Genomic DNA, 72,089 nt, shown 5'->3' with positions numbered 1-72,089 from the left:
CCCCACTCCTCCCCATCCCCACTCCTCGCCATCCCCACTCCTCCCCATCCCCACTCGTCGCCATCCCCACTCCTCCCCATCCCCATTCCTCGCCATCCCCACTCCTCGCCATCCCCACTCCTCCCAATCCGTACTCCTTGCCATCCCCACTCCTCCCCATCCCCACTCCTCACCATCCCCACTCCTCCCCACCCCCACTCCTCCCCATCCCCACTCCTCCCCATCCCCACTCCTCGCCATCCGCATTCCTCACCATCCCACTCCTCGCCATCCCCACTCCTCACCATCCTCACTCCTCGCCATCCCCACTCCTCCCCATCCCCACTCCTCCCCATCCGCACTCCTCCCCATCCCCACTCCTCCCCATCCCCACTCCTCCCCATCCGCACTCCTCACCATCCTCACTCCTCGCCATCCCCACTCTTCGCCATCCCCACTACTCCCCAGCCCCACTCCTCCCCATCCCCACTCTCCCCATCCCCACTCTTCGCCATCCCCACTCCTCCCCATCCCCATTCCTCGCCATCCCCACTACTCCCCAGCCCCACTCCTCCCCATCCCCACTCTCCCCATCCCCACTCTTCGCCATCCCCACTCCTCACCATCCCCACGCCTCGCCATCCCCACTCCTTCCCATCCCCACCCCTCCCCAACCCCACTCGTCCCCATCCCCACTCCTCGCCATCCCCACTCCTCCCCATCCACACTCCTCGCTATCACCACTCCTCCCCATTCCCACTCCTCGCCATCCCCACTCGTCGCCATCCCCACTCCTCCCCATCCCCATTCCTCGCCATCCCCACTCCTCGTCATCCCCACTCCTCCCAATCCGCACTCCTCGCCATCCCCACTCCTCGCCATCCCCACTCCTCACCATCCCCACTCCTCCCCACCCCCACTCCTCCCCATCCCCTCTCCTCCCCATCCCCACTCCTCGCCATCCGCATTCCTCACCATCCCACGCCTCGCCATCCACACTCCTCGCCATCCCCACTCCTCCCCATCCCCATTCCTCGCCTTCCCCGCTCCTCGCCATCCCCACTCCTCCCAATCCGCACTCCTCGCCATCCCCACTCCTCCCCATCCCCACTCCTCACCATCCCCACTCCTCCCCACCCCCACTCCTCCCCATCCCCACTCCTCCCCACCCCCACTCCTCCCCATCTCCACTCCTCCCCATCCACACTCCTCGCCATCCGCATTCCTCACCATCCCACTCCTCGCCATCCCGACTCCTCACCATCTCCACTCCTCCCCATCCCCACTCCTCGCCATCCCCACTCCTCCCCATCCCCATTCCTCACCATCCCCACTCCTCGCCATCCCCACTCCTCCCCATCCCCACTCCTCGCCATCCGCACTCCTCACCATCTCCACTCCTCCCCATCCCCACTCCTCGCCATCCCCACTCCTCACCATCCCCACTACTCCCAAGCCCCACTCCTCCCCATCCCCACTCCTCCCCATCCCCACTCGTCCGCATCCCCACTCCTCCACATCACCACGCCTCCCCATCCCCACTCTTCCCATCCCCACTCTTCACCATCCCCACTACTCCCCATCCCCACTCCTCGCTATCCCCACTCCTCCCCATCCCCACTCCTCACCATCCCCACGCCTCGCCATCCCCACTCCTCCCCATCCCCAATCCTTGCCATCCCCACTTCTCCTCAACCCCCACTCCTCACCATCCCCACTCCTCCCCATCCCCACTCCTCCCCATCCGCACTCCTCACCATCCTCACTCCTCGCCATCCCTACTCCTCCCAATCCCCACTCCTCCCCATCCCCACTCCTCCCCATCCCCACTCCTCAGCATCCCCACTCCTCACCATCCCCACTCCTCGGTATCCCCACTCCTCACCATCCCCACTCCTCCCCATCCCCACTCCTCGCTATCCCCACTCGTCACCATCCCCACTCCTCCCCATCCCCACTCCTCCACATCCCCACTCCTCCCCATCCCCACTCCTCCCATCCCCACTCTTCACCATCCCCACTCCTCCCCATCCCCACTCCTCGCTATCCCCACTCCTCATCATCCCCACTCCTCCCCATCCCCACTCCTCCCCATCCCCACTCCTCCCCATCCCCACTCCTCGCTATCCCCACTCCTCACCATCCCCACTTCTCACCATTCCCACTCCTCCCCATCCCCACTCCTCGCCATCCCCACTCCTCGCCATCCCCACTCCTCCCCATCCCTACTCCACCACATCCCCACTCCTCACCATCCCCACTCCTCCCCATCTGCACTCATCATCATCCTCACTCCTCGCCATCCCTACTCCTCGCCATCCCTACTCCTCCCCAGCCCCACTCCTCCCCATCCCCACTCCTCCCCATCCCCACTCGTCCGCATCCCCACTCCTCCACATCCCCACTCCTCCCCATCCCCACAACTCCCATCCCCACTCATCATCATCCTCACTCCTCGCCATCCCTACTCCTCGCCATCCCTACTCCTCCCCAGCCCCACTCCTCCCCATCCCCACTCCTCCCCATCCCCACTCTTCGCCATCCCCACTCCTCCCCATCCCCACTCCTCGCTATCCCCACTACTCCATATCCCCACTCCTCCCCTTCCCCACTCCTCCCATCCCCACTCTTCGCCATCCCCACTCCTCCCCATCCCCACTCCTCGCTATCCCCACTCCTCACCATCCCCACGCCTCGCCATCCCCACTCCTCCCCATCCCCACTCCTCCCCATCCCCACTCGTCCCCATCCCCACTCCTGGCCATCCCCACTCCTCCCCATCCCCACTCCTCCCCATCCCCACTCCTCCCCATCCGCACTCCTCACCATCCTCACTCCTCGCCATCCCCACTCATCGCCAACCCCACTACTCCCCAGCCCCACTCCTCCCCATCCCCACTCTCCCCATCCCCACTCCTCCCCATCCGCACTCCTCCCCATCCCCACTCCTCGCTATCCCCACTCCTCACCATCCCCACGCCTCCCCATCCCCACTCCTCCCCATTCGCACTCCTCACCATCCTCACTCCTACCCATCCCCATTCCTCGCCATCCCCACTACTCCCCAGCCCCACTCCTCCCCATACCCACTCTCCCCATCCCCACACTTCGCCATCCCCAATCCTCACCATCCCCACGCCTCGCCATCCCCACTCCTCCCCATCCCCACTCCTCCCAATCCCCACTCGTCCCCATCCCCACTCCTCGCCATCCCCACTCCTCCCCATCCCCACTCCTCGCTATCCCCACTCCTCCCCATTCCCACTCCTCGTCTTCCCCACTCGTCGCAATCCCCACTCCTCCCCATCCCCATTCCTCGCCATCCCCACTCCTCGCCATCCTCACTCCTCCCAATCCGCACTCCTCGCCATCCACACTCCTCCCCATCCCCACTCCTCCCCACCCCCACTCCTCCCCATCCCCTCTCCTCCCCATCCCCACTCCTCGCCATCCGCATTCCTCACCATCCCACTCCTCGCCATCCCCACTCCTCGCCATCCCCACTCCTCGCCATCCCCACTCCTCCCCATCCCCACTCCTCGCCATCCCCACTCCTCCCCATCCCCACTCCTCGCCATCCCCACTCCTCCCCATCCCCACTTCTCGCCATCCCCACTCCTCGCCTTCCCCACTCCTCCCCATCCCCACTCGTCCGCATCCCCACTCCTCCACATCCCCACTCCTCCCCATCCCCACTCCTCGCCATCCCAACTCCTCGCCATCCCCACTCCTCCCCATCCCCACTCCTCCCCATCCCCACTCATCCCCATCCCCACTCCTCCCCATCCCCACTCCTCCCCATCCCCACTCCTCCACATCACCACTCCTCCCCATCCCCACTCTTCACCATCCCCACTCCTCCCCATCCCCACTCCTCGCTATCCCCACTCCTCACCATCCCCACGCCTCGCCATCCCCACTCCTCCCCATCCCCACTCCTCGCCATCCCCACTCCTCCCCGTCCCCACTCCTCGCCATCCCTACTCCTCCCCATCCGCTCTCCTCACCATCCCCACTCCTCGCCATCCCCACTCCTCCCCATCCCCATGCCTTGCCATCCCCACTCCTCCCCATCCCCACTCCTCGACATCCCCACTCCTCCCCATCGCCATTCCTCGCTATCCCCACTCCTCCCGAGCCCCACTCCTCCCCATCCCCACTCCTCCCCATCCCCACTCCTCCCCATCCCCATTCCTTCCCATCCCCACTCCACCCCATCCCCACTCCTCACCATCCCCATTCCTCCCCATCCCCACTCCTCCCCATCCCCACTCCTCACCATCCCCACTCCTCCCCAAACCCCACTCCTCCCCATCCCCACTCCTCCCCATCCCCACTCCTCACCATCCTCACTCCTCCCCATCCCCATTCCTCCGCATCCCCACTCCTCCCCATCACCACTCCTCGCTATCCCCACTCCTCACCATCCCCACGCCTCGCCATCCCCACTCCTCCCCATCCCCACTCGTCCCCATCCCCACTCCTCGCCATCCCCACTCCTCCCCATCCCCACTCCTCGCCATCCCTACTCCTCCCCATCCCCACTCCTCACCATCCCCACTCCTCGCCATCCCCACTCCTCGCCATCCCCACTCCTCGCTATCCCCACTCCTCACCATCCCCACTCCTCCCCATCCGCATTCCTCGCCATCCCCACTCCTCCCCATCCCCACTCCTCGCCATCCCCACTCCTCCCCAACCCCACTCCTCGCCATCCCCACTCCTCCCCATCCCCACTCCTCGCCATCCCCACTCCTCGCCATCCCCACTCCTCGCTATCCCCACTCCTCCCCATCCCCATGCCTCGCCACCCCCACTCCTCCCCATCCCCACTCCTCCCCATCCCCACTCCTCGCCATCCCAACTCCTCCCCATCCCCACTCCTCGCCATCCCCACTCCTCCCCATCCCCATGCCTCGCCATCCCCACTCCTCCCCATCCCCATGCCTCGCCATCCCCACTCCTCCCCATCCCCACTCCTCCCCATCCCCACTCCTCCCCATCCCCACTCCTCCCCATCCCCATGCCTCGCCATCACCACTCCTCCCCAACCCCACTCCTCGCCATCCCCACTCCTCGCCATCCCCACTCCTCCCCATCCCCACTCCTCGCTATCCCCACTCCTCCCCATCCCCATGCCTCGCCATCCCCACTCCTCCCCATCCCCACTCTTCCCCATCCCCACTCCTCGCCATCCCCACTCCTCCCCATCCCCACTCCTCGCTATCCCCACTCCTCCCCATCCCCATGCCTCGCCATCCCCACTCCTCCCCAACCCCACTCCTGCCCATCCCGACTCCTCGCCTTCAACACTCCTCCGCAACGCCACTCCTCCCCATCCCCACTCCTCGCCATCCCCACTCCTCCCCATTCCCACTCCTTCCCATCCCCACTCCTCCCCATCCTCACTCCTCGCCATCCCCACTCCCCCCCATTCCCACTCCTCCCCATCCCCACTCCTCGCCATCCCCACTCCTCGCCATCCCCACTCTTCCCCATCCCCACTCCTCGCCATCCCCACTCCTTGCCATCCCCACTCCTCCCCATCCGCACTCCTCACCATCCTCACTTCTCGCCATCCCCACTCCTCGCCATCCCCAGTCTTCGCCATCCCCACTCCTCCCCATCCCCACCCCTCGCTATCCCCACTCCTCCCCATCCCCACGCCTCGCCATCCCCACTCCTCCCCATCCCCACTCCTCGCCATCCCCACTCCTCCCTATCCCCACTCCTCCCCATCCCCACTCCTCGCCATCCCCACTCCTCCCTATCCCCATTCCTCCCCATCCCCACTCCACGCCATCCCCACTCCTCGCCATCCCCACTCCTCCCTATCCCCATTCCTCCCCATCCCCACACCTCTCCATCCCCACTCCTCGCCATCCCGACTACTCCCCAACCCCACTCCTCCCCATCCCCACTCCTCCCCATCCCCACTCCTCCCCCTCCCCACTCCGATACAGCAGTGGGTATTGTGAGAAAGGGAAGAGTGTAAAAGCCAGAATTTTGATGTTGAGAAGAATCTCAATGATAACTATTTTGTTTTTAGGTATTTGCATTGCTCTTTATTTGAATGCCACTTTCCAGTTCTCCTCTTCACTGATAAACAAGAGCCTGTATATATTTCCAACATAAATCAGAGCAAGTACCTAGTTGCTGCAGCTTGCTTCATGCTTATCCCAGCCAATAGGCAAATACTTCTTCACTGAATGCCCCTTGGCCATCAACCCAATCAATGTTTTATCCACACAGGTCGACATCAACAAGTCACTAGCCTCACCGCATAATCACATCTCCTTTCAATGCATCTCATTGATCACTTCAATCTTTCAACACTTTCCATTGGTGCTCAGCAGTATTCCTCTGTTAGATCACTTTCACACAGGGCCCATTCATGCATCTCAATCTTATGTCTCTTAGCACTCACTCATTTTCCTGCTTGGTTGGAGGCTACCAACCTCTGTCTACTTCACATTTCTTTCTCAGTGCGCACTTGCTGACTTGACCATTGACCTATGGGCTGTCAGCCTCTGAGTGGCTCGTATCACAAATGGTCTTTAGTTCTGAGTTCCAGGCGGCCAGGTTGTATGGCCTGCACTGCTTAAAACACAGGGAAGACGCTTGCAGCTTGTGATGATGGGGAGTACCATTTGTCTAAAGAATTGCTCACATCAGGGATGAGAATGTTGTTCTGCAGAACCATATTACATTGATGTAAGACCGTCAGCATATGCCAGCAGCTCACACAGCAAACACACTGTGTTTGTCAAAGGTGGAAGTCAAAGGTTAGCAGTCCCTCGGGATGTGAAAGGATTCTATAGTCAGTAAGTGGGATACAGTCCCAGTCTATTAAGTGACTCATCTGAGTCTAGTCCAGTGGACTGGCCACAATCATTCAAGAACTTGGTCCAATTAGAGTTTAGGGATCTATGCCATTGCAGTCCAGTGATTGAACCACAGTCAGTCCTGTGGCAAACAAATTTAATCTGGCAAATAAAGCTGGTCAGTTTTGAGAAGCTAGTCCGGGGCTGTACTGCCAAGTTGGTCCTGGAAGTTTGGAATGATCTAGGGGTTTACTGGTGGCAGGGTTTACTATCAATGCTATCTTGAGGAAAGTGAGCAACTGGGGTGGACTTCATTGTACTGATCACTGAGGGAATGGTAACAGTAATAGGGACAATTAGTAATTATAAGGTGGGACCTAGTACTGTGTAAGAGGCTAATGGAAGCTCCAGAAGTGGGTTAGGGAGCTTCAAACAGATCATGGTAGCACTGGCTACAAACACCTCTGAAACACGTAGACATGGCATGTGAGATGGATAGTTTACTGTGCAAATTTGTACAAATTGGTTGGCACGACAGGATGCACAGAGTATGTTACATTTTTTTAGAGGCAGGGCATAGAGTAATCCTTTTGAAATTGGAGGCTCTCCTAGGGGTGATTGCAGTAATCATGCTTTCACTGATTGACTGATATCACCCACTCTGACTTCAATTTGAACTTCATCAGCAAGTCAGCCACTGACCAAGAACACGCATTAAAAATTATACCTCAATCAATCATAACCATTAGATGATGCCCACTATTGGCTCTACGTCATGTCAGCTCTGCAACAGTAATGAGAAAAAAACACTTAAAAGTGACAGTCGAGTGTTCCATTTCAGCTTCCACAACAAGCCCTGGAAAACAACACTTAACAGCAGCATGACGGCAGAATATGACGTTTCATAATATGTTCCAGGAGTTCCTTCAAAACATTGAGATATTTTACTAACATTTCCCACAGATTATCTGCTGAGATATCTCACATGGAGAGACCACGGTGTCAAGAGAAGTCTCTGTGGCTTTGGTGTAACTATGAGGAAAATGTAGAACAAAACAGCAATGACTATTTCAACAGTATGTTCAAAAGAGCACTTCACCCTCAGTGGCTGCCACACACCTCCAAGGGGCAAAGCAGCAGATGAAGCTCACCGAGAAGATGAAGGAGAATGTTGAGACCCTTCATCTACAGGCTTCTCTGTCAATTTTAGCAATTCTCTGAAATATAATGTAGGCACCAGTCAGGATGTCCCAGCCCATGATCACTGAACTGTCCCATTAACTGCAACATCACTTGTGCTCAGAAAGACTAAGTGGAAGTCCCACCCTGGTGGCTGTCAAGGTCACGGCTGCCCTTAAACTTTAAGCTGTGGCTCATTTCCATGAACAATTGGGGAGGGTGTGTGGTATCTCCCATTCTTCAACATAGAAACACACTTCCGTGATGTAACTAATGCCATTTTCCCCAGAGCACAGGTCTCCATATACTTCCTCCATGACAAGGAGAGTCAAAACGCTTGGCCAGTGGTATCCTCCATCATCTCTGCCAGGGAGATATTCACTGTGCCACATTGCTTTGAGAACAGCCTATCACCAATCTGCAGAGTTCATCAATAGAAAAAGTGTGCACTTCATCAAAGTTCAAATTACAGGTGACCATTGATTCCAAATTCTGGAAGTCAGTGCCAGATATCCCGGAATCGGCAATGACTCTGACTTACTGGAGAACTCTTCAGCTCCTGTCTCCTTCAAAGATCCTTGGGCCAAACAGGAATGGCCGCTGGGAGACAACATGGCTCCTAACACCTTTATGAAGCACTCAGACTGCCATAGAATAAAGATAGGACACTGTTCACACGTTCACCTGACCAGAGGCTTCCTTAAGATGATGATTCAATGTCTGGATACTCCAGCAGAGCCTTGCACTACTGCCCGCTTTATTGCATTATTGTGACAACCAAGAGGGATATCCTAGATATGGACAAAATGGAAAATGGCCATCTTATGAACAGAACATTTACCAGGCATGATGTCCATCAGACCATGACAGAGCAATGTATCATCGAGCTGAGAGGCTAGAGGTAACCAAACTGAAACCAGCTTCTCGGATGAATAAGCTGCCTTTGTTTCATTGCTTAATACTCTGTTTGTTAAATGGCAAGCACACGTTCTTTCCTGTTTACTGTAAAGAACATATGGCCCTTCATATTTTTTGCAGCCCTTGATCTTTTGTGTTGCTAAACAAACATTTTGTTTTCCATTTGATCATACGCGTGGTATCTTTGGGTGATCCCACTTCAAGTCCAACTGCCTGTTGAGATATATGGAATCATCACTGATCTAATACTCTCACTCTCAAGGGAGGTGTAAGTGTGGAATGATGTGTGCAGGCCAAGTCTTATCACAGGTCTTAGCACATTCCTGTTCAGCCTCATTGTTGTCGGTTTTAAAGTGCAACACCTCAGCTGCAGTCTTCAAGGAATCCATGATGTCGGAATTGAAAATAGCCCATATGTTCTGAAACAGCCTCAGTTTCAGCAAAAGAATAACATTGAAACGGCGTAGTCTGCAAGTCCTAATGCTTAAAAAAAGTATGTTTTAAAAGTTAACAGAAGAAAAATGTAACTTCCTCCTGCTCAAGCCTTCACAAACCGGAGGCCCAAGGAAAAATTGAACCCAAATTGCTTTTGATGCAAAGCTCACCAAATGCCGTGGCCCACATCCTCTTCACCTTGTTCTTACCAAACTCTCTGCTCCTTTCTTCTTTCTTCTCCACGCAAATGTATTTATTTCCTGTTCCGGCTACGGGTGAGAAACCGAGTTGCTGAAGTGATGGGGCTGTTATTATCCCCAGCCTGGATTTTGCAAAACCAATAACAACCAACGCTGAGACACAATGGTTGACACTGAGAACTGCAACTGCATCACAATTTGCAGTGATCCCATTTGCTGTATAAACCAGAAGTTGAGGGGCTCCTTCATAGATTCCAGAGCAGCACAGACTGCTTGGCTGATTATCCAAGCATTATGTTCATTTTTACCAATTTTCCTTTGAGGAGATTTGATACGAGTAAACTGCTATCTGCTATTCCTCCTCAGGAAGTTGTGACAAATAGAAAGACACTGGCTACATTATTTTTAACATAGTGGAAGCTGCCCTTGCCTCTTACCAGCATTGCTTCCTTCATAGCTTTTGCTCACATTGGCACTCCAGTATCATATCGGACTGTGGAAGCCATTTCAAGTCACAGGGAGATGTACAATTATTTAGGACTGAGTCAGGTGTGGGAGGATCCACTTGGTGCCTGGTACAGGGGTTAGCCATATTGCAATTGAAGCAGGGAACCATTAGGAGCTTGATACAAGGTAATCACTTTGTGGTAAGTACGAGGAACCTCTATGTGATTGATGCACAGAAGCTGGGTCAGGTAGGAAACACATTAAATTGAATCTCATGACATTAAATGAGATTGCAGGCCCATTAACTACTGAAGTAAGTTAAAGTTAAACCGGCAGTGTTAAACAAGGACTTTCTGTACTATTTATCCCTAAGTTCTGTTTCCTCTCTGAATTCCAGTCTGCATTGACATATTCCCCACTGTTTGGTCCCTTGATCCAACCAACAATTATATTCCAATGCATTTCAGAGATTAGTTGTTGAGGCAGCAACTAGTGGAAATAAATGGCAAGAAAATATTGCTGAATCAAATTGTCCCAGTACTTTTCACAGATTATGTTCTTAAAGAGAGTTCCAAACATTGGGAGTCTGATCTGAAGCTGATTACTCGAACATGACATATTAGTGGGATATGCAAATAATTTCCATTGAAAGCAAAGCACTTTCCAACGCACTTTTTGTAAGTTGTGAAAGTATCATATCTTTGTCATTATGCTAACACATACCTTATTGTGGTGATGAGAATGTACAGACATATGCCTGAACACCGCTGCCTGGAGTGGTTATGTGGTTAGGCATTGGCTTCACACCTCTCAGTTTTCAAGTTTGAGCCCAAATCATGGCTAACACTCTCACTCCTATCCTCATTATGCAATGAATTTTTTTCACTTCTCTATGAATGAGCTTAGGTGCTCAAATTCTCCAAGGCTGATGTGAACAATTAGTTCATCTGTTTCGAAAATCACTTGTTAACCACTGTCTCCCATCCAAATGGTGGAGAGAAGGCATCTAGGAGTGTAACGGCATAAGAAATGGGAACAGGAGAAGTCTATTTGGCTTCTCAAACCTACTGTACCAGTCAGAAATGTCATAACCTCAACACCATTTTCCTGGCCACTAGCCTCAACTCCATTTTCCTGGTCACTAGCATTGACTCACTTGTACATCCAAAACCTTTCCAATTCATCCTTCAATGCATTCAAGGTTTCAACCTCCACTGCTCTCTCAGGTAGAGAATTCCATAGGTAATTGACTGTTAATTAGCATTTGCAGTCAAATTCTGCCCCCAAAGGTTTTGCATAATTGGAAACCGAAAGAACTGAGGATGCGGGAAATCAGAAACAAAAACAGAAGTTATTGGAAAAACCTCATTAGGTCTGGCAGCAGCTGGGGAGAAAAAGCACAGTTAGCATTTCAGATCCAGTGAGCCTTCTTCAAAATTGGGTTGTATGTAAGTGGTGCTACAATCAGGCAAAGGGGGAGAGAATGAGCCCATACTTTTCTTTCTCCTCATTTGATCAGAACAGGTTTTCTTGTTAAAAAAAAATATAGAGTCATAGAGATGTACCGCATAAAAACAGACCCTTTGATCCAACCCGTCCATGCCGACCAGATATCCGAACCCAATCTTGTTCCACCTGCCAGCACCTGGACCATATCCCTCCAAACCCTTTCTATTCATATACCCATCCAAATGCCTCTTAAATGTTGCAATTGTACCAGCCTCCACCACATCCTCTGGCAGCTCATTCCATACATGTACCACTCTCTGCATGAAAATGTTGCCGCTTAGGTCTCTTTTATATCTTTTCCCTCTCACCCTAAACCTATGCCCTCTAGTTCTGGACTCCCCCACCCCAGGGAAAAGACTTTACCTATTTAAGCTATGCATGCCCCTCATAATTTTGTAAACCTCTAAAGGTCACCCCTCAGCCACCAACGCTCCAGGGAAAACAGCCCCAGTCTGTTCAGCCTCTCCCTATTGCTCAAATCCTCCAACCCTGGCAACATCCTTGTAAATCTTTTCTGAACCCTTTCAAGTTTCACAACATCTTTCCGATAGGAAGGAGACCAGAATTGCAGGCAATATTCCAAAAGTGGCCTAACCAATGTCCTGTACAGCCATAACATGACCTCCCAACTCCTGTACTCAATACTCTGACCAATAAAGGAAAGCATACCAAACGCCTTCTTCACTATCCTATCTACCCGCGACTCCACTTTCAAGGAGCTATGAACCTACACTCCAAGGTCTCTTTGTTCAGCAGCACTCCCGAGGACCTTACCATTAAGTGTATAAGTCCTGCTAAGATTTGCTTTCCCAAAAATTCAGCACCTCACATTTATCTGAATTAAACTCCATCTGCCACTTCTCAGCCCATTGGCCCATCTGGTCCAGATCCTGTTGTAATCTGAGGTAACCCTCTTCGCTGTCCACTACACCTCCAATTTTGGTGTCATCTGCAAACGTGCTAACTGTACCTCTTATGCTCGCATCCAAATCATTTATGTAAACGACAAAAAGTAGAGGACCCAGCACCGATCCTTGTGGCACTCCACCGGTCACAGGCCTTCAGTCTGAAAAACAACCCTCCACCACCACCCTCTGTCTTCTACTTTTGAGCCAGTTCTGTATCCAAATGGCTCATTCTCCCTGTATTCCATGAGATCTAACCTTGCTAATCAGTCTCCCATGGGGAACCTTGTCGAACGCCTTACTGAAGTCCATATAGATAACATCCACTGCTCTGCCCTCATCAATTTTCTTTGTTATTTCTTCAAAAAACTCAATCAAGTTTGTGAGACATGATTTCCCACGCACAAAGCCATGTTGACTATCCCGAATCAGTCCTTGCCTTTCTAAATACATGTACATCCTGTCCCTCAGGATTCCCTCCAACAACTTGCCCACCACTGAGGTCAGGCTCACCGGTCTATAGTTCCCTGGCTTGTCTTTACTGCCCTTCTTCAACAGTGGCACCACATTTGCCAGCCTTCAGTCTTCCGGCACCTCACCTGTGACTATCGATGATACAAATATCTCAGCAAGAGGCCCAGCAATCACTTCTCTAGCTTCCCATAGAGTTCTCGGGTACACCTGATCAGGTCCTGGAGATGTATGCACTTTTACCCATTTCAAGACATCCAGCAATTCCTCCTCTGTAATCTGGACATTTTGCAAGAAGTCACCATCTATTTCCCTACAGTCTTTATCTTCCATATCCTATTCCACAGTAAATACTGATGCAAAATATTCATTTAGTATCTCCCCCATTTTCCGTGGCTCCATTCAAAGGCCGCCTTCCTGATCTTTCAGGGGCCCTATTCTCTCCCTAGTTACCCTTTTGTCCTTAATATATTTGTAAAAACCCTTTGGATTCTCCTTAATTCTATTTGCCAAAGTTTTCTCATGTCCCCGTTTTGCCCTCCTGATTTCCCTCTTAAATATACTCCTACTTCCTTTATACTCTTCTAAGGATTCACTTGATCTGCCCTGTCTATACCGGGCATATGCTTCCTTCTTTTTCTTAACCAAACTCTCAATTTCTTTAGTCATCCAGCATTCCCTATACCTACCAGCCTTCCCTTTCATCCTGACAGGAGTATATTGTCTCTGGATTCTTGTTATCTCATTTCTGAAGGCTTCCCATTTTCCAGCCGTCCCTTTACCTGCGAATATCTGCCTCCAATCAGCTTTCAAAAGTTCTTGCCTAATACCTTCAAAATTGGCCTTTCTCCAATTTAGAACTTCAACTTTTAGATCTGGTCTATCCTTTTCCATCATTATTTTAAAACGAGTAGAATTATGGTCACTGGCCCCAAAGTGCTCCCCCACTGACACCTCAGTCACCTGTCCTGCCTTATTTCCCAAGAGTAGGTCAAGTTTTGCAACTTCTCTAGTAAGTACATCCACATACTGAATCAGAAAATTATCTTGTACACACTTATGCTAGATTATGTTTAAAGAATATGCAAAATTAAAAGAGTTGGCACAACAGGTGCTTTCAGACATTGGCCAGCACACTGCAGGGTGCTGAAAAAGTTTTTGTTTCTTTCGTATCAATGACTGGCCTGACAGAACAACACCAAAAGAGCAGACAATAAACAGGTTAGAGGACCTAGTCCTTCAAAACTCAACTTCAAAAGTTGAGTTTATTGTTTTGTTGAATAAAGACAATTGCATTTTAGTGTAAAGATAGCTACTAAGCATATGAGCAAAGAGATTTCATTATGTTCATTAGTGATTTTTGAAATTGTGAAACCAGATCCTGTTGAATTGGAGCCTGGTTCTAGCCGGCTCTAGATAAGATGTTCTCTCTTACAGTCCTCTGTTATGTTCAAGCCTGTTGCTGCGCTACTGTAAATGTCACATGACCATAGTTTCCTTGCATTATGTTCTATTATTTTCTTTGCAATCACAACTGCTGATGGTTAGCAAGGCACAGGTGGATGTACTTGATTTTAGACTTCGAAGAAAAGCCTCCTGTCCTGATTTTCCACGAGGGGATGGAGATTGACAGTGGGGAATGCTCCTGACTCCACAGACCCATCTTCATTAAGAAGGCTCCAGCCTGCCATATTTTCAATTCAGGAAGGCATTTGCATTTGGCACCTCTGGCAGGCCAAAGGCAAGGACAGTAGGTCAGAAGCTGTGCATTGTTAATTAAACGTCAACCCAGTTGTAGTAATCAATGTAAATCCGTTCCTCCTTCTCCCCTCCATCCACCCTCCCACACCCTGTCACATATCCCATACTATAAGGCAGGGCAAGATAATATAACAGAGGTTAGGATAAACTAAGTTTATAAATAGTAACTGTCTGTCAATGTCATCAGTGACTTCATCTGGCCAGAAAATATAAATAAATACCAATGCTAGTATTTTATTAATTGGAGAACATTAAATTGAATTTAGCAAACAAACATAGAAAGAAAATTAAGTAATGCAATCGTAGAAAGTTAGTACAATTCAATGTGGGACAGTATCGGACGGATACACTGACTTATGAAATTGTTACAACAGAGAAACAAAACAAAATTCTGTGGAACAATAAGCAGAAACCATTCAATTACCTCACGTGGGTTTTTTTTTAATCTTGACTTTGTATCCTGCACCTTGTGGTCAATTTTGTGGTCTTCTGCACAGCATGATCGATGCAAGCAGCGCAGAGACCTAAGTAAACTTTAATGTTATTGTATTTATTCCTCCAAAGTGCTGAGTTTGCATAGAATACAAAAACTTTGAAAAGCTGTAATCAATACCAACAAATACATTTTAAATTTGAGGTATTTATGACCATGGCAATGGAGTGTATTCAGTTTAGGGAAAAGAACATATTAACTCTAATTATTAAAATTCTTTTAATCATTTATTGCTACAAAATTAAAATTTGTGGAATAAGGAAAACATGGTGAAAATATCTTTCATTAAACAATGCACATTTGCAGATCAGGGTGCTTCCTGAATGACTTCTTTGTCCTTATTCTTTACTCGCACAAGTTAAATCCTTTCATCTTTTCACATTTCAATTAAATATTCCAGGAAATGATGTTCAACATCTATGATTTCATGTTCACTTTCTTCATTAGTAACCTGCTCATTTCAATCTTGCTTATCGATTTATCTAAAAACACAATTTTACTTAACAGGTTGCCTCCTAATATTGCAACGGATGTTATCATGGAATTACACTTTCAACTGGCTTACTTCTCAGGTATTTCAAGACCCATTTGGTTATTTTAGGGGAAAAATAAACTCATAGAGTCATCGAGCCATCGAAATATACAGCAGGGAAACAGACCCTTCAGTCATAGAGTCATAGAGTCAGAGTGATGTACAGCACGGAAACAGACCCTTCGGCCCAACTTGTCCATGCCGACCAGATATCCCAACCCAATCTAGTCCCAAGTTAAAAATCACACAACACCAGGTTATAGTCCAACAGGTTTAATTGGAAGCACACTAGTTTTCGGAGCGACGCTCCTTCATCAGGTGATAGTCACTTGTGTGATCTTTAACTTTGGACACCCCAGTCCAACACCGGCATCTCCAAATCAATCTAGTCCCACCTGCCAGCACCCGGCCCATATCCCTCCCAACCCTTCCTATTCATATGCCCATATCCTAAACTAACCTAGTCCCATTTTTCAGCACTTGGACCAAATCCCACTAAACTTTTCTATTCATATACCCATCCAGATGCCTTTTAAATGTTGTAATTGTACCAGCCTCCACCACTTCCTCTGGCAGCTCATTCCATACACGCACCACCCTCTGTGTGAAAAAGTTGCCCCTTAGGTTCCTTTTAAACATTTACCCGCTCATCCTAAACCTATGCCCTTCAATTCTGGACTCCCCCACCCCAGGGAAAGGACCTTGTCTGTTTACCCTATCCATGCCTTTCATGATTTTATAAACTGCTATAAGGTCATCCCTCAGCCTCTGAGTAATGAAAATAAGGCTTAAACGTTGTGGAATTAGCCTGTAATTCGAACAGTTCTTGAGGTCGACACACTCCATTCACACAGAACCTAGACTGACAATCCAACACTTCATTGAGGAAGTGCTATATTCACAAGTGACTTTTAAAGCCATGACCGCCTTGGCCGTTCATATGGAAAAGAAGGATCTGCTGATGCTATATAAACAGCTAAAAGTTAACCCAGTGTCCTGGTCAACGTTGCCCCTTCAACCACAACTGAAAACGATCAGATTATTAACCTCAATGCTTTGTTGAATGTTGCTGTCCAGCTAATAATAGCCACGTCTGTTGAGCACTCCACACCCCAAAGGATTTATCAGGCATAAAGCACCTTGGGATTTTCTGAAGTGTGAGTGACAGAGCAACATAAATTTCAGATCTTTTTTATTCTTATCTAATACCCCTTCAAAATAACCTCTGGCTATTTCCTTCGATGTAAATCGTTCCAAATGAATGAATTGGGAAGAATCATTACCCACTTTGCTGTTTTCCATCCTCCTGTTTAATGAGGGTGAGCACGTGCAAAGGGATCCTCTGCCAGAAGTGTACAGGTTTTGCTGTTGATTTGTTGCCATAGTGTTGCTACTTTGGGCTCAATGTTCCAGTTCAAATCCTGCCTTGACCTAACACAGCTCAACATATTTTCAGGACCAATGACACATACAGCTTCCTTGCCGATTGAGTTCCATTGGCTACTGCTGTGATCAGAGAAGTGTTTGGTGGTGCCTCGAGTTTTAGCAAGTTTCTGAAGTCTGCCAGGAGTGCTATAGCAGATGCTGAAGAATTTCATACTGATCTCCACAAACTGCCTGCTTCAAGATCGAGGTACACAAGTTGGCATTGCTCTTGAATACACGTCTCAGAGAATGAAGTGTTGGAAGAGGAAAGAGGCAGAAGAGAGCAGGAACTCACAATAGGAGGGTATATCTATCCAGAGTGCTCTCCAGCCTGAATCTCCATAACTCACAACATGTTGGACATCTGACTTCAATCAGGATACTATTATTGAAATCTGCTACCCCATGCAGACTCAGAGCAGTGTGGGCACTTAGTGCCAGATGTCATTAAGGTATAAATAGCCATTAACTTTCATGCATTGGGTTCCTTCCAGGCTGGAGCAGGGAATATTAACATCTCCCAGTTTGCCTTTTAATATTGCACAAGGAGATGCAACACAAAATCTGAATGAACAGACAATTGCCATGTTGAAATTAAAATTCTCCTGTTTAGACCAGTCAGGAGAAGCCCTGCAATGTGCTGGGTGTGTATCCAGGTTCAATGATGAACTGCAGCACGTTGCACAACCTCACCAGCAGCATAGTAAGTTGAGGCACAGGGGAAAGGGGAGGAGGTGGGGCCGTGGGGGGCAGGGGGGGTAGTGGTATGAAGGAGGAGAGGAGACACCAACACCCAGCTCTTTTCTGAATGTACTGTCCATGATTCAATTGTCTAACCAGGATTGTAGGCAAGGCTTTAAGTTAATTAATGAGTGGAGGATTCAAATGAAGGCAATTTTTCAAAACTAAAAAGAAATTAGAGATCAGGAGTACAGCGTCACAAAAAGGTGAAAAAATAAGCAAAGGGTGACAGGAAGGGACTTGATAGCTATTATAGAGATTTAATGCAATGTCCAAATGTTTTTTTTTAAGAGTGCAAGATTTGTTTCTGTAAACAACTCCTTTAATATCTTTGAGCAGCTCTCACAACCATGCTAAAGGATTGGATTAATACACAGTCTGGTTGGGATCTTTAAGGTTGTAGCTAAAAGGGAACATTGTTACAAATTAATCTCAAGACCAAAAAACAAGCACTCAATATCGTAATTCCACTTGTCACACTTTCGATCTCAAACTGGACGTATTTCACATCCAGTGCCTAATAGTCTTATTTTATTGCTACAAAAGTTGGATGCTTATCAGAAGCTTGCATCTAGTACAGCAGTTATGTCACAATTGCTGTTAGGTTCTCTTGGGAATTAATCATATCAGTGCAAACATCAGGAAAATCAGAATCAACAATCTTAACAGAAAATGTTCCTTAGCAACAACTCTGTTGCATTTGTATGTTTGATAGTAATGGCTATGACCATCTTTGCAACCCCAAATCTCTGGGGCTGTAGGAAATAGGGCTCACAAAATTGGCAAAAGCATGAACATCAATCTAAATGCTTTGGAGCATCAACCTCTCTCATATTTGGACCACAGATTTTATTTATGCTGATTAAGGAGGTAGGAAGTGATAAGTGTGGTCGTGTCTGTAAGACTGATGTCTGTTTGTGGGTTCCCAAGGAAGTGGGTGCAGTTGTTTGCTATACTTTGTACTAACTTGGAACTGCGGCTGTCAAAATTCTTGATGGAGTTAACACAGTGAATATATATTACTTCTAGCATGTGTGATTCTGGTTATTTTATCAGAAATACTAAATGTTATGCCTCTGAAATGCATTAAAGGAGTTCTAAAGCTGGGATTGGTTCTGCATATTTTCTGCATCCGTCAATGGTCTAGAATTGCTGGCCCTCCACTGACAGGTCAATGGAATCCAATATCAGAGTGGCCACTGTTATAGCTCTCTCCAATCTGATCATGAGTGTTAGTATTGAGCTGATAATGCTGGGGCTGTGAAATATCTCTGTTTTTCACTCCATATGAGGAGCAAACTTGGCAACAGTATCTGTCAAACCTTAAATTATCTCAACTAGACCAACGTATGAGGCACAGAGTAGAGGCTGTGTACATCATGCCAAAGTGCATGGCATTTTACTGGAACTGTACACAGTTGAAAAGTGTGGCACTGGAAAAGCACAGCAGGTCAGGCAGCATCTGAAGAGCAGGACAGTCGAATCCTGATGAAGGTTTATACTCGAAACGTCAACTCTCCTGGTCTTTGGATGCTGCCTGATCTGCTATGCTTTTTCAGTGCCACACTTTTCGACTCTGATCTTCAGCATCTATAGTCCTCACTTACTCTCAGTCTCTGTAACTGCACACAGCTGAGGAGCAGACAATTTCTTCATGATGATCTAGATCAGAGTGGTGCTGGAAAAATGCAGCAGGTCAGGCAGCATCCAAGGAGCAGGAAAATCCATGTTTCAGGCAAAAGCCCTTCATCAGGAAAAGCCCTTCTATTGCTGATGAAGGGCTTTTGCCCGAAACGTCGATTTTCCTGCTCCTCGGATGCTGCCTGACCTGCTGTGCTTTTCCAGCACCACTCGAATCTAGACTCTGGTTTCCAGCATCTGCTGTCCTTTTTTTTACCTAAGTTCTTCATGATAGATAGTACATTGAGAACAGAAGAACTAATGAGAAACAAGAATTTATATATGAGTGACAGAGTTCAAACTTTGAAAATCTGAAAACAAGGTCCTGTATAGACATCTTTCCCAATACCAATGACTGTCACCTGACTGGATATCATGAAGCTCTTTGAAATGTTTAAGTACCAACTATTCTTTCTATTGTTAAACAAAATTGAATTTTTTCGTGTGGTGAATAAGGGAGGGTGCTGTGCTCAAAGGCAGGAAATTGGCTCATTGCCAGCGAGCCCCTCTTCCTGAGTTTTAATCAGTGGTGGTTTAGCATCATCTTCCCCTTTCAGGACCAGGACTAGGAGCAGCTCCCAAATCTGTCTCAGCTGGAATTGGAATTGAGCTCAACATTTTGTATCATCCAGCCAACTGAGCATCCCAAGGGAACATCTATGGATATTATTTTCTGGATATGCAGATGCCCTTCTATATTAGAAACTGTTAATAAAAGTGAAATGTGTGCAATTGATGATGTCCTTTTGACATGTTCATGGTATTGGTTAGGAGTTAGGAAACATCCTAGGGACACTGATTATCACATATACTTAATGTGAAATGATAATGACTAGTGGTATCCTCCATCCTGGGGTGTCAACTGTTTACTATATTTCTAAATGACTGACATTAATCAACAGAGCATCACACATTACCATCACATCTGATATCCCAAAGCACTTTTTTTTCTAAACAAACTAATGGAAATCTGATGATCCTTTTCAACTGCGGCAGTTAATGTAAATTTAAGAATTAAGATTCATAGGTTTTATTAGATAAGAATGTTAAGAGATATGAAACCAAGCATGGTAGACAGAATTAAGATAACATCAACCAAGACTTATCTAAATGCTGAAACAAGATTAAGGGCTCACACTTGCTATTAATAAAATACACCCGAAGAATTTCCTGAAAGAGGGTGGAATCTCATCAGTCTTGGAACAATGTGGGTCTTGGTGAGAAAGTTGGGAAGAATGGGCGAGATGCCCAGTGAGGACTTGTTAGTGTCAAGATCAAAAGGTCATATTTTTTAACCAAGTGTTGGACAATGGGACATTATCCTTGCTTGCAAACAGTGAGAGGCCAATTTGCAATGTCCACCCTAAGGTGCACTGCCACACGGCCAAGGGGATCACTCACACTGATCAGCAAGCTGACCTTGTTTCTAGCATTGACTTCCTGTTTTGGAAGTTGCTGCCACACCATCTGATTCAAAAGGAAAAAGAATTAGAGCGATTGCAGCCTATTTGTATATATTATCACTCATTATCAGACTGATGACTATCTAATCTCACCTCACTAATATGCAGTTTTTCCATTCTCCCGGCTGCTGGATAAAAGTTGGATGCTGGGAATTCCCCAACATGAAAGTCAGAGCAGTTACCTAGCGACTCCACTTGCACTTCTGCATTTCCAACTTGGACATTTAGCACTAAAATCTCAGGGCATTCTCTGTGGGCAGCAGCTGCATGCACCCCACATGCACAGACATTGGCACTGACACATCTTCATGGGACATATCTGATCCATTTCAAGTCTACCTGAATGCTCCAGCAAGGATACGCTATGTGCAGCACCAGGCACCTAGATCAGGGACCAGGATGCATCTCAGGGCTGCTCGCTCACTAACTTAGCACTCACTCACCTACCTCAACGCTTACAGCACCTGCCTTGCATTAACTTACCCTTTTGTGCTTTGCATCCTTCAACTAGAGCTTAGACGCTGACAGTTCTTCTGTTTCATTTTGCTATTTACTGCAGACACAAAGCCAGACAGCTTGTCATGGCTGTTTCGTGAATCTCATGTCTGTTGTGTTTCTGTTCGCTGAGCTGGGAATTTGTGTTGCAGACATTTCGTCCCCTGTCTAGGTGACATCCTCAGTGCTTGGGAGTCTCCTGTGAAGCGCCTCTATGATGTTTCCTCCGGCATTTATCGTGATTTGTATCTGTCGCTTCAGGTTGTCAGTTCCAGCTGTCCGCTGCAGTGGCCGGTATATTGGGTCCAGGTCGATGTGCTTATTGATTGAATCTGTGGATGAGTGCCATGCCTCTAAGAATTCCCTGGCTGTTCTCTGTTTGGCTTATCCTATAATAGTAGTGTTGTCCCAGTCGAACTCATGTTGCTTGTCATTTGAGTGTGTGGCTACTAAGGATAGCTGGTCATTTCGTTTCGTGGCTAGTTGGTGTTCGTGGATGCGGATCGTTAGCTGTCTTCCTGTTTGTCCTATATAGTGTTTTGTGCAGTCCTTGCATGGGATTTTGTACACTACATTGGTTTTGCTCATGCTGGGTATTGGGTCCTTCGTCCTGGTGAGTTGTTGTCTGAGAGTGGCTGTTGGTTTGTGTGCTGTTATGAGTCCTAGTGGTCGCAGTAGTCTGGCTGTCAGTTCAGAAATGTTTTTGATGTATGGTAGTGTGGCTAGTCCTTTGGGTTGTGGCATGTCCTCATTCAGTTGTCTTTCCCTTAGGCATCTGTTAATGAAATTGCGGGGGTATCCGTTTTTGGCGAATACATTGTAGAGATGTTCTTCTTCCTCTTTTTGCAGTTCTGGTGTACTGCAGTTTGTTGTGGCCCTTTTGAACAGTATCTTGATGCAACTTCTTTTGTGTGTGTTGGGGTGGTTGCTTTCGTAGCTTAGGACTTGGTCTGTGTGTGTGGCTTTCCTGTATACCCTTGTAGTGAATTCTCCATTCGGTGTTCTCTGTACCATCACGTCTAGGAATGGGAGTTGGTTGTCCTTTTCTTCCTCTCTCGTGAATCGGATTCCTGTGAGTGTGGCGTTGATGATCCGGTGTGTGTTCTCTATTTCCGTGTTTTTAATGATTACAAAGGTGTCATCCACATAGCTGACCCAGAGTTTGGGTTGAATTTGTGGTAAGGCTGTTTGTTCTAACCTTTGTATTACCACTTCTGCTATGAGTCCAGAGATGGGTGAGCCCATGGGTGTGCGGTTGATTTGTTCATATATTTCGTTGTTGAATGTGAAGTGTGTTGTGAGGCACAGGTCCAGTAGTTTGAGTGTGCAGTCTTTGTTGATAGGTTCCCTGTCTTGTTGTCTGTTCTATATGTCCAGCAGTTGGCTATTGTTTCTCTGGCTAGGGTTTTTTCGATAGAGGTGAACAGTGCCATTACATAGACAGGGGGCGAAACGTCTGCAACACAAATTCCCAGCTCGGCGAACAGAACCACAACAACGAGCACCTGAGCTACAAATCTTCTCCCAAACTTTGAATCTCATGTCTGCAGCATATGCCAGTCACATAAACAGCAAACTCACTACATGTGCATCAACCATAAGGCCATATCTCAAAGCCTAGTCTTCAGTCAAGTCAAGGGAGACAGCCTTTAGTTATGTGGTCTTTGGCACTGTAAGTCAAGGACAGCCTCCAATATCAATCCAAGTGCTTGGACACAGTCAGACAGGTGAGGTGGTCATGGCCAGGGACACCTACAGTTCTGAGACAGGACCACGATCAACCTGTTGGCAAGGTTATATCTCACGGAATACAGGGAGAATGAGCCATTTGGATACAGAACTGGCTCTAAGGTAGAAGACAGAGGGTGGTGTTGGAGGGTTTTTTTCAGACTGGAGGCCTGTAACCAGTGGGGTGCCACAAGGATCGGTGCTGGGTGCTCTACTTTTTTCCATTTACATAAATGATTTGGATGTGAGCATAGGAGGTACAGTTAGTACGTTTGCAGATGACACCAAAATTGGAGGTGTACTAGACAGCAAAGAGGGTTACCTCAGATTACAATGGGATCTGGACCAGATGGGCCAATGGGCTGAAAAGTGGCAGATGGAGGTTAATTCAGATAAATGCGAGGTGCTGCATTTTGGGAAAGCAAATCTTAGCAAGACTTATAGGCTTAATGGTAAGGTCCTAGGGACTGTTGCTGAACGAAGAGACCTTGGAGTACAGGTTCATAGCTCCTTGAAAGTGGAGTCACAGTAGATAGGATAGCAAAGAAGACGTTTGGTATGTTTTCCTTTATTGGTCAGAGTATTGAGTACAGGAGTTGGGAGGTCATGTTGCGGCTGTACAGGACATTGGTTAGGCCGCTGTAGGAATATTGCCTGCAATTCTGATCTCCTTCCTATTGGAAGGATGTTGTGAAACTTGAAAGGGTTCAGAAAAGATTTACAAGGATGTTGCCAGGGTTGAATGATTTGAGGTATAGCGAGATGCTGAACAGGCTGGGGCTGTTTTCCCTGGAGCGTCGGAGGTTGAGGGATGACCTTATAGAGGTTTACAAAATCATGAGGGGCTTGGATAGGATAAATAGACAAAGTCTTTTCCCTGGGGTCAGGAGTCCAGAACTAGAGGGCATAGGTTTAGGGTGAGAGGGGAAAGATATAAAAGAAGCCTAAGGGGCAACATTTTCATGCAGAGGGTGGTACATGTATGGAATGAGCTGGCAGAGGAAGTGGTGGAGGCTGGTACAATTTCAATATTTAAAAGGCATTTGGATGGGTATATGAATAGGGAGGGTTTGGAGGGTTATGGGCCGGGTGCTGGCAGGTGTGACTAGATTGAGTTGGGATATCTGGTCGGCATGGACAGGTTCGACTGAAGGTCTGTTTCCATGCTCTGTACATCACTATGAGTCTATGACTCTTCTGTTGGTATACCTTCAAATGAATTCATCCACTTCTTAGTAGCTCTCCCTGTCAACCCCAAAGGTCACCATCGAACCTGTTTACCTATGTCATTAGCTCCCTACTCACCCTACACTAAGATCCTCTTTTCTGCTATATCTGGGACAAATGTTTTGAACACTACAGCACGGCCACCACTTGACTGGGTGCACAACGATCTTTCAACTATGGTACCAACACCAGGGATGCCAGGGTATCCTGGCAATGGCAATCACTTCCATATTTGGTGAGTGGGAGAATCAAGCTGACGTCGGATGAGCAAGTCATCCTGGGGGTGCGATACCTTATTAATGAGTGCATTTGGGAGACTACTGTGAGAAAACCTGCTCAGTCTCAAACAGAAAAACTCCAAGAAACTCAATGAAACTGACACTTTGCCCATTTCTGGTAAAACCAATGCCAGAATGATTAAGAATATATAACAGAACTAACTGCAAATCAAAGATGTTTATAAATATTACATATCAGCAAGACAAATCAATTTTATAGAGCTGTCAATATCTATTTAATTATTTACTTGCTTGTCCAGCTCCACAGTCTACAAGTAAGTTGGGACTTTTGCATCCCAATTCTTGGGAGGACTGATGAAGACTTAGGAGAAAGTGAGGACTGCGGATGCTGGAACATCAGAGTCCAAAAGTTAGTCAATCAAATTGATTTGTACTGATTTTTACTGGTATCAAATGTAATTTGAATACAGTATTGTATCTTTTAAGTTCTCATGCCCATGAAAAGATGGGTGGGACGGTGGCTCAGTCGTTAGCGTTGCTGCCTCACGATGCCAGGGACCTTGGTTTGATTCCAACCTTAGGTGATTGTCAGTGTGGAGTTTGCATATTCTCCCGGTGTCTGCGTGGGTTTCCTCCGGTGCTCTGGTTTCCTCCCATAATCCAAAGATGTGCAGGTTAGGTGAATTGGCCATGCTAAATTACCCATAGTGTTCAGGAATGTGTAAGTTAGGTGCATTAGTCAAGGGTAAATATAAGATAATAGGGTAGGGAGTGCGCCTGGGTAGGTTACTCTTCGGAGGGTCGGTGTGGACTCATTGGGCTGAAGGGCCTGTTTCCATACTGTAGGGATTCTATTAAAAAAAGACTATAAATATTCTTGTAAAAGCTGTTCTGTTATGTACTCAGAGCTGAAAATGTGTTGCTGGAAAAGCGCAGCAGGTCAGGCAGCATCCAAGGAGCAGGAGAATCGATGTTTCGGGCATGAGCCCTTCTTCAGGATCACATTCCTGAAGAAGGGCTCATGCCCGAAACGTCGATTCAATCCTGAAGAAGGGCTCATGCCCGAAACATCGATGTCATTCCTGAAGAAGGGCTCATGCCCGAAACGTCGATTCTCCTGTTCCTTGGATGCTGCCTGACCTGCTGCGCTTTTCCAGCAACACATTTTCAGCTCTGATCTCCAGCATCTGCAGTCCTCACTTTCTCCTGTTATGTACTCAATAAACTTCACACAAACATATTCATAAAAAAAATTGTATTTGAAACTTCTTCAGTGGTCAAATCCTCCACAAACAAACGATAACATCACTGAACCTTAACAGCATATAATTCCCTCCAAGAAAACATAATTTCTTTTGGCACTTAGCTCAGCCACTAACACCAAGGATTTGCTAAAGTTCTCAAAATATGTAAGCAATTTTATTAATTTCTTTTTCTAATAAAAAGGTAAGAGTTTTCATGTAATCCATCTGTACTGATTGAGAGATTCAAATAGTGCCTTCGCTTGATTGGCCTCCCTACTCTCAGTTGCCTAATAAATGACTGATTCATCATTAATGCATTGTAATATTTAAGTGCAATTACCCGTTCTAAGATTAATTACCTTTTATATTATGTTGCACATTATTTATTAGTTTCTGTAGAAAGGGCCAGCTATTACATTTTTGAGTATTCATGAACATTCCTTTACATAAAGAATATAATAATTATTCAGAAATGTTAACGAAGAAAAGTATTTTTTTTTGCATTAAAATATATTAAAACAAAGGAACCTTTTAACAGGTAAAATTGAGTGTGGTATTCTAGTAAATTGAAGTTGAGATCTTGCTACCGATACATCTTGGTATTGAGGTTAGGGGTTTTTCTTCTGGCTTTGACCTAATTGGATAAAAACTAACAAAAAAAAACTTTTTTTCATATGTAAATTAAAGTTATTGAAATTTGAGCACTCATGCTCAGCAAATCTTCCTTTGATGGTGGGTAGGGCTGATAAAAGGTGATCATGAGTGTTGTGGGAGGATGAAAAATAATCGGATATCCTTTCTGATTGGAGCTTTACGTCACTCAGTTCTCTTTCTGAAAATTCCTTTTCATAAATTTCCCCAGGATGTTGAGAGAAAAAGGTATAAAAGCAGATAGAGAGTTCGTCAAATCAGATCCATTCTACGATCTGTTGAGTGCTAATACTTGTTGCGATAAATCAAGAAAATGACTCAGATGATGCATTTCTGCATGAAGCTGACCATGTCTATGTTGATGGGACTGATCCTGTTCAATTTGATGGACATATCTCCATTTGCAGGTGACTATGTGCTACTTTTTAAAAATCTTTCACCTGAACATGCATTATCTTTTTCACCGTTCATGAGTTATTTTCTTTCTAATCAATGTTTATTACTGTGGTGTTTATTTTTACACAGATGCCCAGTCTCCAGTAGACTGCTGTCTTTCATATTCAAAGAAACCTTTACCACCAAGACTAATTGTAGGCTATGTGAGGCAGTTTGGGAACGAACTTTGCACTATTAATGCAGTCATGTAAGTGTAAATTGTTGCTTAATTTGTTGAAAAGTGATGTCATGTTTTAAAGTTACCTTTATGCTCTGTAAATACAGTCAAATATTTATTTAATAAGAGCCAAGCAGAGTCAAGCGACAGCTTCATTTGCTGCGCTTAAGGTGATTCGTCCACCACTTAGTCTGTGAAAACATTTTGGTATCTGCAGCATTGCTTATATTCTCCATAAGTACATAAGGGATTTGTACTGAGACACCAGAGATGGAGTTTAGCTGAGGGTGGGTCATGGACAGTCCTGAGTCTGGTTAGCAGAACCCCAATGTTAAAATACACCACATGTAAGAAATATACCAATTTAATCAAGGTTCTTTCAAAAATATTTCTTTACAGATTTTACACAAGAAAAGGAAGAAGAGTTTGTGCAAATCCAGAAGAGGTATGGGTGACCAGGATTATCACTGGTTTCCTGAGGTAAGGGAATAAATCACTTTTGTTAATATACAAATTTTTACTGAACTATTATGTGCAGAACATATTTTTTTATGAATAATAAGCTGTAACGCATTGACTTTGTTTGTTAAACTAAGAATGTCTTTGCCATTTTAAACATATAGAATTCACAACCTCACCAATTATTTATGTTTATCAAATTTGCTTATCAAGTCAAGAATACAAATGAAGCCATTGTCTTTTTCAAAGAATCCGTATGGAATATTTTATCATACATTTGTCCTGTAAGCCATGAGCTCAACATATTTTGCCTTGGGACAATCAAGATTTTAAAGCATGATCACTTTAACAAGCAATAACAACTGAAGAGAGCAGTTAAAATAATCTATTTAACGAGCCTGAATATTGAAACTGCCTGTAGTTTGATGTTCAAAGGTATTATAACTCATTTCCTTTTATGCTTATTTTCTAGGAAAGAACTGAAACAGAAACAAATGGTTCAGTGACCTTAATTCTATGGGCGTCACGATGTCACCTTTTAATAATCACAGGACAGAACCCTGAAAAACATGTTGCTCATTTCAGCATAATGATCCTCTGCACATCTCAGCAGTTTCTCAAAAAAAAGTCATTCAGCTACTAAGTTCTCTAAAATTAAATTTATATTTCTACCTGTATTGACTGGCAAATTATTATTTACTGTGAATGCTTGTAAATTATGCACGTGCAGAAAACAAATGTCCCTCACAGATCAATAAACAATGCTTCTAAAAAAATATTTTGATCTCAACTCATTTTTTAATGGCTCAAATGCAGGTTAAAACTGCTGAAGTGAATTCATCTGTCTTAACCATTGCATCATTGCAATGGATCAGTTTTGCACATGTACATATATATTGTGAGACCATAAGAAATAGGAACAGGAGCCCACTTTGCCAGTCAATAGGAACCTGGCTGATCTGATGTTCCTCACATCCACTTTCTTGCCCCTTCCCGGTAACCCTTGATTTCCCTTTTGAACAAGAGTCTATCTCAGCCTTAAATATACACAAGGTTTCTGCCCCTGTAGCTCTCTATGGAATGAACTTTCTGAGAACACCATGATGTTTGTCAGGATTCATCAATGAAACAACAACCATTCCAACAAAAAGGGTGGATTGCTTTTCTCATTTCCAAATTCATGCAAGAATGTTTTTTTAATAATTCCCATTTGCTTGCTTGTGGATACAAGACCTTTACCTCAGGAGGCCAGTCTGTGAGTATCACATAAAAATGGAAAGAACTGTGGATTCTGTAAATCAGGAGCAAAAGCAGAAATTGTTCTGAGGAAGGGTCACCAGCCCTTAAATGTTAACTCTGATTTCTTTGCACAGATGCTATCACACTCCCTCTTTGCCTGTACAGTTGGGTAGAGCACAGAGTGCCAGGTATTTGTGGCACACTGTGTTTGGAGCGTACTGTTTGGCCAACTCCCAGGCCGATCCGAACATCAATACATCACCTTCAACAGACCTAGCATCTCCTCCACCATGGCTCTGGTTGAAGAATGGGCAGCATTGTATCTACACTTCACATCAGTCAGGAGTCATCAGGTGTGTTTGCAGAGGGTAGCCCTTGTCTCCCAGTAATATCATACCCTCACCACTGGCTGCGGGAGGTCAGTCATCTCTGCAGGAATTCCTCAGGGCAGTGAGCCAGACCTAACTATCTTTGGCTGTTCAGTTCACCAATTCACTTTGCAGCACAATGGGACAGTGGATTGCATTGCCACTGTAAGGCCACTTTGCAGTCAGGGCAGCACCTATCACAGGCATCAGAGCAGAGCGCTTTTAGCTTGCACACTTTGCATCTGGATATCTGCTTGCAACATCTCTGCCTTGCATATTTTTACGCATTTGGAAGGTCCAGCCTTCTGCCAACTTTTCATATTTGTCAGCAGTGATCAGCCAAGTGGGTGGACATGTTGCAGGTCCAGTGCAATCCGTCTGGGACTTGCTGGTAAGTCAGTCTCGGAGCTGCACAAAATTAGTCAGGGGCCTGGTCGCTCATCAGTTGTGGCTGCACTTCCAGTCAGTCAAGGAGATGGGCAACAGTCAGTCCTGAAGATCTGTTGACTAACAGTTAAGGCAAGTGATCAAGGGCCACTGCTGTAGTGGGCAAGTTGGGGAAGTCGAGTGGATATTGGAGCAGCATGTGATGGAGTGTAACTCAGCGGAAACATGTAGGAAAATAGTACATTGGAGAGATTACGGCAGGATGAGAGGGTCTTTGATAATCACTACCACCCTGGTTTCAACAGGGGGACAGCACATCATGCTGCTTGACATGACTAAGCTATAGGCCTGGGTCCAGAAGGTAAAATGGGGAGATGAAGTCTTAAATGAAAGGTTTGGGTGGGAATGAGTGGAGGCTTAGAACAGATGGGGTCAGCAGAGAGTGCAAGGAATGGCTGAGGATCCTGGAATTGTGTTCATTAGAGTTTAGAAGGTTGAGTGGAGATCAAATAGAAACTTACAAGATAATGCATGGCTTAGAAAGGGTGGACGCTGGGAATTTGTTTCTGTAAGGCAGGGATATTAGGATCTTAGAATTAGAGGGGGTCAATTTAAAATGGAAATGAGGAGACATTTCTTCAGCCAGAGAGTGGTGGGTCTGTGAAAGTCATTGCCACAGAGCGCAGTGGAGGTCGGGACGTTAAATGTCTTCAAGGCAGAGATTGATAAATTCTTAACTTTGCAAGGAATTAAGGGACACGGAGAGAGTGCAGGTAAGTGGTATTGAAATGCCCATCAGCCACGATTGAGTGGTGGCGTGGACTCGATGGGTCGATTGGCCTCACTTCCACTCCTATGTCTTATGGTCTTATGGTCTTAAGGAAGAAATGAACATGAAGGTTGGGGGTGTCACCTACATGAACAGGCTGAGCCTGAAACTCACACTGTAAAGTTTGTCCTGTGTTGCCTTCCATCTGCACCAGAATCACAAATTCATATTGCAAGCAAAAACATGGTTTAACCTCACCTGGAGTAGATGGAGTAGGTGTATTGTTCTGTGTGAGGACATGGGCTGTACATGTGAGTGATCTGAGGTGCCTTAAGAGGTCATTTCACTAATCAAGGGCTTGCACAGTGAAGCTGAAACATCTATAATTGCAGAATTCTGTATGCGAAATGTGTGCAGTGACCAACTATGTGAAATACAAATCCTGACCACATGCTATCTCCATCACATCAATAGTCATTAAAAATTTATCATAGCCATCTCTGAAGCAGAGGTAATCACAGGTGATATTAAGGGTGTTACCTCAGGCCACAATTCATAATTCAACCACTCATTTTTGTTGTTCATCCATGGGATGTAGGGGTCGCTGGCTGGGCCAGAATTTATTGCTTATCCCTAGTTGTCCTTGAGAAGGTAGAGGTGAGCTACCTTCTTGAACTGCTGCAGTCCATTTGGTGTGGGTAGACACACAAAGCCATTAGGGGCTGAGTTGCAGAATTATAACCCAGCGACACTGAAGGAATGGCAATATATTCCAAGTCATTTCCCAATTTCTCACCCAGAACTGAACTGATTAGCTGGCAAGAAGTGGGAGAGCATCTCAACATGGAAAACTTGCCCGATTATTTCCTCATCAGTAGTTTTCCAACAACAGCTGTTGAACTAACTGATCTATAATTCCCGTGGCTCCCAGCTTTCACTCTTTCTAAATCACAGACCTACATCCATCATTTTCCAATCTAAAGAAACAGATTTCTGAAACAAGAAAAGGTCGGACTATTACAGTTGAGATATTCCCAATGTTTTCACCCACATTCTTTAAAATATTGGGATAGAAACTGTTTAGCTCTGGAGATTTGTCAATTGCACTGCCATTATTTTCTTCCTTCCTGTTATTTTGTTTATGTTAATTTTGTTGTGTTCCTGTCCCCGATTCAATGTATTACTGGCTTTCCTGGTGCGTGTGGTACACTGACCTCTTCCTCTACTGTAAATGTTGACACAAAGCAATTATTCACCAATTATCATCACTTCAGCCATTTCCTTATTTTCATTGACAATGTCAGCATTGAAAGGGTTAAATTAATAATGGTTAAAGCTTTCGCCAAATAGTTAGCAACAAGTGAAGCTGGAGCTAACAAACAAAGCATCCAGGCTGAAAAAGATTAATAGGTATCAAAGGCCTTGGGTAAGAAATAGACAACGCCTACAGAGACAGTGGGAAACACAGATGATAATGGACACATGGAATTGAATGTGAAAATTGTAATGTGGACGCTGTAATCTGTATGAAGCTTGAAGGAATTTTGTAATTCAGCTGAGTAAGGTTTGAAGCCCTCTGTGAAAGCTCCTCTCCATATGTGCCTGTGAAATAACAAAATAAACATAGAGTAACACAGCACTGAAACAGGATCAATCTGTACATGCTAACCAGATTTCCTAAAATAAACTAGTCTTATTTGCCTGCCTTTGGCCCATACCTCCTGGAGCCTTCTAACAATTTGATACATACCCCTACAAAACCATTGTCAGTTTTTAACAACCCCTTATTGCTCTTCATGGCTTTTGTCCTTAATACAAATGTCAAAAACTGTCTGATACAAATGAGCGGTCCTCTAGCTATTTGAGGAGGATACAAGTGCATTTCTGTGGAACTGAGGTCTTCAGGGCAGGCAGAGATAACTGGGCTTCTGCTGTTAAGGGATAGTCATGAACAAGAGGGGTTCTCATGACAAATCACATAAACTGAGACAAGCTTTTTATTTCAGATTCATTTGAGTAATAGAATTTGATTGCACAAAGTACCATGTTGGGATTGAATTTAAATCTTTACATTATTAGCACAGGTTCAATGATTACTAGGTGAGTGTCATAATCACTTTGTCATTCTGTTATCATATTTATGATACCCAGCTCTAGTCTCTCAACCCCTCTTTGAGTTGTCTCACTGTTGTCTCACATCTCGTACAAGATGAACAGAAATTTCTTCCCATTAAATAAGATCAAAAGACATGATCTTTGGCCCCTGTCACAAACATCATACCCTCACCACTGGCTCCCTGGAAGATATCTGGAGATAAACTAGACCATTTGCAAACTTGGGGCAGAACGTTTCTGATGGCAGACTTTACTGCTCCCTTATGAGATATGACGGTAGGGAATGTATTTCTGCCAACCTTAACTGCCTGATAGGTTTTCAATGTTCCAAGGAATGCTAATTGGCTGGAGGCAAAACTTCCAACCCCCACTCAGGAGGAGGTCCTGCCTCAGAGTTACCTCTAGCAGAAGCTAGAACCAGGACTATGAGCAGTCCGCAGATTCAAATTCCCAGAGTCCTGCACCAGGTAAATTCAGGGGCAAGATGATCTCACAGCAGGAAGGAATGGCGAGGTGAAGCAAGGCCTGGGAGAGGTTAGGGTGAGAACAGCCATTATGAGGAATGCTCAATTAGGAAAGGGGACCACTGAATGAGATGGAAATGTGTTGCTGGAGAAGCGCAGCAGGTCAGGCAGCATCTAGGGAACAGGAGAATCGACGTTTCGGGCATTAGCCCTTCTTCAGGAATGCCCGAAACGTCGATTCTCCTGTTCCATAGATGCTGCCTGACCTGCTGCGCTTCTCCAGCAACACATTTCCATCTCTGATCTCCAGCATCTGCAGACCTCATTTTCTCTTCAAAGACCACTGAATGAGGCAACTCCCTTCCCACACAAGTCCTAAGGTGGGAAGGCCTTACCACGCTTCTCAGAATCTCTACTGTAAACTTGAGGCTGAGTGGAACGCTGCCTTTAAGTCAAAAGTCTCAATTTAGAGCAAGGCACACTTGGCCTCATTTACTCCATAAAAAATCATGATCAAGGACGGATTGGAGGGTACCCTAAGGCCATCCAGGGAATTATGCAGGTCCACCAGTGCAAACCTACTGCTGGAAGAGCTCTACAATGGGCTTCAAAGCACACATCCACTCCATCATTAAGACTGCTTCCTTCCACATTTATTGCATCAACCAGCTCCAGTTCTGCTTTGGTTCTTCAGCTGAGAACCTCCATGCCTTCATTCCCTTCAGTTTTGACTATTCCAAACAATGGCTGACTGGCCTGTCATCTTTCACCTTACAGAAACTTGATCTCTAGCAAAACACGACCACCTTAGTTCTAACTCATACCAAATCCCCTTCATGCATTATGTTTGATGCAATCCCATAGATAATCGAACAGTCTCATGTTTAATTGCACCAATCGAGATGGGCTCCAAGTCTAGCTGCAATTTTAACATTTTATCACCATTTTCAAAACTCTCTATTGCTTTGTCCGCTTCTATCTCTGTAACCTCCTCCAGCCCCGCAACACTTCAGCATGGCTGTTCTCTTCCACTTCCGACCTTTTGCACATTCCTAATTTGGCCACTGGCAACTACGCCTTCCAAGCTTTGGATTCCCACCCTTTAGCTCTCGGCCTCTTCCACTCCTGTGATGTACTGAGGAAGAGCTGCACTGCCAAAAGTGACACTTCTCAGGTGACTCATGAAACCAAGGTGGCATCAGCTTCCTCAATCAGACATAAAAGATCCCAAGATACGGCTTCAAGAAGAGAAGTTGAGACCTGGCCAGTATCTATCCTGCAATTAAACTACAATATAGACCTTGGGAATACTTGCCATATTCAACTAGATCTGTCTATATTTCTTTGCATTACAATGACCATTCTTCAAGTTGTACTGTTGGCTTTAAAGACACAATTGCAAATTCTTTCTCCATTCTAAGCAATTTCTGATGGGCACTCCTGTGCTTAAATCTTAAACAGACACTGAAAGCAAACAGAGCAGAGGGTAATGGTTAACATTACAAAGTAGACAAAATAGATTCAATCTTCTTTGGAAACAGTCAAAAATAACCAAAGTCACACACAGGTTTACATTATTTTATTATGATAGAAATAACAACACTGTAATTAATTGACCAAATAACATATATACTCACGCATTAATGTAAAATGTTGTGGCAATACACGGAAACGAAGAGTTACAAATAACTTTTTGGAAATACAAGGAAGCATCAAAATGAAATGATTGAGCAAGCTGTTCAGTTGTATCAAACTTCTGCAGGAAAAGCTTAAAACAGGATAGCCTACCTAACATTAAACTGGACACTGGAAATGACAAAAGCATATCTGACCTGGTCAATCCAACAAAACCATTCTCACAAGTGTTTTGAAGCATGTGCCAAAATTGGGAAAGCTGCCTCACAGACTAGTCAAACAACAGCCTCGCATAGTTATTCTCACTGAATCATACCATACAGCCGATGCCCCAGACTCGTCTGTCTATCATCACTATCCTTGGTTACATCAGTACCACCAGCAAGCTACCCCCATCACAACTAAGTGGTATGTAGTCCAGTGGGTGTGTCCCTGGGTGTGTTCATTTAATTTAATTTCCTCCCAGAGGCACTTTATCAGGCAGGAGAGAGGCAGCTATTGACATCTGGTCAGACAACATCTGAGGAGCAGGAGAATCGACGCTTCAGGGTTTCATTCCGGATGAAGGGCTTATGCCTGAAACATTTATGCTCCTGCTGCTCGGATGCTGCCTGACTGGCTGTTTTTCCAGCACCACACTCTTTGACGCTGATTCCCAGTATCTGCAGTCCTTACTTTCTCCCAGCTATTGACATCCATAACCTTCCAGCCTCCCCTCCACTAAAGTCTCTAAGGAAAAGTGTCATGGAAATGTCACGGAAGCTTCATGTCCTTATGTCAGTTGAAGTCCTTAAGTGGGCAATTATTATCCAATGAAGGGGCTCACCTCACTCTTGGTGGTATTAATCCAGCAATGTGCAGGGGCTGACTTTCCGGGAAAAATAACAGGCAAAGTTGTGCAATGTTACTTTTGGGAACCTGGGGAGGTGTAACCTGTTCAAAGACATTAGTGTCAGATTGAGGAAACTGGCCTCAGGAATGTTGCGGGGACTGGTGGTCACTTAGAGCTACCCTTTGCCCTTAGTGTGCCCCAGCATCCACCTCCATGATGCCCATCTCGCCACCACATGAGTGTTGTAGTAGCAGCAGCTACCACTTCTCCATTGGTGCTGTCATTCAATAGAACTACTGGTGTATGTTAGGCTGCCAACTGTCATTGAGTAGGGCTTCAGCCCTATGGTCCTTGCAGAGAAGGTTCACTGCTGTCCAGCTAACTCCTAAGTGATACTTACTTCAGAAGGGTGTCCCTAAAAAAATGAAATAAGACTGTTGGGTGAAACCCATGTTGACATTATTAGGTGCTGCCAAATAATTTCAGACTCCATGAAGTCCAAAGATCAAACATAGCCAAAGGAAATCACTTGTTAATTGGGATGCTCTCTGATAGTTGCACAGAATATTCCATATTATTCTCAGCTCCTCAGATAATGAACCAGTTTATATTTACATTCAGTAAGAGCTAGATGACATTCTCATAAGTGGCATGCAACATTCAGCACACAAATGCTTAGCAATGTCTATCACCAACAAGACAAAATACCCATCACCTCCGACATTCAAAGGCAGCTTTGAAGCCCCACATCAATACTTTGTCAGTGAATGTGGAAATACATTATTTGAAGCTAATATATTCAAAATTAATCTTAAATGCAGCCTCAACTTTTCAGAAACCATGCTCATAACTAAACCAGTATATACACCATTTGAACATGTCATTTCAGCAGCTAATACTACAGTATGGCTTTAATAAATTTGAAACACTTAAGATTTAGCTGTTGCAAAAACCTATACAATAACCTTGTAAGATGGTAATAAGGATATCAGTTAACACTTGCTGTTGTAGGTTGAAGAACTTTGTTTTTCTGGGACATTTTCTCCAGCTTTGCACTAAAAACCAAAAAATAATTTTAATTATAGATCCTTCGAAATATTATTGCCACTTTGATCCCTGTATAGAGAACAGGAGATAAGTTTCTTTCTTGTTGGCATTTTTGGCAACACCTTCAAACTGAGCAACAAAAATTTCATTGAAAGCTAATGTTTCTAACAATCGGACTTAAGATAATTTTATACCTAACTGTGTACCAGTCTGAATAGTTCCTGGCAGGTGAGGTATGCCAATGAAATTCCAAGACAAGCAAAGATTCTTATTAATCCATAACACATACAGAGTCTTTGGGAGGTTGAAAGCAAAGATTGTACTTTTACCTTAAATAGCGAAGTGCACGGTTCACCCATATATGTTTTGGATCTGCACAAACCCACCGACCTTTCACAGTATACAGTCTGTTAAAATAAATGATGGAAAAGATTAACTTTTGATTGGCTTTAAATAAAATTGTGACATTTAGAAATGATTTGACTTTTAGATCTCGAGTCCTACTCACACAATTGCATCTATTCTGCAAGCTTCATTGGACTTCTGCTCCACATAACCAGCAATGCGCATAAATGGGAGAGATCCCTTTGAATATTTCAGGCAACAGTCTTGCACTTGTATACGTACTGGAACAAAGAGTTCACAGAAGTGTTACAAACTGATATGTAAAAAAGTACCTCATTATTACTGTGAGTTTACATACTGGATTGCTATGGTTAAGTCCCATACTACTCTACAATCTCCAGCAACTTTGCATGGTAGCATATTCCTTAATTTTCTGGACTATCATTTTTATTGCATCTTTTTTGTGTGATCAACTGATCAGGCAGCAAAAACACAGACCCAAAGTCAGTAGGTTCTTCTTAAAGTTCATGTGTGTCAAGTCCCAGTGGTGGTCCCAAATGCAATTGCAAAATGGAGGCCTGATTGGCAAAATGGCACAAGTTTTCTGCCAGGTCAACCTATTGGGAAAAGAAATCAGGGAAGAACCTCAAAAGTGCATGTTCCTTTAAACATTTTTTTCTTAATTTCCTTGTGGTGCCAATAACAGCAAGTATGAATAGGAACTCAGGCCTCCACTGCCATAGACCCATAATCCCCTTCCCCATTGTGAGACCCTGAAAGAAACTGGCAGCAAAATTTATTACTAATCTGTCAAAAGCAGGGAGCATCTGGAACTTAAAGGGCAGAAAGTTGGCTCACAGAAATTAAACAAGCTCCAGAAGTTAAAATTCTTAAACAATGGCCATTTCTTTGTAGCTCACAAATTGTTCCAATGTTGAAAACAGGTCCCATAAACAAATACCTGTTGAAATTATTCTTTCAGAAATGAGATGAAGGTTACTGCTCCAATAACACGAAAGGTAAATGATTATGTGATATAATATTCATTCATATCAATCAAGAAGGGCTTAGTTTTTTTCAGTGATCTGTGCTAAACCAATTGATCCCAGTTGGTGTAGTGGATGGAGGAGATAAGATGTCCAATGTCCCTCAGCCCAACAAAATGAAAGCAATCAGCTTAGAAATATAAATGTGCAGATTCATGCTGATTATTGACTGAGGTAGTTGAAAGATGAGTTGACCAGATGGACAAGGTGGAGGAAACTTCACTGAGGTGGATGGACCATCTATATTAGAGGTTGTGCAAATAGCCATATATTAACATAACTGCAAAGAAAATTCGTATGGACTCTCTGCAAGTATTTGGTTCCCTCCATCCCTAGATTTCATCTGGCTGAGTAATTAGTTACACTCAAGTGTGAAAAGCTATGATCAGGATAGGAAAGGACGGAGCAACAAAATTGGAGCAGGAAAAGGAAAGAGAAAAAGAAGGATTTGGACATGGGTGGCATATTGTTTTTGTAAACTGTAGATGCCCCAAAACATATTACACCCAATGAACTATTGCCCAAGTTGTAATTTTGGAAACACATGGACAATTTTTGTGCAGCAAACTCACACAATCAGTAATGCTTTAAAGATTTGTTATATGTTTATGATCTTAAATGGAGGATAAATATTGGCCAAACTGCTGGGGACAAACATCATACTGTTCTTTGCATTAGCACCATAAGATCTTTAATGGTTCCCTAAAATATAACTAGGGTCTCATTTTAGCATCTCATCTCCAATGCCGCTGTCTTCTTTCAGCACTTCACTGGAGTATTTGCCTGGTTTTCTGTGCTCTAGAGTGGGATTTAAACCAACAACCTGTACCACTACTACTTGAACTGTGGCTGACACTAAATGTGTCATAAATTATCATAATTTCGCATTTAAATCATCAAGGCTGCATTCACTTGAAATATTTCAAATATTTTTTGAGCAATTGTATTTTAAGTTTAAAACAGTTTTGTTTTCAATTGCTACATTTTAACTCACTGATGCAATTATTATAACTTCCTACCTCAATATTATGCAACTAGATGATGCCATAACAACCTATATAGAATCAAAAAAGAAATATATTGGGACTTACCTGCATGTGATCCAGAAAACCAGATCATAATCAGGATCACCAGGAATTTCAAATTAGCCAAATCAGTCGCCTTATGACCCATTATCCTCTGTTACTTTTTAGTTCTTACTAATTGATCAGCTCAAGAGAATGCAGCTGAGATCTATTGCTAGTTTCTGCATGCTGTTTGTTTGCTGATGGGACTTTTATAGATGTTTGTTCATTATTGCATTTACCACAACATAGTCAACTCCGCCTGTGACGAAATGTTCCTTCATTAATAACAAAAAATACACACTGACTTCCTGTTCAATTTTCATCATTTTCATATACAAATATAGGCCACAAAGTTAACATGTTGAAAGAAAATTACAGTTATTACTTTGCATCTAATCAAACTTCCTTTGAGTTTTATGCTATTTGCAGCAAATAGAAAGTTTCTGCAATTTACCAGTCCCAAAGCAGGCCAAGCTGAAAGTAACATTAGCAGTCTGTGTCAAAATAAAAATGTAAAGATTGCATTCTAAGTCTCTACACTGATGTGCTGATTGTATATTTGTACCTCCAGCAAAATCAGAAGCACAAGAGCTGGATTTTCCTCTTGGGGCTAATGCAATTTTACTGGGAAAGTAGACTAAAGGATATCAGAGCACAGTCATTCTGGAGACTTCCCTGGGTGCACTGGATCACTTAGGTACATTGTAAGATGGAATGCATTATTTTGTATGCATGTGCTCTAACTTAACTCATTCCTCCGTATATAGGTGGTCCAGTATGATTTGGCAACAGAATTGTACTTTCCTGAGACAAAAGACCATGATCTAGTTGACTGAAGAGTGTCTATCCCTGAGTGCCATGTAATGATCTCCATTGGGAAATATATGCACCTGTATGTTGGATGAGTAATATGGCAACAATGACAATTTTCCTATTAATCCTGTACTCCACATTTATTTTTAAACTTGTGTGATTAATACATGAAATTCACATTGTCAAGGAGATAGAGTTGGCAATGCTGGATGAGGATTGAACCAACTTGCATGCAAGACCCACATCATTAAAGTGTTGAAATTGTCTTAAATTTACTAAGTAGCACTAGCCTTATAAAATTAAACTGCAGTCTAAACAGTATACATTTTTTAAAAATGGTTCTTTCATACTTCCTCTGTACTTTTCATTGGCCAGATGCATTGAGGAATATTGCAGTTCCCCAAAACTTTATTTCCAAGATAAGGCAACTCAGTATAAGTCAAAGGTTAAAATCCTAACATGGCTTAGATACATTTGGGACCTGCCCTTATCCACTGGGCACTATTTGAATGCGCTCTGATGATTTGGATAAAATGAGTGAGCAGCCGATACAGGCATTGTGCAGTACTGCTGACAGTTTTGTCTGCTAAGGCTAAATGTAAAAGGTTTGTTTTGCCTTGCACCAGTTTGTTATTCTGAATCTTCACACTGCAAATAGGTGCTAATCCAATGCATAATAAATTAAACTTTCTCCTGCCGCTGCAGGAAATCAAGATTCTTTCAACCAGTGTATGTAAAGTTTAGCAAAAAGCATAAGAATCAGCAATGTGATTGAACATCCCAAACCAGTCAGAGATATACCATAAGATAACCTCAGCAAATCCTCACCCTCAGTACACTTGAAGAAAGTGTAAATCAATGGTATTTCTTAAGATCTGTATCCAATCTTTATAAATCTTCTTGCCACCTCAAGGTGATTATGAAGAATAAGATCCAATTTAAACCCATTCAAAAGCCATCCACTTGTTCAGAGTTAAAATTGGGCCCAGATCTGTGTTGTGTAGCTAGTCTCCGCCAATAAGAGCAATGGGATAAATGGCCAAGAAACGTGTTTCTCGTAGCTTTTGTTGAGATATAACGGTAACCAGAACACTAGAGCATATCTGCTTCTATTCCCATGGTCCCATTGGATCTTAAATATTCAAGAACTGCTTATACCTCTATTAAACAAACATCAATTTAGACAATGCAGCATTCCCTAAACAGTGCACTGAATTGTCAGCCTAGATAATATACACAAATCCTAGAGCTCGGCTTAAATACAACAGCAAGAATGCTAACAATGCGATAACACTGCCTAATGAATTACACACTGTCTTAAGCTAATTAGGTTTAATAAGATTTATAAGCAATTTATGAAAATTCTATGGGGTCTTATTTGATTACAGTTTGCTATCCATGATTGTTGGAGATGGAGTAATTTCAGACAAAAGTACTTTGAACTTTTTTGAGCAAAATATAATTTGGTTTCCTCTATACCAGCTCCATTTTATATCCTTCATAGTCATCAGTATAAATAGGTTTTAATTCCCTTAATCTTCACAAGTTGAATAATGCCACTTTTGATGTTGCATGGTATTTATTTTGTTGCTTTTTTGCTTGTTTTTCATCCTCTCAGCTGAGGTTAGAGAATTAGATGCTCACAGAGGTAAGTTAATATGATCCAAATTTTATTCAAGGATTCTGCTCATATTTCTTCGTGTTTACTCTTTATGGTTCAGCAATCAAGAATGTGCTCTATTATTTTGTGTCTTTGTGTTTATTTGATTGTTACTTTGGTTTCTGGAGTGGAATTATTTACTAGAGATTGACTTGTGGTTGTATAGTGAGGCCTTCAGTTCAAAAATATAATAGCCACTATTTATCTGATATTGCCATTCACCGCAACAATTGAATAAATATTACATTGTCTTGTCGCACAAACTGCAATTCGCCGCCAACTTCTGTAATACTGTAATACTGTAGATGCCTGTCTGCAGCCAGTAGATGTCAACTGTGGTTCATTGGTATCATAATATAATTCTTTGAAGTTTGCATCACATGTAGACAGGGTGGTTAAGAAGGCATTTAGCATGCTTGCCTTCATTGCTCAGACCTTTGAGTATAGGAATTGAGGTCTTATATTGAGGTTGTAGAGGATATTGGTGAGGCCTCTTCTGGAATACTGCATCCAATTTAGGTTGCCCTCTTTTGAGAGGTATTTCTGAAGCTGGAGTTATTCAAGTTATTAAGTTATTCAGCTGGAGAGGGTGCAGAAGAGATTTACCAGGATGTTGCAGGGCATGAAGGGTTTGAGTTATGGGAAGAGGCTAGATAGGCTGGGACATTTTTCACTGGAGGGTAGGAGGTTAAGGGATGACGTCACAGAGGTTTATAAAATGATGAGCAGTATAGAATGCCAGGTGTCCTTTCCCTTGGGTGGGGAATATCAAGACTACGGGGCATATTTTTAAGGTAAGAGGAGAAAAATTTAAAAAGTCATGAGGGGCAATTTGTTTTTACACGGTCAGTGATTTGTATGTGGAATGAACTTCCAGAGGAAGTGGTGGATGCGGGTACACTTACAATGTTTAAAAGACATTTAGATGAGTACATGAATAAGACATGTTTGCAGAGACATGGGCCAAGCACAGGCAGGTGGACTAGTTTAGTCTGAAATTATGGTTGGTGCGGACTGGTTGGACCAAAGGGTCCATTTCCATGATGTACGACTCCATGGCAGCTTACAATCACCTCTCAGTCAGAAAGTTGTGGGTTTAAGCCCCACTTCAGGGTCTTGGGCACATGATTCTGCATCTGCCTGATGCTCTGTGCAGCATTGAGGTAGCATTACTCATAACCACAACACCACCCACCCTCAAACCAACACCAGCAACTCTAATAACTACTTAGCTCGTAATGTGACCCAGATAAGCACTGGCCAGTGAATTCTAAGTATTCATCAATCTGACACCAGCAGCATGCCCTGCTATAGAAATGAGAACAGAGTGTGGAGACAGTTGCTCCACCAACGTCACATCAGTTTTAGCCTCAGGTCAAATTTCTCATCCTTGAAATTCGTTTCAGTCAGAAATGTTAATAATTAAGAACTCCAGCTAAGATTAAGAGTGAAACAAATGTTAATTTCATAAGAATACTTGTCTTCATTTACGATGGATGGGAATGCATGGGTATATTAAAAGGTGATAGCACACATTTTGGACATCAGTGTTCTAGGTAGCTCAACACTTACACCCTACATTGCAGCCAACATGGTGAGAGACATATTGTTAAACTCTTATATTTCAACTCATCAGCTCTGCTAATAGAAGACTGGTGCATATTTTTACAGGATGTAGACTCAAAGTGCATTGTACTGCAATAGGGGTGACGCACTTTCTAGTCTGCAGCTGTTTATAATTAATGTACATTGATAGGATGTGAATTTATGCACCTACGTTTGCGTATTTTCAAACATGTAGAAAAGTCTAAAGCAAAAGTATAAATTAGCAGTTTATTATACGCATTCATTCACTTGCAGTACAAACATGTTTTATTTGGGTCACTGAATACATCCAACGTTGAGTCATCAGGCTTCACCTATCAGCTTAAATGTTTCACATTACAATTACTGTAGGTTTGAAAAATAAAGAATGTTGAATGTGACTGAAACAGTACTTAAGAAATGAGCAATGCCATCTTCAAACCTAGTCGTCCGATTTAATCTTCTTTTCTCATAAAAATTTCCATTACACATTGGAAACAGTAATGAGCCTCCTCCAGTCTATAAATTCTTCTCTCATTCTCTGGATTAGAATAATTTCAGGTCCTATCAACATTTGTTAATGGATGACAATATAATGGGGACAACGTAATGAGTGAATTAGACTTGAAATTAGAAGATCCAATTTTGAACAGGACATTTACACATGGGTCTCCCAAATTGATTCAATTTGCACATTTTGTCTGGATTATGAGGAAAGTGGAAGAAATTCCGAGTTCCTAACTTTTGATGAGAAGTCTAAATGAAGGGAAATGGATGTAGTAAGGATCTTTCCAAGGCAGAAGAGAATTATAGAGAAGATGAAAGAAATTAAGAATAATAATAATTAAAAAATAATTCATCAGTCATAATGCCATTAAAGTGAGGAAGCGCAGTGGACGATGTTGAGGTTGAATTGTGGACAAACAAGTGATGAAAGCTCCAAGCACCATAGTAATACTCCTAAAAGTAGAGACAAACTGAGAGACTCTGATAGCAAGAAGGGATTGACAGCATGAAGTGTGAGATTGACAAACAGAATAAAAGCTGTAACAGCTCTTAAATCCACAAGTATTCATTAGATACAGCAATACTTAATCCCAGCCCATTGGATTTTCACATACACTTTCGTTGATCAAATTTCATTTTCAAAGTTATCCATGACTTTAAACAACAAACTTCCGAGGATGATTGCTGTAGAATGTTATTAGCACCCAATGAATACAAAGTTCAGATTGACTATACTCTCTCTGCCTGCCATTAAACTAGTTTTGAAGATAGCTTACTCTGCCATCAATCCACTGGACCATAACAATAACAAAACCTAAGTGTAAGTGAATTGATATTTTGAGTAGTAATTGGATTGCAGTCATTCAAGAAAGCTGCTCAACACTACCTTCTCAAGGGAAATTAGGGATAGGCAATAAATGCTGGCTCAGCCAGTGACACCAAGATCGCATAGGCAATTTTGTTTTAAATTGAATTAGTATCACCCTGACTCTGGGCACTAACAAATCATGAAATAGGAATTAACTTAGTTAGAGTTGTCTTGATTGGTGTGACTCAGCTCCTGATTGGATTAGTTGACTGAGCCAATGGAGACAAGTGTGTTGTGCTGGAAAAGCACAGCAGGTCAGGCAGCATTTGAGGAGCAGGAAAGTTGATGTTTCAGACAAAGCCCTTCATTTCTGATGAAGGGCTTCTGCCCAAAACTTCAATTTTCCTGCTCCTCAGATGCTGCCTGACCTGCTGTGCTTTTCCAGTACGACACTCTCGACTCTAATCTCCAGCATCTGCAGTCCTCACTTTCGCTTGAGCCAATGGAGAGTCTACCTCCGTTACTTCTAAAAATTTAGAGAATATTTCAGACGTAACAGACACCTTACACATTTCCCAGTTCATGGTGTTTAGCATGCTTGGAATGCTACCTTGATAGTCAAGTAAGAAAATCAGATGAGTACCTGAGAAACACACTAGCCATTAATTTGGTTTGGTTACAGCCCGCATCGACAGTTCATCTCAGTTGGACACTGGGTGATAGCATGGAAGTATACTCCAGAAGATAGTCAATAACTACAGGTAAAGACAGCCGAGATAAAACTTAGTGACAGAATATTAGTTTGTTGCATTAAAGGCAGGTTTCTTTAGACCTGTACCCAATTGATGCTTGGATCTGCTAGTTGGCAAAATAAAAGTTCACTGTATTTGTAATTACAATTCAATGTCTCATAATGCAGCTACTGTTACAATTTTCAGCTGTCAGTTTCAAATGTTGGAGCTGGTTAACCTCTAAACATTGGTAAGGAGGATGTGTTAATCTCCCAACCTCCTTCGTAAAGTTGTTAAACACTTTTCAAATGAGTCAATGAAATATAAGGCTCTCCTTCAATAAACAACAATTTTGTGATTAACTGTTGGAGAAAAACAGTCATGAAACCGCTTTCCAGAAACATGGTTGGATGACAGTACAATAATTTTGTAGTTTGAAACAAAGTGGCTTGATAAAAAGGAATGGTTGATTAAAGAAGAGGCAGATCAAGCAATGGCATATGAAGGGGACAGGAGGGACTAGATGATCTATGAAACGTGTTCTGTAATCTCATCATATAATGACTACAAATTGTGACTTGCAACCTTCTACTTCCCCACCGTACAACTGCACAAAATACTGTTTAGGGAAGGAACGACCTTTGAAGATGCCTTTCCAGCCCCTAAAGGTGACTGGGGACAGATATCCCATCCACGTGTCTTCAGCGTGAAATGGTGACAGCAGTGAAGAACATGCCCATATTCCCTTTGAGTGCTTGCAACAAATCTGCAATCTTTGCACCAAGTATTCATATTTGAAATGAACTTTGATAAGGCTAATTTGAAAGTTAAAAGGTCACAAGATTCAATCACCTTCCAGTTTATTATAGTGTCAAGTATATACTGGACTTTCCTCTGGTGAAGTGCTGTTTATATTTTAACTAAGGATAACTTAATATTAAATTCTTTTCAGTCAGACCCATGTTGCAATTAGATGCAAGTGAAATTATTCAAAGCCGCTTTGCAGCAGCAACTAGTGACTTTGACCACTCTCAATTGTTGCAAAATCAAACAACAGGAGCTTTTTACTTATTGCACATGGTGTGGCGATGTCACAAGGCTCAATACTGAGACCTACAGCCTTATTCATTCCATGTTACCAATCATCAGTATTAGTACTGAATTGCAGCATTTTTGATATTTTATTATTTTAATTTTTTTTATCCTTACTTGTTCTAATAATTCTTCAATGTGTCATGTGAAAATATTTTAAGTTCCAATTGTTCTTTGATGTAAATATGTTAAGGTATGTGATGGAGAATCCTTTCTTGATGCAACATACTGTTAAATGATTTGTGCTGAATAGCAGGGCAATTTTCTGACTAGGCATTTAAAATGAATGCATTCTGCTTGAATTGAATAAGGTTGTTATACATCCAATCAAACTAAAATTATAAATAAATAATGCATCCATTATGTTTTATCATTTTGAAAGATTGCACATCACTTCATACATTGAGTTACTTATTTAAGTGCTATTATTGATATGCCGGGTTTAACAAATAGATACCATTTAAGTCTATTAGAACAAGTTAAATATTGCTTTAATATATCTGATCATGCTAAGGTGTGTGTCCAAGGCTAATACTTGTGGATAAATCATGCATTATTATTGATTATATTCACCTACAGACTGCCACATGTGCACAATATTTTCTACATTGCATTATATTCTGAAGGATGTATTGGAATTGGATATAGTGTGACATTAAGAGAGAGAAAGTAACACTCACTTCCGCATCTCAGAAACAAGGATAGTCTGTGCTCGAAACATCGACCCTTCTGCTCTTTGGATGCTGCCTGACCGGCTGCGTTATTCCAGCACCACACTTTCTGACCATGACATGTGTGTAACCTGTGATGCCAAGGTTCACAAGGTTGCGTTTTCCAGAAACTGCACCCAGTCCACATGCTGAAAGCAGCATTCTGGGCTGAAGTTTCCCATCTTCTGGCAGTGTTTTTTTGAGTGAAATTCAATGTACCTAGCCCAGCCTAGTTCATGAGATTTTGAACTCATTACTTATACATTCAGTGAAAAGTCACAAATGTTTCATTTGATATCGAGATTCTGCCCTTTTTAGTTTTGCTTTATTTTCTTACCCTTCTCAGCTTTCCCCACAGAAATCAAGACAGGAGAGTTCCAACCTCGAGATTTGAAATCCTTAGAAAGACTGATGGAGAAGAACACTAGATACATAACAGAGAGTAAATGCACAGATAAATGCTACAAATGATTAAAACCTTAACTCACAATATACGTTTTCAAAGAATTTCTTTGCTATTTATCCTTACCATATATTTATTATTAAAATATTAATAATAATTAGTAAGACAAATTATTGAACAAAACTATTTTAATATTGCAAGCATAAGTGTAAACTATTATAAAAACCTAATGGCATTTATTACAACTTGAGGCAATGAAAATAAAGAAAAATGTTTAATACGAAATGTATTTGCATGATATCCACACCAGCTCAGTAATTTTCAGCAATAATTTAGGGTTACATGGAAAGGTTAATAGCAAATAAAATCAGCCATATTATCACATGTGGCTGATGGTAATTTAACCACTTTTTTTGTAAATTCTATTCCTTATTTCCATTTTCAGATTTAAAGTGTAATGGCTTTTTAAGTTGTGAGTCATTTCATCAGTGGAAAGATCTGCCAAGGGATTGGAAGTTGCCTCAAACAATTAAAACAGGTTCCGGAGCTACCTATAAAAAGATCATTGGAGAATCAAGGAAGATCGCTCATAGCCTGGGACAATGTGACTATTAGTTGTGATGCATTTTGTTTTTCCAATCTATATGTTTTTGGCACTTCCCATGATTATCTTTTCATAAGTTATGCCATTTTGATACGGCTTCTGAAAGCCTATACATGGCAGTATGACTCTGACTCTGTTATGCCGGCAAAGTACTGCATTAAGCTGTTTACAGCCTGTATATAACACAACACATGTATAATATGAATACCAAAGGCAAATGTGCTCAGGAAGCCCATATTTGTTCATCTGCACTGTCAAAATGCAATCTAATCTCTAGGTCACTGACTTCAGTAACATTAGACGTCAGCCTAGTGTCCTAGTTGAACAATTTTCTGAACGTTTATTTACATTTAACTCCTGCATCTTTTACGCTTTCCATCCAATGACAATTTTGTCAGGGTGATTGGTTAACCATGCCGGAAGTTTCCCCAAATGTAACCTGTGACTTTGTTCAGGAAAATCTCCTTGATATATGAGATAATTTAGCTTCAGTTTCCATCTTATTTCTTCCATACAGATGTCATTCTTCCACGTTAAACATTATTGGTAGGTTTTCCTCTTCTATATTGCAATGCTAACTCTGAACGTATTTCATATCGAGACATTGTATCAGCTCCTGGAAAAAATAAGAATGCATTGTTGACTGGGAAAATTTGCGGTGAAAGAAATTGTAATTTGAACAGCATTGCAATTTTGAACACATTGTATATTAGGATAAAACATTGAAAATTGGTGCACCAGTTTGAAGTATACAATGAAACATTCCAGTTAGGAGCCCTTCCAGCCTTCTCTACTATTTGATCAGAGAGTCATACAGATGTACAGCATGGAAACAGACCCTTCAGTCCAAGTCATCTACGCTGACCAGATATGCTAAACTAATCCAGTCTCATTTGCCAGTACTTGGCCCATATCCCTCTAAACTCTTCCTATTCATATACCTATCCTGTTGTAATTGTATCAGCCTCCACCACTTGGTCTGGCAGCTCATTCCATATAAGCACCACCCTCTGTGTGAAAAAGTTGCTCCTTAGGTCCTTTTAAATCTTTCCCCTCTCGCCCTTAAACCTATGCCCTCTAGTCCTGGACTCCCCTTCCCTGGGGAAAAGACTTTGGCTATTCACTCTGACAATGTCCTTTATGATTTTATAAACCTCTACAAGGTCATTCCTCAGCCTCTGATACTCCAGAAAAAACAGCCCCAGCCTATATAATCTCGCCCTCTAGCTCAAACCCTCCAACTTGGCAACATCATTGTAAATCATTTCTGAACCCTTTCAAGTTTCAGAACATCTTTCCTAAAGCAAGGAGACCAGAACTGAACAAAGTATTCCAAAGTGCCCTCATCAATGTTCTATAGAGTCACAACACGATCTCCCAACTCCAATGCTCAATGCACTAAACAGTAAAGAGACAGCAAGCCAGGCAGCATCCGAGGAGCAGGAGAATCAACGTTTTGGGCATAAGCCCTTCTTCAGGAATGAGGCTGGTGTGCCAAGCAGACTGAGATAAAAGGTAGGGGGGAGGGTATTTGGGGGAGGGGCGCTGGAAATATGATAGGTGGAAGGAGGTGAGGGTGAGGGTGATAGGCCAAAGAGGGGGTGGGGTGGAGAGGTCGGGATGAAGATTGCAGGTCAAGAGGGTGGTGCTGAATCCGGGGGTTGGGACTGAAATAAGATGGGGGGAGGGGAAATGAGGAAGTTGGAGAAATCTACATTCATCCCATGTGGTTGGAGGGTTCCTAGGTGGAAGATGAGGCGCTCTTCCTCCAGGCGTTGTGTGGTCAGTGTCTAGTGATGGAGGAGGCCAAGGACCTGCATGTCCTTGGCGGAGTGGGAGGGGGAGTTAAAGTGTTCAGCCACGGGGTGGTTGGGTTGATAGGTGCGGGTGTCCCAGAGGTGTTCCCTGAAACATTCCGCAAGTAGGCGGCCTGTCTCCCCAATATAGAGGAGGCCACATCGGGTGCAGCGGATGCAGTAAATGATGTGAGCGTACCAAACACCTTCTTCACTATCCTATCGACCTGAGACTACGCTTTCAGGGACCTATGTTCCTGCACTCCAAGATCCATTTGTTCAGCAACATTCTGCAGGACCCTATCATTTATCTAGATGTGGGTGGAGGTGCAGGTGAATTTGCGACGGATATGAAAGGATCCATTCGGGCCTTGGAGGGAGGTGTGGGCGTAAGTTTTGCATTTCTTGCGGTTGCAGGGGAAGGTGCCGGGAGTGGAGGTTGGGTTGGTGGGGGGTGTGGACCTGATGAGGGAGTCGCGGAGGGAGTGGTCTCTCCGGAACGCTGATAGGGGTGGGGAGGGAAGTATATCCCTGGTGGTGGGGTCTGTTTGGACCCACAATGCCTGGAGGAAGAGTGCCTCATCTTCCACCTAGGAACCCTCCAACCACACGGGATGAATGTAGATTTCTCCAGCTTCCTCATTTCCCCTCCCCCCACCTTATCTCAGTCCCAACCCCCGGATTCTGCACCGCCCTCTTGACCTGCAATCTTCTTCCCGACCTCTCCGCCCCCACACCCTCTCCGGTCTATCACCTCCTTCCACCTATCGTATTCCCAGTGCCCCTCCCCCAAATTCCCTCCCCCCTCCCTTTTATCTCAGCACGCTTGGCACAGCAGCCTCATTCCTGAAGAAGGGCTTATGCCCGAAACGTCGATTCTCCTGCTCCTCGGATGCTGCCTGGCCTGCTGTGTTTTTCCAGCACCACATTTTTCAACTCTGGTCTCCAGCATCTGCAGTCCTCACTTTCTCCCCCTAAACAGTAAAGTCAAGCATACCAAACACCTTCTTCACTATTCTATCGACCTGCGACTACGCTTTCAGGGACCTATGTACCTGCACTCCAAGGTCCATTTGTTCAGCAACATTCTGCAGGACGCTACCATTTATCTAGATCAAACTCCATCTGTCACTCCTTGGCCCATCGGCCCATCTGATTAAGGTCCTGTTGTACTCTGAGGGAACTTTTCTCATTGTCGAGAGTTATGATGCTAGAAAAGCACAGCAGTCAGGTAGCATCCAAGGAGCAGGAGAATGAACATTCCGGGTGTAAGCCCCTCATCAGAAGTCCTGCCTGACCTGCTGTGCTTTTCCAGCACCACACCATCGATTCTGATCTCCACCATCTGCAGTCCTCACTTTCTCCTAGTAACCTTCTTCATTGCCCACTACACGACATGTGAAGTGCTGGAAGACTGCAGATTGGCTAATGTGATGCCATTATTTAAGACAGGTGGTATGGAAGAGCCAGAGAACTATAGATTGGTGAGGCTACCATCAGTGGTGGGTACGTTATTGAAGGGATTGTGAGGGACTGGAAACCCAAGGACTGAGTAGGGATAGTCAATATGGTTTTGTGCATGGGAAATCAGTCTCACTAACTTGATTGAGTTTTTTGAAGAATTAATGAAGAGGATTGATGAAGGCAGAGTGGTGGACATTGTCTATATGAGCTTCAGTATGGCGTTCGACAAGGTTCCTCATGATAGACTGGTTAACAAGGTTAGATCATATGGAATACACAGAAAACTGGCCATTTGGATAGAAGATTGGCTACAAGATAGGAGACAGGAAGTGGTGGTAGAGTGTTGCTTTTCAGACTGGAGGCCTGTGACCAGCGGTGTGCCACATGGATTGGTGCTGGATTCACTACTTTAGGTCATATGTAAATGATTTAGATGTGAATAGAGGAATAACAGTAAGATGGTCAGTTCAATACTTTTCTGATTATGCCTCAACTCAAGTTGTCTACTCACTGAACCCTTCGATTCCCTTGGAGTCAAGAATGTATCCAACTTGGCCTTAAAAATATTCAACAATCTGATTTCCTAAGATAGAAAATTCCGCAAACTAAAATCCTCTCATGAAAAAATATCTTTCCTCACCTCTATCTTAAATGGAAAATCTTTATTTTTAAATGGTGTCCCTTACCTCTCGTCTCTCCCCTCAGAAGAAATGTCCTTACAGCATCCAACCTCTCAAATCCTCTCAGGATCCTATACGTTTCAATAAAATCACACCTCGCTATGCTAAATTCCAATCGGATACAGATGCCAACTGTTCAACCTTCCCTCATCGTATAACCTTTTCATCCTAAGAATTAGTCTATGGGATTGTTACAAGGTCAGTGAGGTGAGCCTCATAGAATATGAGTTCCCTGATTGGGGCTGTTAATCTGGTCCAATCAGGAAGCCCTCGCTAACGTGTATCAGAAAAGCTGACACTCTGGTAGCTGACTCTGAATGAGACAGTACTAAAGTCAAGGACTGTTCACGTGTAAATTAAGGGTGACTTGGTGATGGATACCAGCCCCTGTGGAGTTATTTCACAGTGGAGTGAACAATTATTAATTAACAGCCATAAGTTGAATTGCTTCACAACCCAAGTATGAAATAGCAATTTGAGCACAAAGACTTAACCCTCTGGGCCTAGTGTAAGGAAGCAGCAGTTATGTAAAATCTCATCAGAGATTAGACACTGGAATGAAATGTTGCTGGAAGATTATGTTTCTCTTTCCCCTGCTATTTTGTGCAATGAAATTAATGCTGATCGCAGATGATTCAGCTGCACATGCACTAGCTGCCACAGTGTGGACCAATTACATAACTGCTCTTGAAGCCTTTCTGCATTGAATTTATTTGCTGTTTCGCATGAAATAGTTCAAAATATCTGTTTGATAAAGTTTCCTCTTTGACTGTTAACATGGGACACGAGACAAAGATGGCTATCTACATGGAATTAGATTGGAGACCAGCCAAGACCCCACTGAATGTCAGAATAGACGCAAGGGGCAAACTTACACACTCCTGTTCCTCAGGTCCTATAAAGTTTAACATGTTTCATTACAGATAAAAATTTTATTACAGTAGCTGTTCACTCCAAGGTCAGTGCTATATTATTAGTTTACATGTTGCACATATTCTTAATGGCTCAATTGACAACACATAAATCATGAAATATAACCAAGGACATTTTTTAATCTTAGGCACACAATGTTGAACCCGAGCACCAGCCAATTTTGTCATGTATTATGCATAGTTTTGCAGTCTTATCCTGCCATGGTCCCCCTTTCCTTGAGCTTGATGACAAAATGGTTGAATATTACTCTATGGATGATGGCAGACTTCCTTACCAATTGCTCATCCTGCAGCAAATGTAAAGTGTTGTAGTAAAGTTAATAAAACACAAATTTCGGAGTGTCAATCAAATATATTAAATGAAAAGAGTTTGGGAGGGGCAAACCCTAACCGCAGGACTTGACTACGCCGACTCTCTCCAAACAACAGGAACAGCAATTTTTATCATCTGGATGACGTGTACAACAATAGCCCGTAAAAGACGGTTTCTTGTGTTCTGTGCATGCATGCAGAGATTGCTGGTTGTGTTCTGCGCATGTGCACGCAGAGATCACTGGTTCCAGGAATACCACGACCTTGTGTTCTACAAGTATTTCTTCTTTAGTTAGCTACTGTTTTCAAAAGTAGTTAGGGGCTACAGTACAAATCTCAACTGGTTCTACCCTTGTTAGTCCGGAGACACTGATGACATCGAGACAGCACTCGCATCTGGTTTCATCAAAGACAGCACAATGGCATGTTTTATTTTATCGCTGAATGTCACATCACAGATAACCGAAATCCACTGAACAACTGGGCCCTTTCTTTACTGATGATGTTCCAGTGTGAAGTCTGTCAAAATTTGTAGAGATATGTCATGAGAAAGGGATTAGACAGGGATATGGAATCGTAGTGGTAGACCACCAAATAAGAGCATTAAAATGCTATGTCATGGATAGGTGAGGATTTCTTTCTGAAGAGCCTTCAAGGCACAGACACAGTTTACCTCATGGTAGTCAAAGGTGAAATAGAATTGAGTGTGCTTTCTACACAGAGAAAGAAGGCCAAATATAATATCCAGAACATCAATTTGGCATCAAAACAACTAGCTTCCTGTAGTCTGTGCCCATCATTGGGACTTGTTTTAAGAAGATGGTGAACGCAGCTGTTTTGGTCAATCCTAATGCCACATTGGAGACATCGTCAAAACATATGCTTTTTTATAGATTGTTTCAGAATTGGTTTGAAACCTACACCCTCTTTCTGTAGGCTGCATGTATCTTTTTCAAAATACCAATGAAATTTCTCTTCCCCCACTCCAATGTGACCTATTTTGTTTTACTTTCCTCTTGATGCAAACATAAATAGAAGAATGTTTATGTCAATTTTGTACTTGTCACAAGATAAGGTCATATTGAATTAATGGAGGATGTATTTCTAATCACCTTTTAATGATTTCAACACTGTTTGAAGATTTATTATATGAAATGAGAAGTGGAATTTTTATAATGGGGTAGGAATAGAGAGCAAACCGCAGAAATACCAGGGACAGCCATGCACTTAGTTTTATGCGTCATCACAGAAAAAAAACCCTGACTATTCTTAGGCACAGAGAAAACAAAAGGTGTTTTAAAGAGTGTGGTTAATAAATAGAGATGAAAATGCAAGTAGGTGAATATGAAACCAAGTTTAAGAGAAACATGTCTGAGCAAACGGAATCATATAATACTAAAACAGTACATTAGGTTTGTCTAAATCAAGATTGGCAGTGTTTCTAGTCTTTACTGCATAATTATTTCAGTTTGAGATGTGAAGCAGTCCTCACAAATGGCCTAGAGCTTATATTCAAATAATTCAATCCAAAAATCGAGTTGTTTAGGCGAAAGGAAACAGAGGGTGTCTTCCAAACAAAGGTACCTTGGAGTACAGGTTCACAGATCCTCACAAGTGGAATTGCAGGTAGATAGGAGAGTGAAGAAGGCTTTGGTGTGCTTTTCTTTATTGGTTAGGGCACTGAGTATAGGAGCTAGGAGGTCATGTTGCAGCTGTACAGGACATTGGTTAGGCCACTTTTGGAATATTGTGCTCAATTCTGGTCTCCCTGCTATAGGAAAGATGTTGTGAAACTTGAAAGGGTTCAGAAATGAATTACAAGGATGTTGCCAGGGTTAGAGGGTTTGATCTATTGGGAGAGGCTAAATCGGCTGGGGCTGTTTTTCTTGGTGTGTCAGAGGCTGAGGAGCGACCCCACAGAGGTTGTACAGCAAGGAGATTTGACGTGTAGGTGAGTAATGGTGTTAAAGGACTCAATACCCAGGTGCACATATAGGGATTTTCTGGGGCTGCGAATGAGACACCAGAATGGTGTGTTGCCTCCCTTATGACAGGATCGGTTATTCTCTGAATGGGCACAGGATATTCTGAAAGGGAAGCGAGAGCAGCCAGAGGTAGAAAGGGATATGAGGTCATGCAAAGGAAATTTAGGGAGTTAGATAAAAAGTTGAAAAACAGGATATCTAGGCTTGTAATCTTGGGATTAATCCCTGGGCCACATGCGAGTAAGACCAGAAATAGGATGACAATACAGTTAACTGGGTGGTTAAAGAGCTGGAGGAGGAGGAGGAGGGAGAGTTTCAGATATCTAGATCATTGGGATCTCTTCCAGGGCAGGAGAGCCCTGTACGAGAGTGTTTGGTTCACCTAAACTGGAGGGGCACCAATATCCTTGCAAGGGGGCTTGCTATTGCCACTCAGGGGGATTTGAACTGGTGTGGCAGGGGTTGGAAACCAGAGCAGTAGGTCAGCATGTGCAGTGAGTGAGGATAGGGTCGAGGTTAAGTCAAATAAATCTAATATGAAGAACAGACAGGGCCAGGTTAATGAACATGGCAGGACTAGAGGAACATAACAGGTAAGGCAGATGAACTTAGAGCCTGGTTTAGTATATGGAAGAATGATGTAAACAATACAGAAACTCGGTTGAGAGATGTGCAAGATTAGGAGCTCAACATGCTATAATTTCGATGATTCCGGTGAGATAGAAAGGGATGCAAAAGGGATGGGAGAGTTGCATTTCTGTTGAAGGAGAACATCACAGCTGCACTGAATACAGCATCTTGGAGGGCTTATCCAGCAGGGTAATAAGGGTAAAACTCATGAATAAGACAGTGCAAACACTGTAATGTGGTTATAGTATAGGCTTCCCCATAGCCACTGGGAGATAAAGGATAAAGATATCTAAGCAGATCATGGGAAGATGTTGTTGTAGTGGGTGATTTTAACTTCCCCAACAATGGCTAGGACTCCCTTAGTCCCGGGGGTTTAGATGGGGCAGGATTGTAAAGGGACTTGATTTGATCGAGACTGAGAGATTATATCTACTGACTGGGGTATCTAAAACAGAGGGCATAGTCTTAAGGTAAGGGATTGATTATTCAGGATTGAGATGGGAAGGAACTGCTTCACTCAAAGGGTTGTGAATCTTCAGAATTTTGTATCTCAGAGGGTGGTGAATGTTGCATCATTCAACATATTGAAGGCTGAGATAGACAGATTCTTGGTGTCTCAGAGAACAGGGAGTTAGAAGCACTGGGCAGGAAGATGGAATTGAAGTTGAAAATCAACCACCGCCATTAAAGGACAGAACAGTCCTGGCATGTCATATAATCCATTCCTACTCTATCTCCTGAGTTCCTGTGTCTTGTGCCAGATCACATTTGCCCGATGAGTACTGTATATGTGGTCATTGCTAATTTTACAGAAAATATTCTGAAAATCAATTTATTTTCTTCATCAAGGCATCGACCTTTCTCTGTATTTTCATTGGGAAGAAGAGTGTGCGTGTATTGTTGTAAAACAAAAGCCTAAACAACTGTAGATGCTGGAAGTCAGGAACAAAAACAAATTGCTGGAAAAGCTCAGCAGATCTGGCAGCATCTGTGGAGAGAAAACAGAGTTAATGCTTCTGGTCCAGTGACCCTTCTTCAGAACACCATCTGTCAACTGAAACAGCTTAGCTGGGAGAGTGCTGGACTGAAGATATCAAGTTTAACCCTGGGTTTTGACAAAATAAGTAGTACTTGCCATTTGCCATGTGTTGCCATATGCACACTCTCAATCTCTGCCTCTCTCTCTCTTTATTCCCCTACCCCCTCCCCAACCCGCCCCCACTATCACCACCACCACCATCTCCCCCCCACCCCCACATCAGTGTTGGCTCAGAGCTGCCCTGCCTCCCAGTTCCACTGCATCCTCTGACTCATTTGACACATTCACTCCATGGGTCTTGTTGTGACTGAAGTCAGCTTCCATTTTAGGGAACTGAAATTGCTAGAGAAACTCATATCTGAAGAAGGATCACTGGACTCGAAGTGTTAATTCTGATTCTCTCTCCACAGGTGCTGCCAAACCTACGTTTCTCCAGTAATTTCTTTTTTTCTCCAGTACCCACAGTTCTCGATTTATTCCATCTTCCATATGTGTAGGCCCAGTAGACGGCTACAGATTTCCTTTTCATACCACCTAATGTTTTAATAGTGATGGGTGCAAGAACAAGGAACAGAAATGGCTGGACGTATTTAAAAGGAGATGGCACTCGATTGTGATTCTGCTTTCCATCATTACACTGCAGATAAATTACACCCACACGAAACAGGTGCTTAGTGCCGGTACAGCATTAACTGAAAGGCAGATGTACACTTGAAGGGCTCAGTTGTGATTATGAATGATTCATGAAACTATATATCTTAGTCAACTGCATTATCTTTTAATTTGCTGATAACAGCTCCTTTACCATCTAGTTTTATTTCATCTGTTCTGGACTACCCATGTTTGTCCTTCCTCTAACTGACCCTGAAAGGCATTAAGAACAGCAATAGTTTGAGAAAAGGAACAATAAAACTATAAGAGGGATTGAGGGCAGTCTCTTCTCAGCTTCAACAGACTTCCCAATATCCAATATGATTTGCTATTCTTGACTACTACATGTTGGACTCCTGAATGTGTTTGAGTTTATTTCCACTTGGGTATTTAACCTAATATGGCAAAGCTGATGCTATCTTTCATAACATAAGGAACTGGATGTGGAAATCGTGGTACTGAAGAATACAGTATGCTTTTATTACAGCTAACATGAATTATGACTACACAGCATACTTGTAGCCCTGTCAATGCTGAACTGTTGATCTCCATCAGGTATAACAGTTTAGAAAGCTAAGATGAGCTTGCATATTGGTGTGGTAGTGGAACTCTGCCAAAGAATGGAATTAATGGTTCATTTTTCTGCTGAGGCATTGGCTTACATAACATGGGACACCACTTAGAAAGGTACATGTCTTTCAGGATATGCAGCGATAATATATATTGACATTGGCAAAAGTGAGGACTGCAGATGCTAGAAACCAGAGTTTAGATCAGAGTGGTGCTGGAAAAACACAGCAGGTCAGGCAGTATCCAAACAGCAGGAAAATCGACGTTTCGGGCAAAAGCCCTTCATCAGAAAGCGCATTCCTGATGAAGGGCTTTTGCCCGAAACGTCGATTTTCCTGCTCCTCGGATGCTGCCAGACCTGCTGTGCTTTTCCAGCACCACTCTGATCTAAAATATATATTGACATTGGTCCACTTTTGCTTCCTCCAGTTTCAGGACATATGACGTTACTGGCTGAGAAAGCTCTGATCACCTTTTACTATTGACATGCTGTGGATGTTAACGATATGGTTGGTGCGGGTCATCATTTGCCATTTGTTTCTCACTGAGTTGAAGTTGAACCTCATTGATGTGCTTGTGTTTATGCACATACTTAACTCTTTCTTCATTGTCACTGTTGTGGTGTTGCACTGTCTTGTTGGTAGCCTATGTTTTGCTCAGAATCTGGCTCAGCCTTTGAAAATAGATTTCTTGTATGTCCACTGTTGCTTGGTGCCACATGCTTCATTGATATCAATAAAAGTTGGACAGCCTTTGCGATGTGTGACAAACTGCATCTTTTACTGATTTTGTTGATTTATGCATTTGTCTGACTGTAGCAGTAATGTTGGTTGCAATTAAAGTATGTAATTGTTGTTGCTCAGCAACAATGACTTCATACTTAAATCCATCCTCAAGTTATTTTATGCATCAATCTCTTTTTCTTCCCCAAGAGATCAATTGTAAAGGATTTGATTGTATGGAGGCAATCTGACAATTTCCCTTCAGAGAAGTCACATTCAAGCCACACTGATGTTCCTGTAATCCATAATACTGCATTAAAAAAAACTTTGCACTGTTAAAATTCGGATGTGTCTCTCTCACTGTGTCAGTGTAAATTAGAACTGCTATTCCACTGTCCTTGGTCCCTTTAAGACTGCTGCTCTGCTAACCTCGACCCCTTTAAAACTATTGCTTTCGGAATTGCCTGTAGGTTCTATTCACTCCAAATAATGAACAAAGACATTACACAGGAAGTTGTGAAAATAAAATGGTGGAAGCAACCACCAGGTCAGGCTTTTAATACACAAACATACAGACATGCGAATAAGGAACTAGAGTAGGCCACTCAACGCTTCAAATCTGCTTTACCTTCAATAAGATCATGGCTGCTCTGATTTTAACCACAGCTCCTACAATCCTGCATCTCCCAAATAATCTTTCACCTGCCTTAGTATTCAAGAATCTATCTACTACTGCCTTAAAAACGTTTAAAGCCTCTGCATCCACTGCCTTTTGTGGAAGAGAATTCTAAAAGACTCTCAACCTTCTAAGAGGAAAATAAAGTTTGCTCATCCCTGTCTTAAACTGGCAATCCCTTATTTTAAAACTATGGCCCCTAGCTCCATATTTTCTGAAGCATCTATCAACATCTACCCTGTCATGTCTGCTCAGGATCTAACATATTTCAATAAAGTCAGCTCTGACTCCTCTAAGCTTCAGAGCATACAAGTGTTGCCTGTGCAGCTTTTCCTCATAAGGCAATCTGCACCTTCAAGCTATTAATCAAACCTTCTCTCAACTGTTTCCAACACGTTAATAACCTTCCATAAGTATGGTGACCAGTACTATACACAGTACACCAGATATAGTCTCATGAATGTCTTATATAACTGAAACATAACCTCTATATATTTGCATCCACTGCCCTTGAAATAAGCCATGACATTCTATTAGACTTCCTGATTACTTGCTGTACCTGCATACAAGTCTTCTGTGATTCATGTACTGGGCTATCCAGATCTCTCTGCATCTTCAGATTCCAGACCCACACCAATGTGGGTGACTCTTAACTACCCTCTGGGCAATTAGGGATGGGGGAATAAATGCTGGCTGTAGGATCAAAACCCCCAACCAAATCAGGAATTCAGGCACATGGCAGTCTTTATTCTTAGCTGAAAAATGTGTTGCTAGGAAAGCACAGCAGGTCAGGCAGCATCAAAGGAGCAGGAGAATCGACGTTTCGGGCATAAGCCCTTCTTCAGGGCTTATGCCCGAAACGTCGATTTTCCTGTTCCTTTGATGCTTCCTGACCTGCTGCGCTTTTCCAGCAACACATTTTTCAGCTCTGATCTCCAGCATCTGCAGTCCTCACTTTCTGCTAGTCTTTATTCCTATTCAAGCAGTCACCGCATCATGCACAGAGAGGGCCAGAGACTCCCACTGAATCTGGCCTTGATGTGAGAATTCAGTCGTTTAATTAATCTTTGGCTCAGATCAGAAGAGAGATCAATGACGTTCTGCTCTTTACAGAGAAATGCAATATTTTTGTACATTCTGAGTTATAATATTCATGTACAACGTGGTCACTGTGCCCTTCCTCTTCTTCTATACATCCAATCCCGTGAAACATGCAATAGACGATGGACACTCCTGTGGACAGCCCTCGGTTCCCATGAGCTCATGGCATTTAACAGACATTGTAGTTGCCAGGCCTTGGGATCTTTCTGTGCATTCTATTAATTTGCATTCCTAAGTTACTGGCTATACTCCTTCAGACATGCTCCAGACTTGCTTATATCTAAGGACTGCTTGAATCCTGTTGTTCATTGGATTCATTTACTATCTCTATCAAGTTCTGTTACTCTTACACTGTCCTAATTATGTATGAAAAATACAAAAGACAGTTGGTTCTAACTAACTGCTATAAGAATCATACTATTAATTAGTTATAAAGTTAGTTATATGTAAAGCTTTTATAGTTACCTCTACTGTTAGCACTCTTTAGCTAATGAGCAATTTGTTTCTTACAGGGAATGCCAACGTCATATCTATGTTGGAATCTTTTCCCATAATGCTTTTTAGTTATCAACGTATCTTGTTGTATACTTGTATCTAAACTTATGTTGGCATCTATTTCTGTGACTATCTGAAGAATTTTTAATGAGAAGCTATTTCTTAATATTGTGAATAATTATTTTAAAAAACACCTAATTACTGCAAAATAACTTTAGTTGCTGTTTTCATAGCTGCATGGTGAGTTCAGCTGACTGTCTCCTGCAATGAGGTTTTGTTGTCCTAATTCTGACTGATAACGTCCTTTCATTAGTGAAGCTGGAGTCGACCACTTGTCGCGGTTTAATGAACTTGTTTGATCTTTCAGATTTTTATGAGCCACAACCCAACCAGTTCATCTGTACTTGCTATTGCAGACGTTTACCTCCTCCTTCAATGTTTGTTACAAATCTTCAGACTATCCTTGGACATTTCTGATCAAGACTGTCTCTACCAACACTCCTTGCAGCTATTATCCATGCAATGCTCCCTTTTGCCTCAGAATAGCCCCTTCTCAAAGGTACCATTGTTTCACTTAAATGTTGAAGCAGACTTTCAATTCTGTTTAAACACTTGTCAGTCATTTTGTGTCCAAACGCTGGAGCAGGCTTTTAATTCTGTTTATACCCATGTCGGAGATAGTGAGGACTGCAGATGCTGGAGATCAGAGCTGAAAACTGCGTTGCTGGAAAAGCGCAGCAGGTCAGGCAGCATCCAAGAAACAGGAGAATCGACGTTTCGGGCATAAGCCCTTCTTCAGGAAGCAGGAGAATCGACGTTTCGGGCATAAGCCCTTTTTCAGGAAACCCATGGCTTACACCCATGTCAGCCATTTTGCACCTCTCAAATATACGCATCCATTACACAGGCCTAGCCAGAGACATCGACATCTTGTGAGTGAATTTTTAAAAAGCTCATTTTTAATGTAGAAAAATGCTTTCTTAATGTGTCTAAGCTGCATTTTCTATTAGGGGAACTTTAGAGCTGTGCTTTTAGGACAATATATCTGTTTTATTTTTAAATTAGTCAGTAGCCTATCAAGTTTGTTTTTTTTAATGTGAGGGACAGAGAGAGAGAAAGATAGAATGACCACTGTGATTTGGTATAGGTCTGTAACTCTTAGTTTCATTTGCATTTGAAACATCAACTGGTTTATTTTTAAGTACAGCACTCAAAGAAGTTTCTTGTACCTTCAAGAAGTATACATCAAATTTAATCATAAGATATTCGCTTCCTCCACCGTAGTCAAGGCCCTAAGTACAGATCTGTTTTTAGATATTGATGCTGCTGATTGATTCTGTGATGTTGAAAATCACTGTCTGATTTGTCTTCAAATTAATTTTCTAAGTATCCACCAAGAAGATAGTAGAATTTTTTAATTCAACCACTGCCGCTAACCATGGTATAAGTTTGCTTCCAGCAGGGTACACTATATCTGCTGCAGCATTACTTATCACCCATAGGAAACCAGGTATGGCTATCATGGTACTGAATAATCCACAAGATACTTATTACAGTTAACTACTATTCACAAATATTAGCTTACAATTGAGCAGCATGATTCCACTAGTGATCCAGGGCGAAATGAATTATCAGGCCTTTATACCATCAGATAAGATGCTATGACACAGAGATAGGAGAAAGTGAGGACTGCAGATGCTGGAGATCAGAGTCAAAGATGCTGGAAAAGCACAGCTGGTTAGGCAGCATCCGAGGAGCAGGAGAATCGACATTTTGAGCATAAGCCTTTCATCAGGAAACACAAAGATACATGAGCAAATCTCTTAAAGGCTTAATAAATTACTAAATCTTCTAAAGATAAGTTGATAAACTGACTGTGAGAATATACATAGAAGATTAAGAGATGAGGAAAGCTCAATTTCTCAGAGAGTTATGAGGCTGTGGAATGGAATTCCATGGTACCAACTGCCTTGACTAATTTTCCTTCAGTTTTCCAGCAAAATGTGTTCTTTTAAATCAGTGCAAAATATGTGACTATGCAATTCATTATGAGTGCAACTCATGCCTAAAATTCCATAATCTTTAGGGCTGGTTTGGCTGACATCAGGTGAAAGGAATGAAATAAAAGTTATAAGTACACTGGACGTTAACACTGCCAACTTCACGATTAAACTCAACCAGCAGCTGCTATCCAGTTTCCTGTCATAAACAGCATCGGTTGACAATTGCCTCACCATTGGGATAAGAGTGCTGAGATTATGATGGTCAGTGGCTGTGGCAAGTCACAAGAAGAATGAAAAAAGTGAGAATGTCCTTGAATTACCAAGAGATACAGTGAAAGCCAAATGTTAAATCAGATGCACGCAGGCAATTTCATATCAAGAGAAATTTTCGGCAGCGTAATGCATTCATGCGAACAAAGGAATGCTTATTAGTAAAGGCTGGGGGTGTAAAATAAAAGGCCACAGCCTTTTCAGATGACTAATGATAAGCTTTTGAAGCATTTTCCCATACTGAAGAGGAGTTGGTTACAAATGACATATGTTCCTGAACTCTGTGGATACCTAAGCTGAATTTGATCTCCTTAGGTCTGACCTCATAAGGTGACTGAATTTCTACTGGCAATGAGTTGCCAGACATCAGATAAAAATGCTGTAAGAACATAGGTACATGTAACACATGGACTGGAAGAAATGCCCATGATAGAAATTATAAGCAATATATATATCTGAGGTGTGTGGAGTAAAGGTTAACTGTACCTTTCCTTTAGGAATATTCCTGGGCATATCATATGTGATGTCAGACCAAATGAAACTGGAAGTCAAATCTGGAAGGTTTCAGAAGCTGTCCTCTACTGCCATTTCTTGTCTACATGTGTCCACAAGGGACCTAAGGGGCAACATTTTCACACAGAGGGTGGAGCGTGCATGGAATGAGCTGCCAGAGGAAGTGGTGAAGGCTGGTACAATTACAATATTTAAAAGGTATCTGGGCGGGTACATGAATAGGAAGGGTTTGGAGGAATATGGGCCAAGTGCTGGCAAATGGGACTAGATTAGGTTGGAATATATGTTCGGCATGGACAAGTTGGACCAAAGTGTCTGTTTCCATGCTATACAGCTCTATGACTCCATGACTCTGAATGAACATAATGAATCACAATACACTAAGGCAGACACTGATCCCATCTGCTTGTTCACAACAAGGGTTGTCAACAAGCACGTAAAAGCAGGGTATGACCTTTCATTAAGGCCAGGCTCCAACAGAAGTCCATTTTTAAAGCTAGGCTACATGATTTGTTCGCTCCCAAACCAAACAGACCAACTAGAATTTGGTTCAACTTTCTACATTTGAATAAGGCAGTGCAATAAAAGACATATCCGAATCTATTAGTGGATGACAGCCTGGCTAACCTTGCAAACAGCATAGTCTTCAAAAAGCTAGCTGTTAAGAGCTACTTCTGGTAATTTCCGCTAGACAAGGATTCAAAGCTGTTGACCATATTCATCACACCATTTGGATATTATTATTTAACCACCTGCCCTTTGGCATCACCTCCACACACAAGATTTATTTCAATGAATGACGTCCAACATAAATGCTACGCAGTTAATGTTCTCATCTATTGCTCCACTAAAGCACAACATGATGACAGGCTGAGGAGCATCTTGAGTAAGTGACAAGATTCTGGGTTGACATTTAATGACTAGTACAAATTCTCAAAGCTAATGATAACATTTTTAAGTCATATTGTTCATGTAACAGGGATTATGGCAGACCTGGAGATGACAGAAAGCAATATGAACATTTCTAGCCCCCAAGGAACATGAAAAACCAACATGTTATGGGAACGATGAACCAGATAGGAAAATTCTGCACCCACTTAGTTCAAGTTAATGGAGTTCTCAGGAAACTTTTGAGATGAAATTAGGCATCATGCAAGACCAAGAATCAATATCAAACATTTGACTGAAGTCTGATTATGATCCTGACCTTCCAATCATGATATCCACAGGTCTGTGAGTCCACTTATATCAGACACAGCATGATTGGATTAGAGGGCTAGTGGACTCCAACTGTGTCGGCTTCAGTCAGCAGGAGAAAGAATATCTTCAGCCATCGTATCTACCCTGTCTATGCCCCTCAGAACTTTGTGGACCTCAATCAGGAACCCCTCAGCTTTCACTACTCTAAGGAAAACAAGACCACTCCAGTCTATCTAGTCTCTCTTGAAAGGATCAGACCCACCAACCCAGGAAACATTCTGATGAATCTCCTCTTCACCCTCTTTAGTGCAATCTTTTCCTTCCTATAGTGTGGTGAGCAGAACTGCTCACAGTCCATCAGCTGTGGCCTAGCCAGCATGTGATATATAACTCCAGAGTAACCTCTCTGTTGTTGTATTTTATGTCTCAAATAATAAAGGTAAATATCCCAATTGTCTGCTTAACCACTCTATCCACCTACCATCTTGCCCTCAATAATCATACCAGGTGTCTGAATCCTGCCATACTCCCTCGACTTGTTGGTCTGCTCAAAATGCATCACCACACTCTGAATGGGATTGAATGAACTAGCTATGCAGATGGGGTTGGCACAGGACATTTGACAAGGTCTTGGAGAAAGAAAGATGCTGGAGATCAGAGTCAAGAGTGTGGTGCTGGAAAAGTACAGCAGGTCAGGCAGCATCTGAGGAACAGGAGAATCAGGAGGATTCCTGAAGAAGGGCTTATGCCCGAAGCATTGATTCTCCTGCTTCTCGGATGCTGCCTGACCTGCTGTACTTTTCCAGCACCACACTCTCGACATTTGACAAGGCCTTGTGTTGTGTGACTGTTTAAAAAGCTATGAAACCAGGACAATTTGGCAAATTAGATCCAAAATGAGCTTTGTGGCAGCAGGCAGAAGGTTCTTGTCGAAGATTGTTTTTGTGACTGCAAGCTTGTGTCCAGTGCCGATACCTCAGGGCCCGGTGCTAGAGGCATGTCTGCAGTCACAAAAGCATCTGCCTATACTCTGCATTATTAAGTTTCCTACCACAATAGCTCTTCTTCTTTCTTCTCCAGCCCACTTGTATAGCTTGGGCTGTGGCTGCACTCTGCAAAGAAAATTACAATCTTATCTTTTCCCAACACAAAAAAAGAGTATTTTCACAGTGAGATGCTCTTTGGGGCTTGACTGACTACCCCCCGGTTCCCTTCTTCTGACTAGACTCACCCATTCTGTCTCTGACTGCACTTTCTTAAGTTGCAAGGTACCAATGGCTAAAAAACTGCTAACTACATAATTCTCAGCCTCGTGGATACCCTGCTGTGTCTCCAGCTGACCCTAAAGCTCTGTTTTCTTTTATTTCAAAATATACTTTACTCATAGAAAGAAATCTTTGGTACATGTACAGTTAATGAATCTGTTCAGATGTATATTTTCTTTACTTTCAGAGGACAAATTAAGATGTTGATTTTGACCATTCTCTATGTTTACAGTCAACCCCTTGGCCTATAGCTGAGGCGTCAGTGGGGCCCAATTACTGAATGGACCCCTGCTTTTCTGGCAGAAGGATCTTACACAGTGGTCTTTCCCCACCGTGCCTTGGCGGCAGCTACCCCAAGCTTCAGCACATCCCTCCGCATGTAGTCCTGGATCTTGGAATGGGCTAGTCTGCAACACTCAGATCAGGGCCAACTCTTTCAACTGGAAGACCAGCAAGTTTCGGGCAGACCAAAGAGCATCTTTGACTGAGTTGATGGTCCTCCAAGCACGGTTGATATTTGTCTCAGCGTGTGTCCCGGGAAACAGACCGCAGAGCACGGTGTCCCACGTCATGGATCTGCTTGGAACGAACTTTGACAAACACCACTGTATTCCTCTCCAGACTTTCTTTGCAGAGGTACATTCCAGAAAGAGGTGTGTGACAGTCTCACCCCCTCCACAGCTGCTTCAAGGGCAGAGTGTGGTGGTGCAGACAGTCTGGGCATAAACAAGGGATCTCACAGGCAGTGCCCTTCTCACCACCACCAAGCCATATCCTGGTGCTTGTTTGAAAGTTCTGGCAATGAGGCAATCTGCCAAATAGCTTTGACAGTCTGATCAGGGAACTGCTCAACAGGGTCCGCCCTCTCCTTTTCCCAAAGGGTCTCAAGGATGCTATGTGCTGATCACTTCCTGATGGATTTGTGGTCAAAGGTGTTTTTCTTCACAAATTTCTCCACAAAGGACAGCGGGTCAGCTGGTCAGACTGGTAGGACTTCCTGCAGCTATGTTCATCCAGACTGCGATGAGTATATAACACTCCCACATTCTGCAAACCACATCACACACGAGACAGCCATATCTCATCTTATTCTGAACCAAAAATTTAAGCCAAGTAAGAAGAGAAAAGTAAAGCTTAATTTTCTTGTACAATCTAAATTGCAGTTAAGTGCCTAGTCCTGCTTCTAATATGTGTGCTTGTGTACCTTTACTCTAATAGCTACTGAACACTTGAGTAAGAAGCAATGTCATAGGAACATCACATCATATGGAACTAGAACACAGATCTGTACCAGAAATGCACTCTTTTGCTATCTCTTCTATGTTGTTATGTTCAATGAAGCCTGTTAATGTTCACTCACCTGACTGTTGACCTGATCTTACTACAAGGCATATACTGTAAGACACATAAAGATTACACCATCCATCTAATAATGAGCATTGATATAATTTCCTGAGTTGATTTCACAGCCTCAAACTCTCTGTGTCAAAAACTTAATCCTATCCTTTAACATCTTGTAACTTGTCAAGACAATGGATCATAGCCCAAAATTACTGTTAAGACATTTTAAGTAAGACATGTTTTATTAAAAACAACAGTTTCAGAAAAACATACAAGCCAAAGATGGCTCGGAATGTAAACTCTGAGAATGTAATTCAATAAGTATCTGGAAAATTCCTGTGTGCATTATGCTTAGTCCCAAGAGAGACCATGAAACATTTGAACAAGAAGGATGTCAAGGAACTTCCGACACACATACTTCACAAGAATAGATACAATGCAAAAACTGAACTGTAATCTTCTGTGGTTGTCGAGATAATGGAAACCAATTACCACTTCCTCAATTTTTTTATTACTAACAAATTCACTTCTTTTTTAGCCTGACAAAGCCTGGTTAAATGGTTCTTTTCTCAAACATTAATACATTGACACTGGAAAAGATATCCACAAGGGAAAGGTTAACTTTGTTGTGACCAATAAGGCAAAGGGAGAGGGGTTTAAATGAAGAAGGTGAGGCAATTCTCCTCCCCAGAGAACCCCTACAGTGAAGAAACAGACCATTAGGCCCAATGAGACCACACCGAACCTCCAAAGAGTATCCCACCCAGATCCATTCCCCTACCCTATCACTCTACATTTCTCCTTACTAATGCATATAACCTACATATCCTGAACATTATGGGCAATTCACCTAACCTACGGACTGTGGGAGGAAACCCATGCAGACATGGGGAGACTATGTAAACTCTAAACAAACAGTCACCCAAGACTGGAATCGAATCCAGGTCCCTGACATGGTGAGGCAGCAGTGCTAATCATAGAGCCACTGTGCTTCTCATCTGGGAGTATAGCAATTTCAGAGTGTCCTGCCCGGAACCATAAAAAAAAATTGGCAATCCTTGTCCTGTTATAATTATCATCGACCATGAAGTTCTGTAAATAAAAAAAACTGTGTTTACTAAGATTTAACTACTACATTGTGTGTCAGTGCTTCATACACTTGTATCCTCCTTTATGAAGAACATTTAAAGCTGAACTCAGCTAATCCCATGCAGAATAATCATATTCCCCTTTAGATCAGGACACAAGAATACTACACTGAACCAAGAAACAACTAAATAGAAGCTCCTTCAAATTTCTCTTATCCTGATTGAATGGAAGGAAAAGCTTCACTTTGAACAGATTAAGAAATTTTTTTGTTCCCAGATTAAGGGCAACATTGACAAGGCTGTATTTATTGTACTATCTGAGAGATTAATGATGGATCTTCTGCTTACAGTGCTACAATCCTCATTGCAATCTGTTCTCGACATTCCCATAGCACAAGAAAATCCTTCAGCAGAAGCTTGTTCACTAGACATGGAGAGAAGAAAGGGATGGCAAGCTCCAGCAATAATAATCAATGCTTCCATGCTGTTACAGAAATCTGGCTTCTGGGCCCCAACGATTCTCATTTTATGGACTTGCAAGAATGAATACCTATCCATTGTGCAGACTGACAAAAGGAAGTTGCTGTCAGCCTTGTCTTTGAACTTCATGTCTGAGGCGGCCGCACGTGACCTTTAAGATCCATTTGCAATAAGCAATGATGCATTTCAGTCTCTACCTTGCAGGAAGATTGACGTCACCTTTGCCACAGATCAAAAAAAGTATCAAAGTGACCAATGGTACCATAGTGCCAGTCAGTGAGTTGGAGCTGAGTTAGGACTTGAGGTTTTAATTTCATCATAACGTGCAGCAAACACAGCCAAGCTAGTCACAAAGCAGGCAGCACAGTTTGATCACTCAAAAACAAGTATGAGTGCAGTGATCCAGATTAATCCTCAGCCGTTCCTTCCAATACAGAAAGGACACAATGTTCGCACTGCCTGCCAATTTAAATGATAGCAATGAGCAACCCAGGGCTGAATAGGAAGAGTGATTGTGACACGAAAAGGCAGGCACAGAGCTCCAAGATTTCAGTGCAGCACAGGAGACCTTAAAGCATGTGGTGGTCAGGAGGAGAGAGATTCTTTGCCCACTTAGACCAGATGCTTCCTCTTATTTGTGTATGTTGTTTAGAAGGTCTTGACTCTGCCTGGCAGTTTGCAGTCTGCTTTGGGCCTACAAGTTGCAAACACAGATAAATCTGTTAGTTTGCTAAAATGTCTAATTTATAACTTGTAATTAGCTTTACTGTTTTAAATAAACTAAACCACAGAGTAAACCAATTCCTGATGAGTGATTCATTACTAGACAATTATTAGTAACATGACAATCCCAACAGAGAGAAAGATAGCCATCATTGTAAATGCAAGCATTGTAACTCTGTGGGTCTATGTGGAATACAGGAAGAAATTCAACAGATTTATCACATCAACTGCAATGTGCTTACAATTACATCACAAGCCCAATGCAATGCTCTATTTCTCACACCCTCTTCACTCATATCAAACTTTTTGCCTTGAGAATACCAGTTAGGTACTCCATTGGAATACTCTTTAGAACCATAAGGTCTGGCTATGCTAATGCAGGATTAGGCCAAACTGCGATTATAACAGAATGCTATCAAAACACCATGAACATGTCTTTCTCATCACCTCAAATACAGAATGTTGTTTCACTCTTCTGCTAATTTTATTCTGCAAAGGAAGGGCATTTTTTAGATAAAGGTGAAACAAAGTGCATCAAATATACTTCCCTATTTGCCCCCGTGTCTGTAAGCATTTCTTCTCTCGTGCTTCTCCTTTGTGATAACGCATGCTGTGCACTTTCCAAGCCTAGCCGACTCTTTCTACAATTCACAGAGTCTGTGCGATGGCTGGCAGCTGGGTCTCATTAGAAGTTGTTTGATACTCAGTGCCTTATAACTTCATGACAAAGGCACCAGAATTCAAAGGTCTCCCTTTCTCTGAAAAGTTACTGCAATTGCTTCAATTCTATCTGCTGAAATGGTGTCAAGAAAATGGTACCTTCTTACTACTACAGCCACTTAGTCAGGGGTTTGAAAGGATCAAATATGATATGACGTTGGCTAAGAGTAGTTCCATCTGGACCATCATGGAAACATTGGTGAGGTTTTTGCACATTACCTTGCATTGGAGCAGAAAGATAGGTCACAATGAGGGAGACATGACCTGCTGGTATGTTGAAACTCTACAGAGGTGTCTGCAGTGGGTTGTTCGGTTGTGATCTCCTGTGCGGCAGTCCCACTGGGTAGTATCGTGTTCTGCTCCTGGGAACTGGAAACAAAGTAGGCGGGGGAACTTAATGGGATGCGAGGCAAAAAATACGGTTCCTCAGTCAGTTTTCAAACGTTAAAGGCGGTCGGGTTTCATGGCCACAAGTATAAAGAAATCCATTTGCATACGCTTGCTTGTTGTGCTCGCTTATTCAACAGTCGGCTCAAGTTTCTTTCCCTTGAGTTCGACTCGAGCAAGATTCATGACTGAAGAGATGTGACCTGCAGCAGGCGAGGGAGTGACCCTTCCTGGACTTTGGAGTGAACAGTCACTGCTTTGTCCAAAGTTGTCTTAGATAGATGGGCATGGGGGATGACTAAGGTAGGGAGGGAGGCAGGAGTCTAATAGGTACAGACCCAGGAGCAGGCCAAGAGTGGAGGTTTGTCTGAGGAAGGAAGGACCTAAATGTTTTGGCGAGGCCTCTGCTTCAAGTGACCTGGTGGTGCTTCTGGCTTGTAGGGAGTGAACAGCTGCCGAGGTAACCTTTAAATATTGCAGTAGGACCTGGAAAACCACAAGGTAACAGTGCAGGCTCCACCTCTCCCTGCTCCAGCTACCAGATTTGCCTGATATCATGCATTTGTAATCAGCTGACATCTGCCCGAGCTTGAGTTGACCTCCATCAGACTGGATGTGCTACCCCGTTCCACACATGCCACCAAACTTGTGCTCCAGAATCCACTATCCATGAAATTGTGATTGCATTGAGATACTCTGCCTCCAGGGGGTGCTGTTAGAGTTAGCTCTGTCCATGGCAGAAAGCCCCACCAAGGGTCAGAATCGTATCCCTGGCTGAAAGAACCAACAGCCAGGATGGAAATTGGGTGCTGGGCACACAAGGGCAGACGACATGGCGCCAACCAGTATTTTACCACTAGCAACCAATTAATAGGCCATCACTGAGGACATATCTAGCTGAGGACATGTCTCTCAAAAATGCAGGTCCAACCAAACAGCTGCAAGGCAGGGCAGCCCTGGCAATGCCACTGTTGGAGCTGGCTGCTGTTGAGGCTGTGGGAAGGAGAACGGGTGGAGCATCTCCATGTTGTGGCCCCTTTTGAAGATGGCAGACTCTGTCAATCAGTGGCAGATGGAGCATTGCCCTGGCTGGGCAATTCAGCCCGCAGAAAGAAAGGCTCACCCCATCCCACAACTAGTATCTATCTCCCACCCCACCCCAAGCCACTAGGAGGCCACATTGGTTAACCGAGACAATGCAA

General features: G+C 43.3%; 2 protein-coding genes and 1 pseudogene across 2 annotated transcripts; 1 reads left to right on the top strand and 2 right to left on the bottom strand.

Annotated features, from left to right (window-relative positions):
- Window positions 1-26,686: 26,686 nt before the first annotated feature.
- LOC122556284 (C-C motif chemokine 20-like) lies at window positions 26,687-28,389 on the top strand. Its single transcript, XM_043702911.2, has 4 exons — window positions 26,687-26,953; window positions 27,072-27,189; window positions 27,559-27,639; window positions 28,091-28,389. The coding sequence occupies exons 1-4, from the start codon at window positions 26,860-26,862 to the stop codon at window positions 28,122-28,124; spliced, it is 327 nt and encodes a 108-aa protein (XP_043558846.1). The 5' UTR covers window positions 26,687-26,859; the 3' UTR covers window positions 28,125-28,389.
- A 6,135-nt stretch (window positions 28,390-34,524) lies between these two features.
- On the bottom strand, window positions 34,525-39,122 carry LOC122555788 (C-C motif chemokine 20-like). The gene is made up of 4 exons (XM_043701931.2): window positions 38,957-39,122; window positions 36,983-37,100; window positions 36,804-36,881; window positions 34,525-36,482 (listed from the first exon to the last, which is right to left on the bottom strand). Exons 1-4 carry the CDS (start codon window positions 39,036-39,038, stop codon window positions 36,416-36,418), a joined length of 345 nt encoding a protein of 114 aa, XP_043557866.1. The 5' UTR covers window positions 39,039-39,122; the 3' UTR covers window positions 34,525-36,415.
- Window positions 39,123-66,458: 27,336 nt separating this feature from the next.
- LOC148148337 (uncharacterized) overlaps window positions 66,459-72,089 on the bottom strand; it is an 8,458-nt pseudogene continuing 2,827 nt past the window's right edge.

The sequence above is a fragment of the Chiloscyllium plagiosum genome, unplaced genomic scaffold (assembly GCF_037043375.1).
Source record: "Chiloscyllium plagiosum isolate Xiang-an unplaced genomic scaffold, Cpla_swu_hap1 HiC_scaffold_13, whole genome shotgun sequence".
In the NCBI taxonomy this organism is placed as follows: domain Eukaryota; kingdom Metazoa; phylum Chordata; class Chondrichthyes; order Orectolobiformes; family Hemiscylliidae; genus Chiloscyllium; species Chiloscyllium plagiosum.
The sequence above is the reverse complement of the archived record's forward strand: the minus strand, read 5'-3'. Positions and strand labels throughout refer to the sequence as shown.

Bases quoted from the DNA above. Each gene is read 5' to 3' on its own strand.
- LOC122555788 (XM_043701931.2), bottom strand. From the start codon at position 39,038: ATGGGTCATAAGGCGACTGATTTGGCTAATTTGAAATTCCTGGTGATC. The intron at 36,882-36,982 runs GTGAGTAGGACT...TTATTTTAACAG, and splicing joins TGCAGAATAGATGCAATTGT to ACTGTATACTGTGAAAGGTC. The intron at 36,483-36,803 runs GTAAAAGTACAA...TTTGGTTTTTAG, and splicing joins CGTGCACTTCGCTATTTAAG to TGCAAAGCTGGAGAAAATGT.
- LOC122556284 (XM_043702911.2), top strand. From the start codon at position 26,860: ATGACTCAGATGATGCATTTCTGCATGAAGCTGACCATGTCTATGTTG. The intron at 27,190-27,558 runs GTAAGTGTAAAT...ATTTCTTTACAG, and splicing joins TGCACTATTAATGCAGTCAT to ATTTTACACAAGAAAAGGAA. The intron at 27,640-28,090 runs GTAAGGGAATAA...CTTATTTTCTAG, and splicing joins ATTATCACTGGTTTCCTGAG to GAAAGAACTGAAACAGAAAC.